This window comes from Numenius arquata, chromosome 4 (genome assembly GCF_964106895.1).
Source record: "Numenius arquata chromosome 4, bNumArq3.hap1.1, whole genome shotgun sequence".
NCBI classification, from domain to species: domain Eukaryota; kingdom Metazoa; phylum Chordata; class Aves; order Charadriiformes; family Scolopacidae; genus Numenius; species Numenius arquata.
This window is the reverse complement of record NC_133579.1, coordinates 5,965,477-6,036,925: the sequence shown is the minus strand read 5'-3', so window position 1 is coordinate 6,036,925 and position 71,449 is coordinate 5,965,477. Positions and strand designations below refer to the sequence as shown.

At 43.7% G+C, this 71,449-nt stretch overlaps 2 protein-coding genes and 1 non-coding gene across 5 annotated transcripts; all 3 read right to left on the bottom strand.

Moving 5' to 3' along the window:
• Positions 1 to 18,131: 18,131 nt before the first annotated feature.
• Positions 18,132 to 40,180, bottom strand: MYBL1 (MYB proto-oncogene like 1). 3 transcript variants are annotated; one of them, XM_074146433.1, is made up of 16 exons: positions 40,127 to 40,180; positions 36,347 to 36,449; positions 36,152 to 36,223; positions 33,186 to 33,278; positions 31,925 to 32,145; positions 29,947 to 30,130; positions 29,643 to 29,717; positions 28,015 to 28,119; positions 26,839 to 27,072; positions 25,638 to 26,006; positions 25,005 to 25,147; positions 24,521 to 24,635; positions 22,731 to 22,847; positions 22,540 to 22,644; positions 20,061 to 20,240; positions 18,132 to 18,260 (listed from the first exon to the last, which is right to left on the bottom strand). In XM_074146433.1, the coding sequence occupies exons 1-16, from the start codon at positions 40,144 to 40,146 to the stop codon at positions 18,132 to 18,134; spliced, it is 2,265 nt and encodes a 754-aa protein (XP_074002534.1). In that variant the 5' UTR covers positions 40,147 to 40,180. The 3 variants fall into 3 exon arrangements, with proteins under 3 accessions (XP_074002534.1, XP_074002533.1, XP_074002531.1); XM_074146432.1 differs by lacking the exon at positions 20,061 to 20,240 and adding an exon at positions 27,465 to 27,472 and having other exon boundaries at positions 26,839 to 27,068; positions 28,022 to 28,119; positions 40,127 to 40,146; XM_074146430.1 differs by lacking the exon at positions 20,061 to 20,240 and having other exon boundaries at positions 40,127 to 40,146.
• An 843-nt stretch (positions 40,181 to 41,023) lies between these two features.
• On the bottom strand, positions 41,024 to 41,113 carry TRNAY-GUA (transfer RNA tyrosine (anticodon GUA)). Its single transcript is given in 2 exon segments — positions 41,024 to 41,059; positions 41,077 to 41,113. It is a non-coding gene; the product is annotated as a tRNA-Tyr (tRNA).
• A 9,979-nt stretch (positions 41,114 to 51,092) lies between these two features.
• On the bottom strand, positions 51,093 to 67,414 carry VCPIP1 (valosin containing protein interacting protein 1). Its single transcript, XM_074146614.1, has 3 exons — positions 64,705 to 67,414; positions 59,245 to 59,331; positions 51,093 to 55,778 (listed from the first exon to the last, which is right to left on the bottom strand). The coding sequence occupies exons 1-3, from the start codon at positions 67,412 to 67,414 to the stop codon at positions 54,907 to 54,909; spliced, it is 3,669 nt and encodes a 1,222-aa protein (XP_074002715.1). The 3' UTR covers positions 51,093 to 54,906.
• Positions 67,415 to 71,449: the final 4,035 nt, after the last annotated feature.

Below are 71,449 nucleotides of genomic sequence, written 5' to 3'. Positions count from 1 at the left end.
TCCTGTTGCTCGTAGTAATGACGATCTTCTCTAATTAAACTGCCAGTGCTCCAAAGCGTAAATGAAAAATAAAGGTCTTACTCTGTGACAGAAGCAGAGGAAAGAAGCTCCCACCTGAAGCTTGCTTGCCTGCAGCCGGCGTAGTAAAGCATAGCGAGATGCTGTCATACACAGTGCCACGGAACTGAGGTGAGGAGGCTCCAGAGCCGTGAAACCACCAAAGGTCTGAACCTTACGTCGGCAGCATTAACGGCGGTTACAGCTCCTTCTCTTCCTACCACAACCATCTGGGCAACTTCTGCATTTGGGGTACCTGCTGACTTCATTCACCGCTTCCATCTTCAACCTGGACTTAAAAAAAAAAAAGCATATTCTGAGTTTCTCTTACAGCAGAGGATTGAGGGGGCCTTGAATTACAACCTGGAGAGCTGCAGGCTTGAGCGGTTATCCCTGGTCAGGGCTCACCAGCTCAGAGGTACCAGGAGACCCTCTGGATGGGAGGGAAAGGCTGCTAAAGCAGCCAGGTCCTCTGGCCTTGGGGTGAGCAGGGTGGAGAGCACACAGGAAAGGTTCACAGCTTGACAACCTGAGCAACCAACGCCTGTGGGATGGGAAAGCAACTGGAGCAGCCTGGTAGCGTTACAGAGCAGATGTCCCTGGTGGCTCCAAGGAGGACAGCAAGGGACACTTATGCGGGGCTTGACGTGCTGGAGAAGGCGGGGAAGGAAGTTCTCATTTAAAAATGAGATACGGCTTTTTATAGAGCCAGAGCCAACTCAGTCCAGAGTCTGCCAAGGAGGGGAGAGGCACTAGCCCTTCATAAAATACCTCTGTCAGCCCTCGTGTCCAGCTGTCCATCACTGCTTCAGTCACAGGCTTCTTCAGAGATGCTCAACAACTCACAGAGGACAGCCTTGCAGCTAGAAATCACGCAGACCTTTCCTCTCCTCCTCACCAAAGGCAAACATCCCTCTCTGGCCCGGCAGCCTGCCAGAGGGATGATTTCCACTCCTGCTTTTCTCTCTTCCTCCTGGGAAAGAAGGAGAACACAGCTCCTCGTTCACCACACACTGAGAGGCCCCGGCTGCTGGCAAGGCAAGGAGAAGAGGCGCTGGTGGCCCGCTATTGACCATGTGTCACCAGTCACAGCATGCGAGAGCAACGCCGATGCCCGCTGAGGGCTGCATCCCTGAGCAGCACCAGAGAAGTTTTCTCGCAGGGTTCCACCCCACCTTTAAATTGGACCCTGACACGTTGCCCCTGTGTAATAGTCTGACCCTGCCAACATCAGGTCCTCCAGGACTGAACCAAGCTGGAGCCACAGCCAAGATTTTTCCTGAAACTTTGTCTTTTACAAATATGTTTTTGTATACTCTTCTCAACCAACTCTGCACCTCTTTCTGGTAGAAACCCCACCAGAAGATAGACCTGGTAAATTCGGTGGGACTACCCTCCTGCACACACTCGAGGAGTAGGGACAATAGTAATCACCAGTTCCTTTTTTTGGCCTCATTCCCTAAGCAAAGCAAAAATACAGAAGATGGACAGACACTGGGAAAAGCCCATTTGCTGCAATTTGGGGTAATTAAGACAGTGAGCACTTGTGGTACCTGACCTTGTAGCTAACGTGACCCGTAGAGCACCCGACACACGCTCCAGGGCGGCAAGAGTTTTGTCTGTTGAGAAAGCTGTATCGTAGTATTTCATTTGTTAATTAATAGCTTTAAGCAATATACGGATGGAGGTGAAGAAGAGGTGATTCATGTTTCTAACTAATAATTGCTGTGTCTTGAAATGTGTATTTATGGTGTTCTTATTTATTTAATTTATAATTTGGATCTACAAGAGAAGGAGAGATTTACAAGAAGTGTATTTAATTTCTCTGTATTTCAGCAACCGCCGTGGAGATTTCTTGTATTGTAGTAGATAGCTATTTTATTCATTCAAATCAAATACATCCTATTCATAAAAAAATAATAATAATAATAAAAGAAACAAGTAGCATGTGGTAATATATGGGTCTCAGTGACTTAAAAGCTTTCGGGAAGTATTTAGTGGAAAGTTAAGGCAGGGATTCTTGGGAACATGAACACCAGATGGCAAAGAACCCAAATTTTGCTCCCCACAAGGAGAGCCTGGAAGTGCACATTTGTGAGCAGATCCAATATCTTACAGGTGGTAGAATTGTTGTTTGAGATCAGACACTCAGAGAAAAGCCTTGGCGCTGCCAGCCCTACATACACATTTTCACACACCTGACCTCAACAGCATTACGGACACGACATTTAGTCTCACTGCATCCCTGGGAGGTAAGCAGTGTCACCGCCCTCCCTCCCATCAAATCATAGAATCATAGAATGGTTTGGGTTAGAAGGGACCTTAAAGATCATCCAGTTCCAGCCTCCTGCCATGGGCAGGGACACCTCCCACCAGACCAGGTTGCTCAAAGCCCCATCCAGCCTGGCCTTGAACCCCTCCAGGGATGGGGCATCCACAGCTTCTCTGGGCAACCTGTTCCAGTGTCTCACCACCCTCACAGCAAAGAATTTCTTCCTAAGATCTCATCTAAATCTCCCTTCTTTTGGTTTAAAACCGTTACCCCTCATCCTATCAATCCAATCCCTGATCAAGAGTCCCTCCCCATCTCTCCTTCAGATACTGGCAGGGGCTCTGAGGTCTCCCCGGAGCCTTCTCTTCTCCAGGCTGAACAACCCCAACTCTATCAGCCTGTCTTCATAGGAGAGGTGCTCAGCCCTCTGAGCATCTTCATGGCCCTATAGGAGCACCAAGACAGAGACTCCTCAAGGGTATCTAAGGCTCTGGTAGAGAACAAAAACAAGTGTTCGTCATCTTCAGTCCTACCAGTTGACAACAAAGTCACTTATCTGACCTCAAACACAACATGGTCTTCAGAGACCATACACTGAACCATGGCCCAACACAGGGTGAGACGCAGGAGCCCAGGCCGGGTGAGCCAACTCAGGCCTGCAAGGGGAAAGACACAACAAGGAAAGAAAACATTCGGTGTTGACATCCTTCACCAACCCGGCCCTTGGAAAGCCCATCCATTGGAGGATGGCTTGTCCCCCTGCCTACCACGCTGCCCGTAGTCTGTGCGGCTCTGGTGAAAAGGTGCCACATTTCTGGTCCTTCCATCACAGACAGTGTCTACATTCAAAATGAGCAACCGGGGGGGGTGTCCTCTCGATGAGTGTCCACACCACGGGACTTGGCACAGATTTTTTTTTCTGGGATGCGGGGTAACAACCTGGCCTCTGCTGGGAACTCCTCTGCGAGTACCCACCCGGCCCTTAGTCACGTGTTAAAAATCTCGGCGTGAGTGCAGAACGGGATGTGGACGTGCAATGCATTTTCCAGATGAAAAAGTACAGAAGGCAACATTGGGTCGACTCCAGCGCCCCGTCAGAAAAATGTGAAATAGTGATTAAAAATGGTACGTGAACTGTACCATTTTTCCACCAAAGACAGAAAAGTCATTAACAGCAGCCGAATGGCTCTGCCTGACCCACGCATGTTGTCAGACTTTGTAACATCTACGAGAGGATGCTTTTTTTTTTTTTTTTCGGGCCTCTTTAATGTCATTTTACAATTTTGGGTTCCCCGGAGCTAGAGACTGACTGGGGCAGCCACCTGAGTGAAACAGACTGCATGAGGACAGCCCAGCATGCTCACAGTCATTTATATTTCATTTCCAAAAATAGGTTTCTAATTTCTTCCAGCCATTTCAAAAACATCTTTGTGGTAGAGCTACTGGTTAAAATATCCATCGTTACTTTGCATACCACTTTATTTAAATAAACTGTAGTGAATTTCAAGCTAGGCTGCTATATAAAATAATTCTTACTGATGCATGAAAAAAAAAAAAATAATAAATCTCAGCTGTGCTTTACCTGCCTTTCTTCCCCTTTTGCACTCACTTTGCACATCCTGTAGCAAACGGGTTTGCCAGGAGAGTTGATCACAGACACGTGGCTGCTTGGGGGAACACCACGCATTTTTTTAGAGAAAACATTTTTCACTCAAACATGGGCGTTTGCGGGATGGTTTCACATGGGAGAGCTACTCAGCCGTAAAAGTTGCGATCTCAGGATTTGCACACACAAAGGAAAGCGAAACAAGTCAGATTTCTCAGATGAAACCCTCTATGTGAGTTCTACAAACAGAGCCCCATCCAGCCTGGCCTTGAACCTCTCCAGGGATGGGGCAGCCACAGCTTCTCCGGGCAACCTGTTCCAGTGTCTCACCACCCTCACAGGAAAGAATTTCTTCCTGAGATCTCATCTAAATTTCCTTTCTTTAGATGAAGGCCCAGAAGAAACAAGCAGCTGAGCTCAAAGGAGCACATGAAATGGAACCACACGTGAATGACACCCCTCTCCTCAGCCACCAGGTTGGATTCGTTACCCCAAAAAAAAGGCATCATTTTTAATAGCCATGGGCCCTGCAGCGGATCCGAAGGCAGGAGATCCGGGCAGACCCTGATTGGCAGACCCTGGCCCCAGGTGTCTCACCCCCATCACACCTCCCACCCTGCAGATTCACCTGCCCCGACAGTTTACTCTGCTTTATTTTAGACCAACATTTTCCTACTGCGCCGTCAGGGTTTGCATAGCCGTGAAACAGCAAGAGGCAACACACCAGATATTTGCTTGACGGTCCCCTTTTTTAAGGGGTTGGGGTAGGGATCACTGGACCATAAAGCAGAAGAGACATGCAAAGGTCCCCGTGTGGCACACACGATCCTTCCCCCACCACCACCACCACTGACGAGGCACTTTTTGGTGACTCGAGCGCGGGAGCTGAGGCTGCGAAACCGGCTGCTCTGCTGAGGGGTTGTCATCTCCTGCGCTCTGCCAAGCTGGGGTTCAGGAGGCAACAGCATCCTCATCAAAGCAGTTGTCCCAGTAAGGAGGACCACCAAACAGACAGCAAAAGCTCCAGAAGTCACGGGTTGCATCAGCCCGGCAGCGCGGTGACGAACCTGGCGAGACTGTATTTAACTGCTAAACTGCACAGAAAATCCTCCAAGCAATTTTTTTCTGATACGGACGTTAACCTTTCCCATGAAAACTGCAACCCTATAACTTCTTTATAACTTTACCCCGGAGCCCTGGGTATCTGACATTTGTCCTTGTAAGTTAGGACGTAACCAAATTTTTCAATCAATCAGATTTGAAGCCAGTTGGATAAAGATTTATCTGTAAGGAACCCTTATAAATGGGGTTCATCAACACTCAGACTCCTGCAACGCCTAGCCTTTTAATCACAAGGGCAACATCCAAACTCCAAGCTTGGCTAATCATTTTTTTTTAATCGTTTACATTATAAATAGAAATATCAAGTTATTTAGCTGACTGCATATGCTTGAGGTGGGTTAACCCATTAGTGGAAGAGACGCAAATATTCGGGGGGGGGGGAATAATAGGAAATAAGCCTCTGATCATTTTCCTCCACAGACAGACCCCGTTGATGCAGAAACCACCAGTGCTGGGGACACCAGGCTCCTGTGTTTCAGTGCAGCAGCCACAGGCAGTAAAGGTCTGTGAAAAGCCACCCTGGTGGTAGGCAAGGATGGGAACTGGGGTGCATTAAGAAGAGTGTGACCAGCAGGTCCATGAAGGTCATCCTCCCCCTCTGCTCTGCCCCCTGGTGAGGCCCCATCTGGAGCACTGTGTCCAGTTCTGGGCTCCCCAGTTCAAGAAGGACAGGGAACTGCTGGAAAGAGTCCAGCAGAGGCAGGACTCTTCCCTGATCAAGGGAATGGAGCATCTCTCTGCTGAGGAAAGGTTGAGAGACTTGGGGCTGTTTACCCTGGAGAAGAGAAGACTGAGGGACGATCTGATCAATGCTTATCAACATCTAAAGGGCGGGTGTCAAGAAGATGGTGTCAGGACAAGGGGCAATGGGCACAAGGTGGAACACAGGAAATTCCATCTGAACATGTGGAAAAACTTCTTTCCTGTGAGGGTGGCAGAGCCCTGGAACAGGCTGCCCAGAGAGGTGGTGGAGTCTCCTTCTCTGGAGACATTCCAAACCCACCTGGACACATTCCTGTGCAACCTGCTCTGGGTGGACCTGCTCTGGCAGGGGGTTGGACTAGATGATCTCCAGAGGTCCCTTCCAACCCCTACAATTCTGTGATTCTGTAACACATGGTGCTATCGTCCAGCCCAGGGTTTTGCAGAGGAGCCTTCATTTTGTGACCGTTGTGCCCACCTCAGCTGACACCCGACCGAGACACGCTGAGGTGGTTGTTCCTCTTGCAGCCAGTCACAAGGCCCTCACCAGACATGGGGTCTCCGGGTGGAAAGCAGAGATGCTCAGTAACTACGCGGTGCCTCAGGTGATGCCCTTTATTCCCTGACCGCTACCACCTAAAGAAATGAGACAAACTCCCCCAGTGTGACAGAGGTGTCGCCCCACATGTGCAAAACAGCTACGGTCTGGTTGCCACCACCCCGGCACCTGTTTTTCCCCCATGTCAATCCCCCCTGCAGGCAAGGAGCAGGAGCAAGCCATGTGGCCAGGGACCCCAAGGGTCCCCAGAAGGACTTGGCACAGGCTGCCTTCCTCCCCGGCCATCAGCATTCCCAGCCCCACGTCCCTCCTCATGCCAGGGAGGACCTACATGTGCAGCTCCTGCATGGCCATCAGTGTGAGGATGCAGAACAGGGTCTGGCCCCATTTTCATGGCAGATGGATACATCAAGGACCTCTCTGAAGACCATCTTCATCTCCCAGGGTTAAAAATACCTTCTTACTGCATGTGACCACTGGCTGGGCTGGAGACACACGTGTCGTGAGAGCTCAACCAGGGTGAGCAGCAGAGGTGAAAAGCCTCCAGATCCAAAAAGCACAGGAGTCAGCAGCCTCACCCCCTGCAGAGGGTCAATAAAACCCTTCCCCACCTGGCCCAGCCACCAAAGCAGGTGCCAGCAGCTCCGTCCGGATGGCATGGTGAGGAGGAAGACTCCACATTCGGGCTGATAACCTTTCTGCAAAAGAAGGAGAAACAGCTTATTCACACAACTCTTGCTTTTTGATGCTGGTGTTTCTGGCTGGATGTATGCTGACCAGGGCCTCACCACTGCCCAACAGCCTTCAGCTGACATCCAAAGTATCGTACGGATTACCAGTGCCACCATCGCACCCCAGCGCCCTACTGGCACTGAGCAGAGCTCTGAGAGCAGGTCAGCCTCATGCAGGTTTGCCCACCTCTACAGCAGAACAGCACGTCTCAGCAGGGAGAAGGGTTGTCTCCACCTACAGCCGCTGGCACACACAGGAGTCTTCAGGTCAAGGTGGTCCATACCCAGCTTTTGAGGGTGCATCAACCCCCCAGAAGCCCTGCGAGGATGCGGCAGGGTGCTGGATGCCCTGCCCAGAGGGTAGGAATCCCTGCCCTTCCTGAGTATCCTCTAACAGAGGAGGGAGGCAGGAAACCCCCCCCCCAGGTGTGCAGAGGTAGATGCTGCTTTACAGAGACATGGGGTCCTTCTTCACATCTCTCCCTGCGTCGCCGTCTGACCTGGCTGGCACCATCGCCCGCTGCCTCACAGGCGGCTGCATTTTTATTAGGAGAGAGTTGGTATTAGCAGGACTGCAAATTGCTGCTCTGCAAAACACTTAAAAGCTCAAGGCCAGGCTGGATGGGGCTTTGATCAACCTGGTCTGGTGGGAAGTGTCCCTGCCCATGGCAGGGGGGTTTGGAACAGGATGGTCTTTAAGGTCCCTTCCAACCCAAACCATTCTGTGATTCTATGATTCAGAAAAAACAGACTTGAACAAAATAAAAGTATACTCCAGCTAATCCAAGTGCCTAAAACTAGGGTAGAAAAACTGCTCTGCTGCAATAAACCTCCTTGCATTTATCAAGTCACGAGTATGAACTGCACCAGAGCCACCCAGTTGAAACCTTCAATGATGATTATTAATAGCAGATGGGAAAAAGTAACAGTAAGGTTCAAAATGCAGACAGAACAGGTACAAAAGTTCACATGGAGCCGATGGCCCATCGACTGCTCAATTTTCAGTAGCTAATCTGAAACGCAAAGCGGGCACATGATGCAGTCATTGAAATGCTGAAGGAGGCTCTGGCCAGTCCAGACCTCTGGGACCATGCCCTGCCATGCCCTCAGGGAAGTCTCCTCCACAGGCTCCAGGGAAGTGGCTCACCTTCCTGCCACAGGAGAAGCTTTGCCTTCACGAAGGAGGTCAGCGGTGCAAATCTCAGCACCATCTGCGTTTAGTTGCTCACCGTTTTGGAACTGGTACTTCTGGTACTTTCCACGAAGACCAATATTTTTGGAAGAACTTCAAGGCAGCTCGAACGCTTCCTTCCCCCAGGATCTGACAAATGCAAAAGGGCCAAACCCTCTGCCCTCCAATCTCCTTTCTGATGCACCAAGATAACCTATTTAACAGGTGTTTGGGGTGAAGTTGGAGATAAATGAGGTTATGGAGCCGAGAGTCAGGTCAGCCAATTACAGCAGTCACTTTCATCCCTAGAAATCGTCAGGTCACCCTACTCCCAAAAGATGGTGCAGGCTGGCAGGGTCTCCCTGGGGTTCCAACCCGGGGGGGTCCTGTCTTCACCCCCTCCCAGCCAGTGCTCAGAGCAGCCCTGCCACCAAACCACCATCACCCTCTGTGAAAAAAAATGCTTTATTTCCTTTTATTTACCATGAGAAAACAGCATAAAGTCATAGAATCATAGAATTGTCTAGGTTGGAAGGGACCGGCTCCCTCAGCCTCTCCTCATGAGACTTGTTCTCCAGACCCCTCACCAGCTCCGTTGCCCTTCTCTGGACCCGCTCCAGCACCTCAATGTCTTTTTTGTGGTGAAGGGCCCAAAACTGGACACAGCACTCGAGGTGGGGCCTCACCAGTGCCCAGTACAGGGGGACTGTCACTGCTCCAGTCTTGCTGGCCACACTGTTCCTGATACAGGCCAGGATGCTGTTGGCCTTCTTGGCCACCTGGGCACACTGCTGGCTCATGTTCAGCCAACAGTCAACCAACACCCCCAGGTCCTTTTCTGCCAGGCAGCAGCCCATGTTATCAGGGCAAATACACAGGGCTATTATCAGGTTTTACTGCATCTTCATCACCAGCGCAGACATGGGGACCTGAAGGACACCATACATCAGGAAACAAAAGGAATTCCCTTGTATGTTGGAAATGCTGTTACGTGAAATTACACTGTTGTCGTTTCACAAATATCCTGACAGGATAGCTGGACGCGTGTCACCTTATGCCACACAAGGCTGAGTTAGATGGTATCCTTCACCACCATGGTCACAGATGGATGGTCAGTGTGACACCTCCGGACACCAGTGTCACTCATGTACCGTGTGCTGTAGGGGTGGGAAAGCACCTCAAAACCCCCCCATCCCGTGTCTGTGCCCGTCTGAACAGCTGGCTCTGGGGCTCTGCTATCTTTTATTTGGATGAGACAAACCTCGGCTGGTTCTTGGTGCATGGTCTGGGTTTGCAAACACCCCACGGGAAATGCCATTTCACACAGTGGGGCATGAGGAGGAGAACATTCCCTTCCCCCCAAAAAAATTCTTTAACATCTTTCAGTGCCGTAAGTAGCACCCCGATGTGGTTTTAAACCACTTTCAAAAGTAAAAACTCAATATTTTCAAGTTTCCTCCAGCGCAGGCTCCAGGCCGCGTCTGGCCCCGGAATGCCCCTGAGCACCATCAGGATGGACCAGGCAGTGCCATCATCCCTCAGCTCCCTGGTTCATTTCAACCCCCCGCCAGCCTTTCTGAGCTGAAACCCTCCTTTCTCACTTGTGTTAAACCCAAGCAGAATTTTTAGCACCACCGTCACCGCCTGACCGCTACTGGGTGCGAGGGGGAAGGCACGGGGCGGGGGGGGCGGGTATTTTCACAGCAAGGAACCCTGAGCAGGGAACAAGTCCGACAACTCACCCGCCGAGGAAAGTGGGTGCTGTAGAGTAAAGCTTCTGAGGTGGCTGAAGGTATTTTATTTTTTTTTTTTTTCCAAGATTTATGTTCCACCTGCTTTGCAGCTGTCATATTGCTTAAGTAAATCAATAGCTGATGGCTTTATTCACGCTCAGTAAAGAGTCGGAAAGAGGTTTTGTTCTGGGGTTGTTCACTGGAGAAAAACTGAGGTCCATAATCCTTACGCTGCAACGCGGTGGCTTCTATCCTGCCGTCACACACTTCGCGAATAAAACCATTGCACCAAGCACTGCCTGAGAATATTCTGTCCATAGGCATTAGGCAAAAAAAAAAAAAAAAGAAAAAGTCTCTCCCAAATGATCCCTCAGAGTTCCCAAATTAAAAAAAAAAATTAAAAAGTCTAAGGGAATAAGTCCCTCTTTTGGGGGGGGACTCTTTATGAGGCAGTGGAGTGATAGGACGAGGGGTAATGGTTTTAAACTGAAAGAGGGGAGATTTAGATTAGATACCAGAAAGAAATTCTTTGCTGTGAGGGTGGTGAGACATTGGAACAGGTTGCCCAGAGAAGCTGTGGCTGCCCCATCCCTGGAGGTGTTCAAGGCCAGGCTGGATGGGGCTTTGAGCAACCTGGTCTGGTGGGAGGTGTCCCTGCCCATGGCAGGGGGTTGGAACTCAATGATCTTTAAGGTCCCTTCCAACCCAAACCATTCTATTATTCTAAGATTTCTCTTCTCACCTTGCTGTTACCTGCTCATTTAAAGCTGGAAAGGAGAGAAACAGCCTGTTACCCCCATCTTCCCCGAGGGTGAGGGATGCGGTGCTACCCCGTGCAGGGCCAGGCTGGGTTACAAACACTCACAAGACCCTGATGAGTTCTGGGCAAACCTTTACCAGCAGGAACCATTAGATGTAAAACTGCCAGCAGTGTCTGTCATCAGCCGAACTGAGGTTCTTGAACCTAAAAACTCTTTTGAACGTGATTTCCAGAGGTGGATTCAAACCCTGCAGCTATTGAGACACATCGCCGAGGCCCATTCACTACACGCAGGAGCTGGGAACACCTCAGGTACGGAGAAATCCCCCCCCCCTGCTCTGTATTTATAGCCATGCTTGCTGCTGAGCCTCTGCCGAGGGAGGGAGCCAGATGCCACCCGCTGTCACCGGGCTCCTCAGAAGGAGCTCTGCAGGGGGAGAAGCATCTGCCACCAGCCAGCCCCACGCCGCAGCCAGCCCCAGCTCTCCTCTGTGGGGTCAGGGCTGATGGACCCCCTGCCAGACCTTCTCCATCTCCAGCTGCGCCCCGAAAGCGTGACCTCGGTTGACCCGGGCCACGTTTGCCATTTTTTCCCCAGCCGGCCAGACAAAAGCCATGGAGGATGTAATGCGTTTTACACATTTGCCCCACGCAATTAGCAACAGGCTCTCGGTCGAGGGGCCGCATTGTCACACTCAGCTGGAGCCAGCTAAGCTGATTTGTTCGGCCTCGCAAGACTCCCCTTTCACAGGCCAGTGGCTACGGTCAAAGGACAAACTGACACGGCCCCATCTTGGCCCCAGCTGCCAAAAGGTCCACCCCCTCCACCTGGCCCTACAGGGAGGTGGGCAGGCTTGAAGAGCGCTGGGTTCCTGTCTCCCTGGGGCTCCCTGTTGGATAACCAGGCTGAGAGAGCTGGGGTCGTTCAGCCTGGAGAAGAGAAAGCTCCAGGGAGACCTCACAGCAGCCTTCCAATATCTGAAGGGAGCCTACAGGAGAGCCGGAGAGAGACTCTCTGTCAGGAGATGTAGTGACAGGACAAGGGGTAATGGTTTTAAATTGGAAGAGGGGAGATTTAGATTAGATGTTAGGAGGAAATTCTTTGCTGTGAGGGTGGTGAGACACTGGAACAGGTTGCCCAGAGAAGCTGTGGATGCCCCATCCCTGGAGGTGTCCAAGGCCAGGCTGGATGGGGCTTTGAGCAACCTGGTCTAGTGGAGGTGTCCCTGCCCATGGCAGGGGGGTTGGAACTCAATGATCTTTAAGGTCCCTTCCAACCCAAACCATTCTATTATTCTATGATTCTCTGCTGGAGGAGTTTCTGAGCTGTCTCATTCTCCTGTCCTGGGCTGGAGGTCTCCTGGCCCGGCCTGGGTTGCCAAGTCACCAAAACATCCGTGCCAGCTCCACAGGCCGGTATTTGCCAACTCCGTGACGTACAAACACATTGCTCGCTGCCAGCCAAGGAAAAGCCCCGGTACCCTCTGGAAAGCCATCAGCAGGGGCACAAAAGGAGAATAAACTCAGCAAGCACAGGATGCTCCGTACCTGGTGGCTGCAAGTTCGCTAAAAGAGAGGTTGTATTAACAAAACACAAAAAAAAAAAAAAAAAGAAAAAAAAGGAGCGGGGGCTGGGGGGGGGGGGCTGTGGAGGAAAGAAAAAGCTCTCCTCTTCCCGCCAAAAATTATGCGGCAGCAGGTCCGCAGAGTGTCTGCCAGATGACCCGCTTGTCACACTCATAATTGCTTCCCATCTGGTGTCTGGAGCACACAAAGCCTGGCCGTTTGCCAGCGCGCAGGACGACGCACAAACTGGCCTATTTCTGGTGACACGGGGCCCTCCAGACACCGCTGCCCCGCTCCTGCCCGTATGGCGGAGGAGAAGGTGGCATTCATTTGTAAATTGCCGGCGGCTGATTTAGCCGGCTCTTCGGGCCCGCCGCCGCTCAGCCCGGCTAACAGCCACGCAGCCGCAGCCACGCCGCCGGGGCAAGTCCTCCCTGGCACCCGGTTGCCACAAACGCGGGCTCGCTGGCGTGAGAGGTGGGCAAACACGGCCGCTGTCCCCTCACACGCCACTCGGCTCCAAGACGAGCGCATCGGGGCGTCTCATCCCTACACACACACGCAAACGCCTCCTGAACTGCCCTGATTGACAAAGCTGATTGCTTTTCCAAGCCGTGTCTTTCCACCTAAGGTGCCTGCATCCCTCCTTTCCTTCACACAGCTCCTACAAAGACTCTCGAGGCGCTTTGTATCATGATCTTGCAATGAGCAGTTTTCCCTGGGTTTTCTTTGTCTTTTTGATTTGTCTCAGCCTGGAGAAAAGGAGGCTGAGGGGAGACCTTCTCGCTCTCTACAGCTCCCCGAAAGGAGGGTGTAGCCAGGGGGGGGTCGGTCTCTTCTCCCAAGGAACAGGCAATGGGACAAGAGGAAACGGCCTCAAGTTGCGCCGGGGGAGGTTCAGATTGGATATTAGGAACAATTTTTACATGGAAAGGGTTATCAGCCCATTGGAATGGGCTGCCCAGGGAAGTGGTTGAGGCACCATCCCTGGAGGTATTTAAAAGACGGGTTGACATAGTGCTTAGAGACGTGGTTTAGTGATGGTTTTTGTCAGTGTTAGGTTGATGGTCGGACTCAATGAACTTAAAGCTCCCTTCCAACCCAGGCAATTCTGTGATTCTAATTCTATGATTCTATTTGTTCTGTTGATGTTTATGGGTTTTTAAAAATTATTCTGTATTTAACGGCTACTGCTGTGAGCAGCTGATACCCTCAGAAAACTGAGCTAATATTTCTCAACCTATGGGAGAGACCACTTCAACACACACCACGGTGTCTAAAGCCCTGTTGGTTGTGCAACCAGCAAATACCACTTTTACAAGGAGTGACTAAGATCAAGCAACTGGCCAACAGTCAGTGAGAAATTAAATGCTGAATGAGAAGAATTCTCCCTCCCCAAAAGACAAGAGCGCCCTTTCCCCACAGCCTGTGACACGGGACAGTCGCAGACGTTCGTCGCTGCCAGCCAACACACGGCCCCTTCCCATCTCGCTTGTGCTGAGGCTGTGAGCACCCAAATTCTCTGTAATCAGGGGGCGTGACAACACGGGAGATCAGGAGTCGAGTAAATAATGCAGAGGACTCTCTAAAAATAAACCGATAAAGAAGAAACCCAAATTTCTATGAAAGGTAGGAGCAGAATTCCCTTTGCAACAACGACCGTATCGCTGGGGTCACACAGGCGAAGAGCAGGTACCCTCAGAGGACTCCTGTCAGTTCTGCTCCTCAGAAAAGACAGAGATGGCAATGAAGCTGAAGAGAAAATGAAATTAAAAAAGAAAACCGAACCACCAACACAAGTTGATACCGAAGAATGTCACGTTGCACATCTGTCACTCCAGATGCCAACAGAGGCCACGCTACTGAGGTTGCTTCATAATCCCGAAGGTGGAATACAGAGGGTAGGACCGGTCGGCTTTTCACTTAAGATGATGTCTAAATGTCCAAAGCTCACCTGTTCTTCCAACGCATCATGCCATCAGAACTACACGGATCCTATCGTTCCCTCCAGCTGCAGGACATGAATCCAGCTCAGGGATCAGCTCTCTCCAGGGGAAGCCACGCAGCCCAGGAGCTGCAGCTTCGAGAGGGACGGACATTTTGGCTCGGCTGGCGCAGAACCAGAAATCCACAGCTTCCTTGTGAAAGCAAGTATTTAAACCTGCAAAGTTTCAGCTTATCCAAGGTCAAGGAAACTTATGAAAAAAAAAAAATAAAATTAAACGAGGTCTAGCACTAGAAGACATTGGTGTATTTTCTAAATGCACCAATTTTCTAATACACCAAATTTTCTAAACCTTTATCTGGACGCTTGTCACAAAAGCAAATGCAAGAATCAATTTCAGTTTCAGAGGTTTTGTTGTTTGCGTTGTGTTGGACCTTGGTCACAGGTACGGTACAGCCCTGCTCAGTTAATATCCAGCCTTAAAAACCTTATTTCATGAAGCTTGATTCGCTCACAACACTGCACCAGTTCTAGTTTGGTGCCAGTAGAGTTATTCTCACGTAAAACCAGAATAATAGCGGTAGGAACTGGGCTTTTCTCACCAATCAGTTCCTTAAAGACCATTTTCTTCCAAGTAAAAGCCAGGCCCACGAATAAAGCTTCCAGAGCCCTCATATAATCAGACTGAGGGTTGCAGTTCCTTCCAAGCCTGGCTTACTGGCTGTCCAGCTGCTCCCAGCAAAACCAGCTTTCACTGGGCAAGGTTGATGTGGTCCCTCTTGACCTTTTCCTTCAACGGATTATCTTAATTGTTTGCCCTTTATATTTTGTCGCAAAAGCTGGGAAAGGCAATAGATATCGAATGCTCATGTTTCTAGCAAAATAAGAGTCAAAGTCTAACACTAATTCAGATTAATACACATTTTTGAGTACTAATTAGGAAAAAACAATTTATCTATCTGATTGCACAGCTTACACTTGCCTTTACCCCCCAAGCCCCAGGCACACACACTAAAATATCACTTCTAGCATACAAATGAATGTAAAACAGCTTTAAGCTGGCAACATTCTTCATCCTTCAAATTGTCTTGTATACATAAATATTTGCATTAAAGCTTTGAGAGACAAATAGAAGCTGTTAACCAAGCACAAACAGGCTTACACGTAGTTTGGGTTGAAGCAGGTATTATCGGGGGGCTCCATCCTGCTGCGTCAACCACCGATTCCTTGTCTCTGCTGTTTGTCTCTGCCCGGTCCAGAAAAGGTGGGTTTCTTGGACTTTCACACGTTGCTTTAACGAGCACCAAGTGTTTAAGTTCTCAAATAAAAGGCACTTACAGTAACCTGGTACATAGATGCTTTATTTCTGGCATTAATATGGTCTGTATTGTATGTGAGATTCTCTTACATAAAAGAAAAGTTTGTAGTACAACAAAAACTAAGATAAACAAGGCGTTTGTTGCACATTATGTCAAACCTTAAAACGAAAATATGGAGTAATATGTATTTAGGTGTCATGCAAGTTTGGCTGCTGCATGTACAATCTACTTAGAAACTGAAAGAAATGCAAATGCACACAACATTCAAAAGGTAATAAAAGATGCCTGACATATGAAAGATTAAAACCTTCCTGCTAAAGCAACAACGTAGGAGTTAACTAAACGATCCAACCAATACCAACACAAATCAATACTACTTACCATAACCCTATGCTTAAACTTGGTATAGGCAGTTCTGGTGATACCGCTTCTACAGAAATATATCACCCAGGTTCTAGATATTCATTCTCTCTCAGCGTCTTATTTAATTTCTTTTTTTGTGAATTAAATGCCGTCTCCAGCGTTAAACGTTGCTGTTGAATACGTTCTGGTAATGCACACCTAAATCTAGTGCTGCCAAGAATTCCAATTGCCTCCTTTCCTGGAGCCATCCTGGCATGATGGGTATTTTCTTATATGGGATTCCCCCCCCCCTTAAAATTTTGATGTGAATTAAAAACTGCTAAAAATGTTTATGCCTACCGCTATCATAGCCAGGCAAATATGTAATATCAAAAAGCTCCTAAAAATAAGGATTGTATAAGCTTTGAGATGTTTAAAAAAGTGTAATAACCCATTACCTTCCTTGTGCCGCTCATCACCTGTTAAAATTCTCCTTTAATAAATTATTCTCTCCCACCTTTTGTTATTGAAGTGACAGGAATACTTTCCACACCCTGCATAGTACTGGTTGATCTCCTGAAGTTAACTAGAGAACCTGACATCATTTTTTTTTTTTTTTTTTTTTTTTTTTTTTGTAATTTTACATACAGTGCATACGATGCTCGCTCTTTCCATCTCTCCTAGCAGCAAGCCGATTCTGCCACTCTCTGTAGCAGCACACCCGGGAGTGGAGAGGAAGAGTGTTTGAATTATAAATAACTAAAACTACAGTGTACAGTTCTGTTTACCTGTCAGTATTTGCCGATACCCATTATAACTTGCTGGAAATTAACTACGTAAAAAAAAAAAAAAAAAAAAATCTCTACAACGAAAGCAAACCAAAACATTCCTTCCAAGAAAAAAAATTTCAAAAAAAAAAAAAAAAAGACATAAAATAAGTGCAAATACCTAAAATAGGCAACTAATGCAACTGTTGTGACCTGTATACCTTTAAATAAGGACAAAGATTTTTTCATAAATAAAAGAATGTTCTCTTTGCTCTTCAAACATTTAGTAAGTATAATAATGGTCAAACTTAAGTGCAGATACAATTGTTTTGAGATCCAAGGTGCCAAGTTTCTTTTTTTTAAAAAATAAAATAAAATAAAATATTTAAAATGCATTAGTTTTTAGTTCCTGTGTAGGACAAAGTACTCCTGGGTCACATATAGGACCCTCCCATTCCTTTCTAAATACATTTAAACAAGGTACAGGAACAGTTGCTGTATAATGCAGGTATACCTTGTCATTATTTTGTAGACCAACATGATTTAAGGGTTATAGTGCAATCTTTACGTAGATGTAACATACAGTATAGATTTGTACACTTCACCACTGTAATTCTTCTGCTATTCCATACTTTAAACTTGTCCTTTTTTTCATTTTAGCTGTTTTAACAGGAAACAACATTGGCTTCTAGACAACCTGCATACATATAAATATCTACATTTAAGCTTTAAAATGAAAATAAATTATAAAAACAGACCCCTTCTGAATTTACAAAATTTTCCCTGTTCCTACATACTGTACAATACATTCAACAATCATCTCATTTTGAGATTTATGAAGAAAATACTGATGCTTTACACTAACACCTAATCCGACCCCTCTGCCTACTTCTAGTACCATTTGCAAATAAATATATTTAACACTGTAGTTAATTCCATTGTTTTGCAGCATACCAAAAAAATTAGTAGTGCAACTTTCTATCCTTCCTTTATACTCCTTTCCATTGTGTTTCTGTATATACTAGAAAAATGCTACATAAGCAAAAGCACATTCAGTCACGTATGTTGCTCATTTGGAAACCAGTAACAACCTATAAACCTACTCTATAGTGAAAATGCACTAACAGAAAAAAAGCAATGCAAGTCAAAAGAATAAATATGAAAAATAGACCTAAAACCTGTATGTCGTCAGTACTGCAATGTATTTTACCATTCTTTATCGTATTTTAGGGTGTTACTTTTTTAATACATAAGAAATTCATTGCAGAACTGTTTGTACTATCCCTCCGTAGAGAATATGAGAGCTTCGTGTCTGTTCTTTGTCAGTCAAAAGAAGAAAGGAAGCTTTAAGGTAGCTTTAAGGTTTCCCTTGGCAGACTGTCTCGGAGTAAAGACTTAATTGACGAGTATTGTGCTGGAATCGCCTTCAACATTGTGTCGGTTCCAATGGAAAGAGATGGTTGTCAGATGCAGTGACCGTCACAGGATGAGAGCCCTGGAAGTGCTGGTGGTAGCCGTGTACGTGCTCAGATACCTTCTTGCTTGTTCAGTCATGATAAGCTGGTCTTCTGTTTTTCCGTAAACAACTGCTTCCCACTCACAATTTGACTGCATAAAATAAAATTCAGTTAAAAAGATTCTTTTAACTAACGGAAATACTCGAGCAATTCTCATACAAACTTTCAGAGTAATAATAAATTATTGAAGTCTAGTAATATTGTATTTTACTGAGAAGGATTCAGTTCTACAACACGATGCCTAAAATCTGTGACAAAGCTCTCTCTCCACCCCTTAATCCAGCTCCAATCCAGCTCCCAGCAGTGCATCTCTGTTACGCTTTAAGTTCTAACATACAAAATGAAAAACACTCTTAGAAAGAGACTGGTTCAACAATTGATACATAAAATGGAAGTTGATTAAGTCATCTTCTCTTTGGATACCTTCCCCTTCAAATGTGCTAAGTTCAACGGGCAGAAAAATACATTATTAGCAGCTGTCTGGAGACACCAAGGAAGGCAAAATGGTTTGGCAGCCGAAAAAGAATCCTGTGAAGGACTTCACTGAACCAAAGTGACAGCTGTGGAAGAGCAGTCAGATGTTTTGGGAATCTATTAGAAATGGTAAAGGAGTTAGGAATAAAAATAATGAACAGAAGGAAAAATTGAGCCACCAGTCCTGCTGCTTTCGTGAAGCAAACTCTGCATGTTGACATAATTTATCGAATCTCAAGCTGATACGTAGCAGCTTTATGTTGGACCTGACACCACCAGTTTGTAGCATAATGAAGAATGCAAGATTTTCTGCCTCCTACATCGAGCTGGAAACTGATCCAAAGGAGCAGTCCTACATATGGATGCACAGACAAAATTAGCCATTTGAGTTTCTCTATAAGTTTAGCAGGACTTGATTCACGGAAGGGACTTGTGGTTAGAGGGAATTTCTCAGGGGAAAAAGCAAAAAGAGAAAGATGGTTCAATGAGAATATTTGTGAATACTGTGTGACTAAGCTCCCCTTTCAAGTATTCTTAAGAGCATAGTTCTGGGCCAGATAGAGGTATTCCTCTTTGCTGTAATTCACAGCAGTTAATTCTTTTTTTTTTTTTTTTTTTAATATCACAGGTAAATGAGGTTTATTCTTTCTTCTCATAAGAAAGGATCAGAAAGTACTGCTGTTGTCTCTATACTTAAAAACACATAATCGCCAAAGCAATTAAGTGGGACATGGAAGATCAGGCCCCAGGTGCCCTGCCTTTCTTTTTTTAATTATTTTTTTGTTAATTAATACAGAGCAGTGGGTACACTGAGAATACACAAAAACTTTCAACGTTAGCTCTCTATGGGGCAAACTGGAACAGGTACCAAGTCAGGTCAAAGAGAATCTCTCCCTAAACCTAGTGGTCAGGGGACACACAGAGGGCAAAACAGGTTCCACAGTTTTAAAGGTATGGAAAATATACAGATTTTGTACAAGAACAATTACCAAAGAGAACCTGTGGATGAACTCTGCTTAATTAATCCCACTGGGCTTATTATGAAGTACCAGCCAAATTTTAGAAATTTATGTGCTATAGAGGATTAGTTTGCAACAAGTCAAGTTCTCTTACTGCTAGATTTGGGTACCCAAACCCAGTTTGTAGGTCTACCCTACCCTGATTTCCCCCCCCCCCCCCCCCCATTTAAATTTTAGAGGCCACTCAGCGAAACATCAGGGTTGCATTTAAAGAACTCTGCTATGAATTAACACTTCATGGACAAATGACCAACTTACAAGAAATAAGGATCATGGAAACACTGACCGAAACTAGATGACTGAATTGAACAATTCTAGGCTTTAGTACAAGACAGAAACCAAAAAGAAATTCTTTGTTAAGCTGCTGACAAAACTAACAAAATTCTTTGCATCCAGACCTGAAGAGCTTTCTCCAGTTTGACATTTTTTGAAGCACATGCATTCGGTTTCTTCTTAATTACCGCATTTGCTTTGTTTGCTGGATTTGTATCCTGGTTTTCTGATGTCAGGTTACATCTGTTGTCATGTATTTCCAACAACGGTATCATTAATAAAGACGTGGTATATGCGTTTTCTGACTATTGACAAAAAAGAATAATAATTAGTATTCAATAATAAATAAAAAAAAAAGGGCTTCAACTGCTGTGATCAGAAAAGCTGAAGTGTAAACAAAGCAAATACTATCAGAAAGACACGAGGAAAAAATCTGAAAAGAAAAAAGCAATGAATGGTGTGTGAAGAACCAGCCTGGTCTATACTGGGGTTCATAGTCAATACTGAGCACAGTGGGGGCCTACAGGAGAGATGGGGAGGGACCCTTGATCAGGGAGGGGAGCCATAGGATGGGGGATAATGGTTTTAAACTGAAAGAGGGGAGATTTAGATTAGATATTTAGGAAGAAATTCTTTGCTGTGAGGGCGGTGAGACACTGGAACAGGTTGCCCAGAAAAGCTGTGGCTGCCCCATCCCTGGAGGTGTTCAAGGCCAGGCTGGATGGGGCTTTGAGCAACCTGCTCTAGTGGGAGGTGTCCCTGCCCATGGCAGGGGGGTTGGAATTTGATGAACTTTAAGGTTCCTTCCAACCCAAACCATTCTGTGATTCTAAAACAAGTAGCTGCTCGCATGATTCAAGCATCACTGAGTACACGGTTTCTTTCATACAAAGCCCCACGCTGCAACTGATTGCATTTTGTTAAGAACAAGACTGGATAAAGCGGTAACTATAAAGCAGTTTTAAAGAAAAAAAGCTTGTAATTCACTTCTAGTACAACCCTTGTGAAAGTGAGCACAAGGAGGCAGGAGTAAAAAAATTAAGATCACACCAGTATTAGGGGGAGGAACTGCTTTAAGAACTGAAATAAGCACTGCATCATTCCAGAAGAGCTTTATATCCTGATAATGTTTACGGAAATGAAAAGAAATTAATCCAGCTTCAGTATAGCAAAGCAGAAGAAAGGTATATGGCAATTTTAGAGAGCAAAATTAGAAGTGAGTAATAGTTGCATACGTACTTGTTTGCTTACTAAAACAGCCCATTAAACTGCGGTAAACTACCTTTACATATTTGTTCTACCTCGGACCTTACTCTTCACTTACCAACACATGGACACACACTTTCTACTTAAGGATTGTTACATTTTAAAATCGGATATTACCACTATCTCTCTTGCTAAGAGCCAATGTTCCTATTGCACCAGCATCCCTCATTAAAATGGAGGAAAAGTGTATTTTTCCCAGTCCACTGTCCACAACATCACAGTTTGTTTAATAACATGAGCTTCAGCAATGCACAATACACCGAGTCACAACAAGACATGACTAAGAAAACACTGGGCGTTTTGTGACTGTTTTGAATGGCTGCAGCAACGCTGCTTCCCGCAAGAAAAGAGATGTTCTTGGGGAAGCGGGGAGTTCCCACTAGGTGGCAGAACATCTAACACCCGTCGACAGACAGGGGGGTTGGGCACAGAGGCTACCAGGGGTTTCAGGAGAGACTTTAGTAAATCAGCTACAGTAGCAGAAAGGGGTATCACTTAAGCAACCTGTTCTTTTTAGGGACTTTGGCTCCTACCTCTTGAATATAGCTTTATACCTGATCAAGAGTCACAGACATTTGCTCTTTCAGAATTAAACACATACGTACATTAATTTAAGGACTAGATTAGAAAAAAGTTTTCCTACAAACTGCAAGACTAAAGATTAATCTATACAATCACTCAACTGGAAAAATCCTGGGCTACTTTTCAAAGGAATGAGGGACCAAAACAGCCTCATCTCTGAACTCTTGAGGTCTTGGTTGTTGAGGCAGAAGTATTCAAATTCCTTCAGGCAGAGGAAGCCCACAAACCTCATCTTCTACATGCTTGGTATTTCTTAAGGTATTCCCCTACTCTGTGAAGCGGGAAAAGGAAGAGCATGCTGCCCAATTTGCAATTAGGTATCTTCAGAAGATGTCTGCTAGACCGTCAAGCATGCAAAACAGAGGGGCAAATGCGATCTTCCTGACATATTACAGAGAACTTCAGTGTGTCATGTATCTTAGAATCATAGAATGGGTTGGAAAGGACCTTAAAGATGATCTAGTTCCAACTCCCCTGCCACGCTATAGTTTATAGGTAACCAGCCAGGAAGCAGTTTTGCTGTAACAGCGAATCTGCACAGCATACACGACTCGAATTCATGCATGAATTCAAGCCCGACGTTCAAGTATTGCTTAGGTGCTTGAAGTAATATTTCAAACTGAAGATGATTTTCGCTTTATAGATATATGAATCCAGCCTCAATCCAAACAGTTTCTTTTAGTTGGTAGAATGAAAGATACTCAGTTCTATATTAATATTGCTGTCACTGATGCTCTTCAGTAGTTTAACACTCACCTGTACATCTAAACTATTATCTTCTGTGAAGCGCTGGGCACCAACCTCTTCTTTTTCCCACGGATCTAGGACCAGCGACTTTCTGACTTTTTTAGAAGAGTTGTGCTGCAATAAACATTTTTCAGAGAAAAATTGTAAAATATTATTTTAAAGCAGTTATTTCCTATTTAAAATTATTATTGTAATATTACCTCTTGCTTGCAGCCTTTATACACAGTATCATCTTCCTCCTTGAGAAATATATCTGTTCCAGTTTCCTCTTTCAAAACTTCCCTAATGTCTTCCTCCAAGAAGGCAAGTGGTTGTGACTAAGTTAATTAAAATCGGAGGAGAAAATACAGGAAGTCTATTAGTTGCTAGTTTTTACCATAGTCTACTTTCAGCTAAAGTAGTCCAGAAAAGAGATCTTGCAAAATACAGCAATAGCTAAAAGGATTTAAGCTGTTGTAGTTAACAGCTACAGAACAACATTTCAAAGATATGCAGATTTTTTAATTCATTTTACTCTTCATTATTTCTAGCCAGATAAAACATATATGTTTTGTGATATATATGTGATATATCTGTGATATATATGCACACAGTGCCTCAAAAAATGCAAGGTAGCATTGAAGAACGCTACCTTGCATCAGGTTGCAAAACTACTTGTTTGCATTTATTAGCAATGGTTACTCACTGACAAAAGGAATAAAAATACTTTATATATACTAAACGCGTACATAAATGCATATATGTATATATAGGTGCATAAAACACACTAAAAAACTGCACTAGAAAAGTATGACTGTTGTTGGGAAAGGAATTTATATCAATCTTAACACAAATCTTTGAATGAGACATTGATAGTCCTAAGTACAGTACAGAATTTCACAGAAGCCATACAGATGGCTCCTTTGTGTACCAAGAGGAGAATTCCCTTAAGCCCCCAAAATTTGATTTTGAACAGGAGGTTAATAGTGGACAGAAACAGGAATGCCAAACCACTCCATTTGCATAGTGAGAGACTGTGAATCTATAGGGTAACACAGATGGTGCCAAGCCCCGTGGCAAAGTCTGAGCTACCTTCTGTGTTTGCAGAAAAAAAGTAGTCAATATATATTGGCTGGAATTTTTTCAGAACTTGAAAAAGCATATGTCTACTGAATTCCAAAAGTTATTATGCATTAACATACCTTAGCTAGGTTAGGAAGAGAGCAAAATATGAATTCATTTGGAACCAACAAACAAATAAATAAAAAGTAACATTATCTACAGTCAACAAAAAGAAGAGTCTTCTGCGACAGCCAGAGGAATCGGAGGAATCGTGAATTGCTACATTAAGATTTTGGGGTTTAGGATGAAGAAAATTGTAGATGTCACTCAAGTAAGCCCCTAGGAAGGATAAATCACTTCCAAACATCTTCCCATCAAAAAAATTCTCAGAATCCTAGCATGCTGTGGTAAACATCTGGTTTCAGTCCTAGCACTGCAGAGGAACCAAAACCAGAAAACAACTCAGCTCGTACATAGTCCAGAGGATTCAAAGATAATGCAGCTTTTCAAGTCAAATGTGAAAGTTGCTTAAAATAAATAACACAGTCAGTCACATTCATCTGCACCAGTTTGCTCTTTCTAGATTATCCAGTTGGAGGACCCACACCCATTCACTCTCTCACTTATGAATTTTCTTCTGAAAAAAAGAGAACGCTATAGTATTGAAATCAAAATCTCAGCCAATGATGTTACCACCTCGTAAGAGGTACAGTGTTAGCAAGGCTACACAAATGTGGGACCAACTTAAGATTACTATGGATCAAATGATGATATGTACCAAATACCATTCAAAAAGACAATGTTTCCATACTGCACCGAAGGATATGAGTCACTGAAACAGCATTGTTAGAAAATGCTTTCTAAGATCATGATGAGACTTACAATATCTCAAAAACAAGAGGGCATTTAGATGTTAACAAAGAAGAAAATAAGCAATGTCATCACATACCGTAAGTTTGAGGGGACCATACTTTTTTTCCTGAGCAGCCAAAGCATTTTTAAAAGGAGTTGGAGTCCTTGGTGTTGAACCCAAAAGAGATCTTCGAATTGTGGGAGTTCTAAAACTATTCAAGCATAGAAAAGTGCTGATTCATGTATTTTAATATTTTACTTTATCAACAGTTAGGTAATATAATGAATCTAAGAAACATGTTAAAATACCTTAATTTACACAACAGATATCACCACCATGAATCTGAAATACTAAGATCACCACATCATTACCCCAGGTATATTACACTTTAATTGGATTTTGTTTGGTATTTTTGAAAAAGGAAAAATCTTAACTGAGTACAAGTCACTTTCTGTTAAGTTAAAAACAGGAAGCCAGTTTATTTAAGTGTTAAGTGTTTTAATATAGGTAGATTAATTTCTCAATGGTTAGAAAAACTTGTTTGAGGAACACCACCAGATGTTTAACATAATAATCTTACCCCACATTTTCCTTTTGATCTTTTGGTGTCATTTCCTTGTGTAGAGGAGTCGTAATAAGAACTTTCTGCCCACAGATTGGAGTCGATGTAAATGGAGGATTTTCAAGGTTAAATTGTTCATTTCCAGAGCAAGTGTTGAAAAACTGAAGTGAAAGAGAGGGGAAAAAAAACCTAAGCAACCTTAAAGGACAAAACTTCACCACTGTACTGAGCAGTAAAAAAAAATTATATGTATATATCTGAAGGGCTTTTACTGACAAACCCCGATAAACTATTCTTGATTATAGTCCAAGACATTTGTGATATATTTATCCCTGAAACCTTGTTTCTCTCCTTAAAATCCCTACTGCTTAATTAGGTCACAGAGACAATAGGTCTCTATCAACAAATATTTGCATGAGAAAGTGTGAGCTGAGACATAAGTCGCCGCTCCCCTCCCCCCTAGTTAGCCTTCAAAACGGAGGAAACAGGTTATTTAACCATTTCTTTTTCATATATCTACCCTTATGCAGATGTTTTAGGAAGTTTTTGGACATATTTGTTTAGGATACAATGTATGACTAGGGAAGAAAGTACTTGTAATTTATATTGTACCCACTGCAGTCTTCGTAGCTTAGCAATACTTAAACTCACCTGTGATGGAGAAAATGGTAGTGTTTTCACTGGTGTATGCTTTAGTGCAACATTGATGGCATCATTACACAAGCCATCATTCAGTTCATTAACTGGTGATTGCCCAACACGCAATCTCTTTTTCTTTCTTAGGATAGAAGGTGGAGTGCTGAATTTAGTTACGTTTGGTGTTGTTGGAAAAACTGCTTCCTCTTCCTCACTGGTGCTACTGTGTTTTTTGCCGTCAAGCACGACGCTGACATTATACTGGCACTCAGCAGTCCCTTCGTTGTGTTGAATCCGCATTAGTTTTACTGGAGCTGGCTTGACAGGAGATGTTACAGCCTCCGAAAGCTCAAAACTTGTGACATCACTCCATGCTACAGGATCCTGTGAGGCAAGATGCAAAACACTCAAACACTAGAAGGCCTAGCCAAGATTATTTCACAACATCCAAGCCAATCTAACAGCTCTCTACCTCCAAAAGCCGTATATGGAATTATTTACTGTGTTCAGCTTTGGAGTCCTCAACACAGGAAGGACATGGACCTGTTGGAACGGGTCCAGAGGAGGCCAAGAAGATGCTGAGAGGGCTGGAGCACCTCTCCCATAAGGACAGGCTGAGAGAATTGGGGTTGTTCAGCCTGGAGAAGAAAAGGCTCCAGGGAGACCTTAGAGCCCCTTCCAGCCCCTAAAGGGAGCTGCAGGAGAGATGGGGAGGGACTCTTGATCAGGGAGAGGAGCCATAGGACGAGGGATAATGGTTTTAAGCTGAAAGAGGGGAGATTTAGATGAGAACTCAGGAAGAAATTCTTTCCTGCGAGGGTGGTGAGGCACTGGAATAGGTTGCCCAGAGAAGCTGTGGCTGCCCCATCCCTGGAGGTGTTCAAGACCAGGCTGGATGGGGCTTTGAGCAACCTGGTCTGGTGGGAGGTGTCCCTGCCCATGGCAGGGGCGTTGGAACTTGATGATCTTTAAGGTCCCTTCCAACTCTAACCATTCTATGATTCTCCCAGTATCTTTCACACAATCCCGAAAACCACTATTTTAAAAGACAATTCTTTTAAAACAGGCAATAAAACAAATCACTCAATATGGGTGAAACTACAAACAAGTACAGCGTAAGGTAATTTCAAAAGTATTTTAGACACATTGTGTAAATTAATGTTAAACAGTTAAACAGTTAAATTTAAACAGTTTTTAAGAATAAATAGAGACTTACAGATTCAATAAGCTCTAGCGTCTCTGCAAATTCTGGAATGGTTTGTAGAGATGATAACATTGTGTTTGCTTCCACAGCCAAATACCTAGGGGGTGAATTCTGCTGAACGGATGTGCCATGGGTCTCATCCATGCTGTAGAACTCGCTGGTTTGTTCCCCAAGGCTATTTAGTGTATTAGACACACAATCTTCCGTGACAAAACTCCCAGACCAACAAGGTAAGCTTCCAGCTTGCTAAAAGGTATGAAGAAACACGTTAATCTTATTTAACTTAGAAGTTGAAAAGAGTCGATTATGTGACCGCAGGGAGGGAAAAAAAAAAGTAGTATGTGGAAAGATTAAGCATAACTATTAATTTTCTGCTTTTTCAAACACTAATTATCTGTTTGCATTAGCACAGTTAGTCTTCTCCTTACATTAACATACTCAACATTCTCAAGTTGTGTAAGATTTTTACCTCACTTTTCATTCATATCTTATACATGCCTATAACTTAGATAATTATGGGTTGTATTGGAAGCCACCTCTGACGCAAGTTTCCTGTGTTCCTGAACATCAATATTTTACAAAGTCATCTTCACTACACAACACAGGCAGAGTCTGAGATTAGAAACTGTTTCTAGAACGTGAAATACTTCTTGTTTGATCTGATTTTTTTTTAATGTTGATTCTGCATTGATAGTTTACTTAACTTCTGAATGGTTATCCCATTTTAGTACACTGCTTAGTACTCACTGAATTTCACTGAATTTTTTAGAGTTGGAAGGGACCGTAAAGATCATCTAGTCCAACTCAAGAAAGAGATTTTAATTTTCACTGGAAATCTAGAAGCCTTTCTCTTTGAACAGACGATCGACATTGCTGATCTATAGAACTGAATGGCAGCGATATCAACAAGTATGCCACCTCTTGAAGAGGATTAAAATCTTGGCTCTTCGGAACAACTGCCAAATTGCAAGTAATTTTTCTGCTGTTTTCACAGTTTAGGAAACTGCACTAAAAATAAGTTGCCTCAGTTGAAATACATAGACTTTGTTTTACAACCCAACAGCCATAAGTTTGATTTTAGAAGGTTGGGTGAAAAAACACCACACAAAACCAAACCCATTAATAAATTGCTGAGGATTAATCTCAGTTAAGCACATTCAAATATTTACATAAATTTACAGTCCTTACAGAAGACACTTGTTTTCTTCTGATTTCGTTCTCTGCTGACATAAGTAGCAATTCAAGTTCTTTTATTTTCTTTTCTTTATCAGGATCATCATCAATAAATGACTGCTAAAAAATTGAAGAAAGAAGCCATTACTATTTTCCACCTCCGCCACCCCTCCACAGTAAAGATTCTACATTGTAACGCAGCTACATTTTTAACAGAAATCCACACATAGCGGGAAGAAAGCTGTTCAAGCTGTATCATATTTTGTAATACAATAGTTACTTGCAAGCCAAACTACTCCACCAATTACCAGGAAACAGATCTGATGCTCAAGTGGGATACAAGCTAATATTTTAACAGGTTTCTAATATGGCCTGTAAATGCTCAGTACGCTATAGCACTTTTTAACTAAAAGTCACCCAGTTCTACATTTAATAGAAGCAATGACGTTAGCACCTTGGTAGATTGTTTGTGTTTTCGTGTGCTTTCTAGAATTCTGAGTTGTTTATCCTCACTAAGTGTGCAAGAAACCGTTTCAAATCAGCACTTGCTGACAGAGTGTCTACACAAGCAATCCTGCCACTACTATCAAAAAAGAAAATTAGCTAATTGGTTTTGGTTGGTTGGTTTATTTTTAACCTCCTTAAAACTTTCCATGATTGCTATAAATATAGATAAGTGAGGATATACGCCATGGGTTTCAGAACTAGTTATACCCCCCAGTTTAGGGGGGAAGAACAAGGAACAGAAAGTATCTTATATTTTTCTGTTGAGGGCAATCCAGAGCGTTAAAGGCTGTATGAGGTTTTGTTATGATTTGTATTCTTATAGTGAGATCAGGGAAGAAAATGCAACATGAAACAGATGATCTGCACAGGGAAAATTAAGGTAGAGAATTCTGCAGAAGGCCTCTAACACAGCTAGCACAAACAAAATATGAATTATTCCCTGCGTCAAAATAATTTTTTTTTACTAATTTCAAACACACAAAAATTCTTCCAGGTAGTCATATTGTAAATCAAGATCTACATTCAGTCTGCAACACGTGAGGAATTTCAGATATATTCTAAGTGAGCCCAAAGAAGCAAAAGGAAATAAATATACCCAATTTGTTTTGTTTGTTTTGAAGTTTCTCAATGCTTTAGAATACACTTAGAATGTTGCAAAAGAGCATCTTCAACTGACCAACAGCTTATCAGTTTATTATTTCTTATTTTTATTAAAACCTATTGAGAACAAAAAAGTGTAAGTCACAATAAGTTATTTGAACTGAGTCTTTCAGATAAGGTTATATTTATTACATATATAAAGTAGGAAAATCTCTTTAAATCTCTCAGAAACTAGGTAATACTAACAGGTCATAATTTTAACCTAAAGATTTAATTAGCAGACTATTTTTAAGCTGTACTTCTGTCAGAAACAAGCACAACTGTTGTGTTTCTGGGATGTACAAAGCCAGATCCTTTTTTCCTACCTAGAACTGCTAATGAAGCTAGCAAGCGTACTCACAGGGGAACACTTACATAAATTTAGGTGAACGATAAAGACTTCAAGACGTTTTGAAGTTACAGGTTGTTAAACTCTTCATTTTACAGCATAATACACACTACATTCTCTTCGATTACAATGCCCATTAACAATTTACCTGAACTAAGTTGGAAGAAGCTGAAGCATGTTCTAGACAGCTGCCTTCTGGTGAGGCATACTGGTACGCTTGAATCTAAAAAGACACAAGTCATTTTACAAAACCTAAAGAAAAGGAGGCTATAAAATTATCTCTAGTATTCATTGTACATAAACTCTTCATTATGGCTTACAAATTCTAAGTTACCATAATATCACAAAAAAAAAGCCCCCAGATCTTCATTCTTTCGGATTTGTTTCTTGTTCCAAAACCAATAAATTATTTGAAACTGGGAAATACTAATCGTTCTGGATTTTGAACTTACATGTGTCTGAACAGGTACGTAAAATTGATTCTGAGTGTGCAAGTGCTCCATAGTCAGACAAGGCTGGGGCTGAAGTTTGGATGAACTAGCTCTTTCAGACTTTATACCATCTTGTAAATATCCTTCCTGTTCCACTTTTCTTCGCATTGTTGAATTCCAGTGATTTTTAATCGAATTATCAGTCCTAAAATGAAAGTGTACAATAGTGACTGGTTTCCATATGTCAAAGTTTAGTATATGGCATAATTCATAAGGTTTGTACATTGGGTTAATTCGAAGAAACAAAACCAGAAAGCTCCAGCAGCTGGGATGTTAAGTTCTATTATCAGTGGGGCTTTGGCAGAATGACTAGAAAGCTACTCTTTCCAAAACTTCCTTCTACTCAACTTTAAATCTGCAGGAAATTAAAAGCAGCAAAAGAAAAAGCCTTGGTTCTGGTTATTATCATGGGTGAGAGCCTTTTTTCTTGGCTACTTGGAACAACCACGTGTTCTCTGTCACTACATTATTTACCCTCTGCTACAACTTTGCAGACCACGAAGCTAAGGCAATCACCCTACTGTCCCACAGCATGAGGGTACTGTGGCTGGTGTTTGCCACTGGAAGATCTCTCTTCTAAAAAGAAACAACCTGACAGCCTGCATTCCCAGCTCTGAGTTTTACGGGCAGCTTTGTGGAAGAACAGCCCACTGCATCTTGGTGCCGGTGCTCTTGCACGGGGAAAGCAGGCATGGCAGAAGACCAGCGCGCGTTGTCAATCCCATTGGAAAGACAAAGCCTGCAGTTTGACAAACAGGCTGAAATCACTTTTAACACTAGACAAGCATTAAGGCAAGAGTGGAGTATGAAGGCAGTACAGTCTAAAATACTAGCAATATTATTACTAGCCTTAGAAAGAGGTAAAGTAAAAATTGCTTTAAGCCCCATTCTTGATTAAGCTTCACTCCAAGAAGTAGTCCCTTTTTCATCTCACTGTGTGGGATGAGCTCTTTACAAGTGGTCTAGGATCCAATCTTCAGCTAAGAGTCTCACCTTGGATTTATTTTCAAGAAAAAAGTTAGTGAATTAGGAATGTCTCTGTCCTTACCAACTCATCTTCCTTCTCTGAAATTCTATGAAGATGCAATCCATTCCCTTCCCATTCCTTCAAAGGATTTCCTGTGATTCATGGATTGTGTACTTAATCAAAATGTCAAATTTTTAAACACACATCTCTAGGGACTCATTTTTCCAACACAACAAGTGCTGACATTCCTTAGGCCCTGCTAGAGAGTCACCTCTTGAACATGCATTCAGAGAGAACACTGAATTCAGAGAGGGACAGCTTAACATTGAATTTCAATTAACAGTACAAGGTAAAAAAAAAAAATTTCATTAAATTCTTTACACACTAAGATTTTGCTTTCCACAAGCATATAAGTTGGCAATCACATTTGAAAGAAAGATAAGGAGAACAATGCACACAATTAATTCTTAACTTGGAGACTACGTGGTAACCAACTGGCTTTGCAGTGCACAATTCCTAAGCCTGGACTCATGAAGGTTACTAAGATTCTCTTTTTTGAGTGTCCTGTTTAACAAGAAGCGTTCCACAAAAAGTAAATAAAAAGAATTTCTGATCTTAAATCAGACAAAAGTCACCCCAAATGAATATTAGTGAAGGCACTTTGATACCAAGTCAAAGGATGTTAATGCATTCCTCCACTATTACTTGGAGTGAAAGTTTTTTTCTAAGTGAACGGGAGGATTTTTGAAGGAACTTACAGAACGGTAGAGGTCTTTTTATTGGTTTTATGGCTTTTTAAGAATACATAATCAAATGCAAAAGATCTTAAAAAATTTCAGTATCTATAAAGATTAAAATGATGTGATGTAGGTTTCAACAGATGCTCTCTGACTAACAAATTATGTTAGAAAGTGTTGTGCGATGACCGCTTTCCATATTCCGATATTTAACATAAATAGAGTTGAAAAGCACCTTCCAGGAAGAAGCTTTGCTATTTCAGCCCATCGGTTTCCCAAACGCTTGTGAGCTTCATAGATTATTCTGTCCTCCTCTTCTGTCCATGAAGACTTCTTTACCTCTGGATTGAGATGATTATGCCATCTCTCTCTGCATTGTTTGCCTATTCTTCCTTTCAGGTGTTTTGCAATTAGAGACCAGCGCTTTGGACCATACTTCTGAACTAATTCAATAACCTGGAACACAGATTAAAGCACGTTATAGTTCTTAATCCCTAATTTTCCTACTCAAGGACTGATAACACTGATAAATTCACATTTTGGAATAGGATTATAATAGTCACCTTGATAAGATACTGGGCCTAAGGAGGCAGACAGTGACTTGGGGTGTTAAACTGATTTATTGAAAAATACTTTTTAACTCCAAATTGGCTGTGTTTAGAATACAAGTATATACCAATGAAAACATTAATTTGGAAGTTTCCTTTCTGTCACCCATTGCATAAGCTGACATTAGGAAAGATCAAAAAAAGAAGCTGGTAAAGATCCTTGGTTTGACTTTTTCAACAACATATGTATGGAAAAAAACCCCACACCTCTACTCCCAACTTTCACCCCATTTCTGTGTGGTTTTACGCATTAGAAGCTTTTTCTTAAAAGGCTTATGAGAATTAAAAAAATAGCTTAGGAAGACCATATTCGCAAGTTGAAAAATACAAATTTTAAACATCTTAAAACAGTTTTAAACAGTGGGAATCAGCAGACGATTTGAAATATCGCATGTGAAAGATGTGCAGCTCCCTAAGAGTAGGGAGCCACTGAGGTGCTGGCACTGGTTTTGCAGGCAAAAAGCTGCAGCGTGGATTAACAGAGGTGGGGAAAAGGAGTCTAAAACAACATTGGTAGCTTCTTTAACAGTAGAGTATAAATTAATTTCCCTTATTCCCAACCCCTTTGTCTGGTGGGTTTGAGGAACAAAAGATGTAAATGAGACCTTTGATATTTAGTGCCCTAAAGAGATCTCCTTTACTTGGTAAGCTGGGGTGGTTCAGCCAGCAATCTGAGCACAGGGAACAGACCAGACATTCCATCTACTTAAGAGCAGCTGTTTTTCTTTTAATTCTCACACAGCATAATGTAATGTAATTATCTATGTCACAAGATGCAATAGATATCATCTTTGCGGGGATAAAACCACAGGAAAAGTACACATTCTTAGCAGTCATATGCCAATTTTATTACCATAAAATAATATAGTATCAATTAGATTTTATTACCCTCTGATCTTCTTCTTTAGTCCAGGGACCTTTAATCAGTTCTGGGTTTAATACCTTCTGCCATCGATGCTGGCACTGAAAATCTGAACGATTCTGAAATAGTTTTAGAAGACCAGCGTAGCTGTTAAACTCTTGAATACATAAAACTGTAAATATTAGCTAGCCAGAATTATTAGCTTATTTCAAAATAAAAGACTTATTCAGACCTTTGTTCTTAGTATAGTAGTTAAATTCTCCTTTAATATTTCTTCTTCCCATGGCTTATAAAAACTCTTCTCCAGAAAAAAATGCAAAACCCACCACAGCCTTGCACAAAGCTCTAATTATTTCAGTGTTCTTACTTGATAATCAAATTCAGAACTTACTTTTCTCTAAAGAAAAACCTAGAATTATTTTTGCCCTCATTACTCCACACCTTCCCTGAATCTTATGTGATAGATAATGTCAAAAGCTTGTCAATCTATTATATAATAAGGAAAGAAATTTTTAAAGCAAATACTTTTTGTTTCAAATAAAAGAATAAGCATTTTTATAAGTCTCAAATGAATATATTCTTAGCTCTTTACTAGAGTGTTAAGGAAAACAGATTTATATCAAGTTTAGCTAACACATACTAATTAAACAACATTGCTTTTTCTGCTCAGGACAGATGGTGCTTTTCTGCAGCTTCACTAAGGATCTTTTGAAATATTGTTCCCAGTTATGAAAAAGAAGTAAGCTTTCACTTAGCCTCCTAAAAACTGTCTGTAGGGAAGTTTGGGGCTCTCAGGGCAGTTGGTCCAACCCCGAGAAAGACACAGATAAGAGCCCACCCCACCACAACATTGTAGTACACCTTTTATAACACTGGGACATGATGATTTAATCTCTTCAATGCAAGCTGCTGGATAGCAAGTATCAATTTCAAGGTTTTGCTGGGCTTGTCTACCAAGTAAAGGTGTTACCATGCTAAGATGAAGTTAAACAAGAAGTAGTCTGCAAGACCAGGAAAAAACACACTCAAAACACTGGTTTTTTACATCTAAAATTACATTGACCACAGTACCTTCAAATCAATCACAAGTAGACACTGTATGATTAAAAAGCACACTAGAGTTTGTTACAAAACATCATTGTTTCCTGATGGAGATATGCTGATGGAGACAGGCTCAATATAGGATAGCTACTCCCATTTTCAATGAAAGAAAAAACTGGCCTTTTGGTGTTTACCTCCAAGGCATTTCTGAAATTATGACATGTTTGGAGAAGAAGAGCAAAACAAATGATGGAATGAAACAATAAAATCGTTTCAGGTCTTCCTTAGCCACAATAAATTGAAAGAGAATACAAACTGTATTCCCTCTCTCGAGAGTCACCTTTAAGCCATCTTGACTTTTTTGGGCAGAACCGAGGGGAGTTTTACTTGTGCTCAGCCCGATAGTGAAATGGGGTTCTGAAAACATGGCAGTTTGAGTGCTTTTACATGCTAGTAACTCAAGATACACTTTGGTTTTCCTGGGCAGCCTGCTCCAGTTGACCTTGCTTGAGCAGGCAGGTTGGACTAGATGATCTTGAGAGGTTCCTTCCAACCTCAACATCTCTGCAATGGGCGATCTGATCCTCTGTGCATGTTTCCCCATGATAGCTGAGGAGCCTCTTTTCGTGCTCAAATGGGCACAGCTGAACAACAGCTTGCTTTATCCAGATTTTGTTTTCAGCTGGAGAACTTTTTATTAAACTATTAGGTCTGCTGAATACAACTCCATACTGCACCTGCAGATCAGTATCACCAAACACTATATTTTTAAACAGTTTAATAGAAAAGCCTTTTGATAGTAATTTTTTCTCCTCTGCTATTCACTAATTTCACCGCTTTTTGGAAGGGATAATGTACATATAAGGAATAGTGATTTGCTTATGCACCCCTTAAATTTAGAAGCTTTGAGTTCGTTCCCTGATAGCTATACTTTGCTTCTGATTTTTTTTTCCAGGTGGCATTCAAGTTGCACAAATACAACGAGAATAATGAAAAGTTACGGTTGTTCAGCATTTAGAATTCAAGTCTGTTTTTACGTAGTTACACAGGAATTTCACACAACCATATCACCCCACTCAATATTCTAAGAACCACAAAATCAAGGGGTGGGTAAAATTTTTTTTTGATTTCTAACATTTGAATATTCAATATCACTTCTAGGTAGCGATTTCAGCCTTAGATTCTAACCATGTTTTTATAGTAGGCATTTTATAACATTGAATAAGAGGAGAAAAAGACATCATCCATTCTAGGTGTACGTATTTTCTACCAGTGCAGCTCAAGCAGCTGAGGAGTCATATAATGTTTGAACCAACGTGTCTTTTATTCATTCCACCTGAACATTGGAACAGAACAAGAAGTTTTAAGCGTCAGTAGGAAAATTCCAAGAAACCTGCTAAAGTTCCATTCATAGCAACTGAAGGTATCATTGGGTGTAAAGATTTACATGTTAGGGAAGCAAACGTCAATGTAAAAATAAAAAGCAAGCAAACAAAAACTCAACAAGCATCAAAATAAACAAACAAAAAAAACCCACACCACTCTCCTTTTCCTAAAGTGTTTAAGAAATTCATCCTTCTCCTTTCAAACAATCTTTCACATGCAACCCACTCTCTTAACTGCTTCAGGAGCAACCCATGAACTGTAGATGAAACCACCACAAAATGATGCAACCAGTAGGAAGCAAGAATATATTCCAGACTGAAAACAAATAGCAAGTGTGGACAAAAGGCATCAATTATTTTTGATTATTTCAGACCATCACTTGAGCCCCAGTCTGAGCTGATAAGGTTCTCCAAGGCCTAGTTCTCCAGTCCGATTTACAAGCATCCTTTAAAATATTTTTTACTATTATGTTTCTGATTTCTTCCACCTCATTTCCAAACTAGGCATGAGACCAAAGTAAATAAATATTAAAATGGAACTTAAATGAAACAGAGATTCAACTTACTTGTAGATGACTAGCAATGAAAGCCCAATCATCTGTACCATTTTGTTCCACCAGCTTCTTTAGCCTTTCATCCTGTTAAGACAGAACCTCAGCCAATAAATGTTACAACCTATCCCAACACGATACTAAACAATAACATATTTCATGTGCTACCGATATCACATAGGAATGAAACTAAAGCCAAAAAAAACCTACCTCATCACGTGTCCATTTCACCCTGTTACATATCTTCTTCAAACCTTTTTGCTGTGGTACTTCATAGTCATGATCCACATATTGAAGGTCATCATCTTCCTCACTGTAGAGTACAACAGATGAAGATAGAAGAGTTTAAAATAACTCTAAAGAACTTAGATTTTCTGACTACTTGTAGCTTTTTTCCCCAATCTGTACATATTGTTCTAAAATGACATATGGAATTTGCATGAATGTAAGATCTGCCTCCAGCAGTGGCCTATATTCACCATGTTAAAGGAACAGAATTAATTTGAATTTCAAGGCTGCGAACTGAGATATGGACAGATAATCCATTCCACGTCCAAACTTAAATTTGAAGCAAAAGCTGTTGTTTAAGATCATGTTTTTGCAACACATTTATGAATCTTTTTTATCTTATAAGCTCATTTGTGTAAAGTCATTTGCTAGTCTGCAAAATACATTTGCGTTCCGCCTCCATCACTCAAACAACAAACACAACAAGGCTGCCAAGTAATTTAGCATCGACCTGAGATTTTAAGTGGGCTCCTGCCGTGAATAAAAGCCTTGCCTCAATGTTACAGGAATTAGATACAAATCTTTAAAGACAGAGATGTTTCAGCCAGAAAGAGCTACAGTATCAGGGCTGACCCTCTAAATTAGGAGTCAGGGAGCCAGGTCACCTCTGTGACTCCGTGTAGACCACACTCCATCTACTGGAGAAACGCATCATTCACAGCCTGGGTAAACAAAAGCCTCCCAAACCAGCAGCACAGGGAAATAAACGTTCCATGGAAATACCGCTTACACTTGTACATAAGTGACTCACGTTCCACAGCATAAATTCAAACACGTGTGGAAACCTAGGCCCGACAACAAGACGAGCAGTTCCCCTGCATTAGTTACAGCAAAGAAGGGGCTCCCATCAAAATACACAGCTTTAATTAAAAGGAGTTTCACACTGCAGCCTTTTCCCTATTTTATTATCGGTATAAAGCATACTCTAAATATCATGAATTCATGTTCAAAACTAAATTTATTAGTTCTGCTCAGCCTTGAAAATCACTTCTGTTTTTCAACTAAAGGTTAAAAAGTACATTCCACTAATAGAATTAACTTGTGCTGATGTCTTAAGAACCGATTGGATGGCAGATCTCTGCATTGTTTTCCAGAACACACAATTCACCCACACAACATGCTGATCAACCTATATTTTTTATTTCCCATGAAGTATATTGTCTGTGGCTAACACAAATATACGGTCATTCAAGAAGAGCGCTACTTACTTGAAAGAATTACCGCAAGACAGTATGTTCCCAGCTCTTCCAGACCCAGTGTATTTAACCTTGTTTCTACATCCTACACTACATCTGGATTTGCCCTACTTAGCTTCATGTTGCAGTAGAAATAGTTAGCAACACATAAATATATTAAAACTTTGTGGAGCCAGTGAAATACAAAGCAGTAAGGTTGTCTAAAGGTCAACAGCAAGTTCTTCACAGTATGAAAAAATAAGCTGCAAACACGATGATTGTAAGAGTTTTGCATTAAGTGGCTTAAGACTTAAGAAAATAGGATTTAAACTCACAGGTAACTAAGAGTTTTCTCTTCCTCTCCCACCTCCTTTTTTATTTTTTGTGTCTTACTGACAGGTTCTCAACACCTTCAGGAGTATATCTTGATATTATCAGGAGCATATCTTGATTTTATAATCCTGTTTCATACCAAGCAAGCCATACAATTTACTGATAACCTCAGGCCAGATTTTAGTTAAGCTGTTTGTCAACACGACCTCCTTACCCACTGCACAGCAAACTAGTTCAAGAACAGTCTTCACTTATGTGAAAAGTCACAGGGAGTTTAAAAGAGGAAGGGCTCCGTGTACACAGCAGTGATGCTCTTGAGAGCACCAGTACGAGCCAACATGGGGTCCCTGCTGGCAGTGGCAGTGCAGAACCCTGCATCCGCAGTTCTCCAGCGGCAGGCGCATCCCACAGCCAGACTGGCCCGGCCACCGGCCACCTCCATGCACTTCAAGGGCATGAGGGCGAGCTGAGCTGGCACTAGCCTCTCTTGCAGCTTGGTTCCACATTAAATTAAGCTTCCAAATGCAAAACCCAAGAGCAGTTTAACAAAATTAAACTTAATTCTATTTGGTGCAAAACAATCATACTTTCTCCTTACTCCACACTTAGATTAACAATCTTGAAATCGCCTTTATGTAGACTCATAGCCACAAGATATGAGAGATAGTTATGGAAAGATCATCATCATCACACACTGACACAGTATTCTTCTGAGGCTGCTGATCTCCAACCCAACGTTCCTCTGCTATCCACAACCAGTTATATTTTCAGTGATGACATCAAAGCACTCCATAGCCATGAGAGAAAATACAAGCTAAAGCTCCACAGAGACGAAATTATTGTTTGCAGTACCACAGATGAAAGTCTCTTAAATTAAAAAAAAATGCAGATTAGGAGCAACAAGAAACATTCTCCCTCTGAGCTGATTCTTGCAGACAGCTAAGTACAGACCACTCCTGTATGTAGCCTCTGTGAGCAAAGCCCCTTAATGAATCTTTGTTCCTTATACAACTAGGACCCCAAAGCATCGCTTTCTTGTTTTAGTCGCAGCTTTGCAGAAAAAGAATATCAATTTACAAATCCTTTTCAAGTCAGAGAAAAACACAGAAGCGGTTTTAATACCTGTAACTTTGAAACCACCCCCAGTTCCATGAGAAGTATGCAGTTACAGTAAGCCCCAGATGCCATAGGTAACCCACACATTAGTGTTACTCACTGAGCATTCTTTCCTTTCTTAATCCTAATTCTTCTTTTATATTTCTTTATCACTTTTCCAAAACTGATTTTCTAGTTGGGACAAGAATAACTATAGCAATAAAACAGTTCTTCCAAGACCCACCTTCTGAATACAAAATAAAGACACACCCATTTTCATATCAATAAAACAAAAGATGGAACAAAACCATCCGGGGCTGCTGTTGAAGCTCCTGAGGAAAGCATTCTCCCTTGGGAATATTTCAGGCTAGATTACAACATCCTCAAATCAAAGAATATGCTAAAAATCAGAGAAGGTACTAAGATACTTTCCTGTATACCTGATACCACTTAAGATACTGGAAGAAGCCAGCAGGCCTGAATATTGACTTTAAGTGAACAACCCCTAACCTTACGTCAAGGCTGTGCCAAAGCCACTTGGGAGGAGAAAAGCAAGAAGTATTACTCCAGCAGAGAGGAAAACAACCAGCAGGAAAAGCTGCTGCAGAGACAGCATAAGTCGTTGCTGAGAGCCTCAGTGCCCACAGAAAAGAAGCGCGCAGGAGTCGCCGAGGTAAGCTGCAACAAAGATGGTCTGAGCGAAAGCACAGAAGCGAGAGGAGAGATTTATACCCGAGAGCTGGTGCTCGCAGGCCAGAGGGCAGACGGACAGATACCTGTGCGGGTGCCGGGGGAGGGAGGAATGAGAGGGAGGGAGGGAGGGAGGGAGGTGGGCAGTGACACCCGAGGCCGGGGAGGTGGAAGGAGGCCGAGAGCAGCGCCAGCACAGCCCGGCGGCGGGAGGCGGAGGGGGGTGGGGGGGGAAGCGGGGCGGGGCGGCGGCACCTGGCCGGGATCCCGGGGCGATGGAGTGAGGGGGGTGGGGGGGGGTACCTGGGCGAGGGGCGGCGGCCTAGAAAGAAAGCGGCGACCGCCCGGGCGGGGGCAGGGGGGGCAGAAGGTGTAGCGATCCCCGGGCCGGTCCCGCAGCCACACTCACCTGCGCGGTCTCTTCGCCATCCTCGGGGCGCACCATAGGGGGGAGCCGCCACGGCAGCGGTGGGCAGCGCGGAGGCCCCGAGCCCCCCGCCCGGGCTCCTTCTCTCACAGCCGGGCGGCTCGGGAAAGTTTCAGGCGGGCAGGGCTCCTCCGACGGCCCCCTCCTCCCCGCAGTATCCACAGCGTCCCGGCGGCCGCCCTCAGCCCCGGCCCGACCCGGTGCCCGGCGCGTCAGGCATGGCTCGGCCTGGCCCCTACCCGTAAGGACGGAGCGCGCAGCGGCCCCTTTCTCGCCTCCTCCCCCCTCTCCCCGCGCCCTCCCCGCCTCCTGTCAGAGCTGCCGCGGGCTCCGGCGGCGCCTTGCCTTGCCTTCCCGCCCCGACCCCGCTGCGTTGCCCGGCCCGGCCCGGCCCCGCTCGGTTCGACCCTGCCCGGCTCAGCCCTGCCCCAGCCCCGCCGCCCGGGCTGCGCCGCCGCCGCCGCGCTCGCGGCGGGCTCGGTGGGTGCCGCCGAATCTCGCGCCCAGCCTCCTTCCCGAGCCACCGTTTGAATCTGCGCAGGCGGACTGCCGCCCCATTGGCTGCCGCCGCCGCACGCGACGCGGGCGGGGCGGGGCGGGGAGCGGAGCGGGGCGGGGCGAGGAGGGGGAGGGGGGGCGTGGCCCGGCGCCCGCCGCGGGAGGGGAGAGGGAGGGGAGAGGAGAGGGAGGGGGCGGCGGGAGCGAGGCGTGTCGGGGGAGTGAGTCTCCCCGACCCCTCCGCCACCACCACCCCACCCCACCCGGTAACGCCTCGGCGCGAGCGGCCGCGCAACGGCGGCAACGGCAGCGGCGGGGCGCAAAAAAAAAAAAAAAAAAAACACCAACCGGCGGCTGCGCAAATAAAAATTACTGCGCTTCTCCTTCGAGCCGGAATCGAACCAGCGACCTAAGGATTCCCGCGGGCCGCGCCTCTACAGTCCTCCGCTCTACCAGCTGAGCTATCGAAGGGAGCTGGGCATCGGTTTCGTCCCGCGCCACACAGCCTACTCGGCCGCCCCGCGGCTGCCGTCGAGGCCTCCCCTTCCCCGGGAATGGCCCGGGCGTTAAAGCCCCGCTTTGGGCCAGGGTCTGAAATGGCAGCCTGGCCGAGTCTGACAGGGCGGAGGGTCCCCAGGGCCTCCCCCCGGCTACCGGCGGGTCGGTGAGGGCGGAGGCGTCTCTCAGCCCCTCATGCCGCCGGGCCTTCCCTCATGCCACCGGGCCTTCCCTCTTCCCTCCCTTTCTTTCCTCCATCGAAACCTTGCTGCCCGGTTGTTCCAGGCGTGTCTGAGAAGGATGGGTGTTCCTCACGCCCCACCGTCCCGCTTGTGGGGCGGCTCCTCTACCCGCTACCCCCTTAGGTGAAAAGAGGGCACCCCAAACATGGCACCACATCCCTCCCAGGGGCTGCGCTCACCAACACATGAGCTCTGAGGAGGCCTCAAGAGAAAAGGGTGCGAGCACCCGCCGTAAAGATGTGGGTTGGCGTTAAATAATAAGGGCAGGGGCCTGTTCCTGCAGTCCAGAGAAAGGCGCTGCAGGGGTGGGTGCTTAAGGGCATCCGTTCACCCACAGCTATCACAGGGCCCAACCATCCGCTCTGCCCTGTATTAATTTTAATGTGATTTTTACTCTAATGGTCAAAACAAATGACCATTAAGAAACGAGCGTCTGGTTTCTTAGTCCAAGTACATTTTAAAAATGGTTTACTTACAGAAAATTGTAACCATCACCATAGAAAAATAACCTCCTGAAGCTATCACCGCTCTGAAGTACAAGCTACACTCAAGCATAACCCGTGTGTCTTCTAGGTATTCCCCTACACCTGAAGCTGGAAGTTAATTGTATTAATGAAGCTTTGTACACATGGAATTTATATGTACATACACACACACACACACGTCCTTCCAGTCCCTAAAGGGGCTACAGGAGAGATGGGGAGGGACTCTTGATCGGGAAGGAGAGCCACAGGATGAGGGGGAACGGTTTTAAACTGAAAGAGGGGAGATTTAGATTAGATACCAGAAAGAAATTCTTTGCTGTGAGGGTGGTGAGACATTGGAACAGGTTGCCCAGAGAAGCTGTGGCTGCCCCATCCCTGGAGGGGTTCAAGGCCAGGCTGGATGGGGCTTTGAGCAACCTGGTCTGGTGGGAGGTGTCCCTGCCCAGGGCAGGGGGGTTGGAACTGGATGATCTTTAAGGTCCCTCCCAACCCAAACCATTCTATGATTCTCTCTATATATATCTTTATATCCATACATACCCCAACCTGTGAGGGGAACGCTTGGTTGGCAGCTCCCCTGGGCAGGTGCATGGGAACCTCAGGCCCTGGCACAGCCCACAGCTTTTGTGGGAAAAAAAAAACAAACCACAAATACCCAATTTACCTGCATTACAAACCTACTATTACAAGGGCGAACTCGTATCGTTGCATCTTTCACAGAAAGAAAAACTAAACCAAATTCATTGGGGGTTTTATTTGTTTATTTACAAGTAGTTTTTGCCTGCTGCTTACTAACAGGTGTTCGGCACCAACCTGCGTTGGCTGTGATTCACTTTTTAGTATCCAGAGATGATGACACAGCAGGTTTCCCCACATCAAAGCTCTGACAGGAGCCTTTGAACTACAAAAGCTGTAATCAAAAAGCATGTGGAATAAAAACCACCCTGAGACAGGATTTGTGTCATCAGCCTCATATGGTGTAAAATGTCATCTTTTAGCGTTCATTTATATTTAATTCAAAGCGAAAGGAGCCTGGAATAAAAATGTTGCTGTTTCAGTAAGTACCTACTTGTGTATTACCATAGTAATACATGTGTTCTTAATTTGTAGGAAATAGATCCTGAAAGCATTAGCTGAGTCAAACTACTAAATTAGTAAATACTGCTGGTCCTGTTGTTAAAAAAAATAATTATGTAAAGATGCAGTTTGTTATGACATCCAGTAAACATTCTTCTTGGAGCACAACAGTAAGCACATATGCACCTCATATTTTTTTCTGTTGTTTAAATCCTGTATATATTACTGTCCTGTGTGACAAGGTCTAATGTTCTGCATTTCTTGTACTCTTAAATGCCAAAAAAAAGGATGGAGATGCATCCTCCTCTCCACCTCTTCTCAGCTTCTAGTAGCTTCACAAAACCAAAGCCAGAGGTCTAGCTGTTTCTCTCCTCAGAAACCCTACAAGACGTTATTTTTCCTAACTGTACTTTTATAGCACCCCTAAGAAAGAAGGCACCAACTGGCAGTCTGTCTCTGTAGCCAGATCCCCCAAACGTCATTTTCAGGGACTGTCCCATCCCATCCCATCCTATCAGGGCTGTCATGGCCCACAAGCCATCAGACTCAGCCTCAGTAGACTTCTGGTGGGACACTCACCAGCCTGCAATATCTGAGTCCCATTATCCAAGAAGTGCTTTCTGGCTTTGCTTGCCCTTCCCAAGGTGCCCTTGTGATAAAGGAGAGCTCGATTCCACCCTAGACCCAAAGAACATGACGAGGTGCAAAGACACTGCTGCAAGTTCAGGGTGGCAGGATGAGGCAAATGTCACCATCACTCCAAGCCCATGGACCTTGAGTGGCAGTGAGCATACTTCCAGTGGCACCTTGCCACTTCCCTGTTGCCTTTGGACTGCTTAGTTTGGTCTCCTGACAAACCAAATACAAACGTCCCTAGAACCACCTTGCTGGAATTTGGATGCCTGGTTTTGGTGGTGTTCCCCAAGTGCTAACAGCAGTGGGCATCCCATTCCAAAGACAGGACCTTCACTCACACTCAATCCCAGGCGATTTGATAGGTGAAGTACCCTGGAAGAGACAGTGGTGATCCTGTAATTTGCCCCATTATTTATTCCTCGTTGCTAAGCTTCCTGCTGATCTGCAGGGAGAAAAATTCTATTAGGCGTTCATTATGGCCCTAACCGACAGCAGATGGGTGTCTCTGTCCCTGCTGGGAAACAAGTCCCTTTCTCCCCACCGCTGATGCTTCAAAAATGTTCACCCAGCTGCAGTGGTGTGAAGGTGCCACTATTAGGACATATGTTATGTCCATATGTGTACTACCGGGCTCATTTATTACTGCTCCAATTCTGCGAGAGTTCCATCTATTCCCTGGCAAAGTCGTGAATGAATAAAAAAAAAACCAACACACCAGTCATGATCCCGTTTCATACTGTCACAGGGCTGAAATCACGGAAAAACTCTGAAGTCATGTGCAGAAGTTTGGAATTCTTTGCTGCTGTGCTCATCAGAATCTCTTTGTGAATTCAGGCAGCCAGTTCGACATTTATCTGGACAACTGTGCAATACAAGGATATTCCCCCCGAAGGCGCAGGGCTTAACACCCCTGACATGAAGTTAGGAATAATCAGTCTACCCTAAATGATCTCCCTGTAGGTTGTTCAGAAACCTTACAACGGAGGAACCCCTAGTCTTTGGGAAGATGTTGCCCAGCACAGACAATCAACAAGGCATGCAACTGACTTCCTGCCATGAGAGCTTCAACCTGTGAATCTAGCAAAATCCCTACAAGGTAAACTTGGGAATTAATTATTTGAATTTTGGAAAAGAAGTGGCTTATTTCCTCAGCAGACAGTTTCCCAACTCAAAAGCAATTGCTGCCGATCTCATAGAATTAAGGTCTATGAATCAAAGAAACACATGATGATTTTTAAAATACAGACCAAGCTCACTGTAGATGAGCTTACGAGGTTTTTTACCGGATTCTTTCCTTTTAGTAGTCTTCAACGCCCTATCACCAGTTCCTCTAGTGGCTACCATCTTCAGAGCTCTACAGTGGCAGAAACAGCAAATGTGTCAATTAAAACAAATCTTCAGCCCAGGTACTTGACTTGGTCTAGATGCCATGTCCCCTTACCACTCATTCAGCACCCAAGGTGATCCTGCTCGCATCAGCCCTGTGGGGGCTGAGCTTCCTCCCCACGTTTGGAGGAATTCCCAATGAAGAACACGAGGATATTCACCAGATAATCTTTTAAATTGAAATAATTCTCCATATGGACAGCAAATTATTATCTGCATCTGCTCCATGTCTCAGTGCTGAAGATCCCAGCTTGTCATCCGTACTTGAGTCGTGTCACAGTTCAGTGAAGGTGCAGCTCAGAGCAATTTCAGCTTGCTGTGTGCCTTCAGAGCCATAGTTAGTCTTTTTTTTTGTTCTTCTTTTTCTAAACTTCATAGTATCAAAGTTTCTGAAGGGCAGTACTCTATTCATGGCTGTTGAGAATGATCTGCTTTTGCTGGAATTCTCCTTAAACGCTCCTTACAACAGTTTCCTGAGGTGCTCAGTCTTACAGGGCAACCACTTCACTCAGAAGAGTGGGCAAGCTCTGTGCGCTTTGACTCAGTCTATTTATACAGCTTCTCGGAGGGGAGAAAAAGTGCTAATATCTCTGCCTACCTCAATTAGCCTGTGTTCTGTTAACCGTGACACCAAAGAATTGTATGTGCTTTGTAATTTCATGAGTTCTGCTTTACTGTATTGACAGGTCTCCATTACTCATGCTAGTGTAGGGAGGGTGGAAATGTAAGGCTTAAAGGCTACCATATCACAAAAATATCAAAATAATTGAGTATATCTAGATGGGCTCAGAATTTATACTAGTACAGTAACCTCTGTGAGAGTTGTGCACAAAGAACATCCTCTTGCACATTCCCAAAGCAGCCTATATCAACTTCTCAAGGAGGATGTACGACTACTCAAAGAATTCTGACGTGGCCTTTGGATCAAGCCTTGGACTGAAAAAAACAACCACAGTTCTCAAGTTCAGCAGATCAATAAAGCAGCTCCAGGGATATATCCTTGCCAGGGACCTACACTAGGATCTGATCAGGCATGTACATGAAGAAAAAGTTAGTTACTGTAAAATAATTGTAGTTCTCAGGGATGAGATGATATTTCAGATCTCACGAGCTGCTCTGTACCCCTGCATCTGGCAATCCTCAGCTGGCACTGGCTTGAGAAGAAACTGGGGTCGTGCTGAACTCACACTTGCTCTCTCTTGCACAGAGCGTGAGGAAACGGTGTCAGCGCACGGCTCTGATGGACACTGTCACTTAGAAACCAAGTCCTAAGCCTCACCTCGCTTGCTTCTACAAGTACAGTGGCAGCTACACTGATAGCACTCCTCTCCTCTGAAGAGATAAACTTCTGGTTGGCAACCACTTCACCTGTGGTTTCAGCAGCACTATACAGGCAAACAAACTGTTTTTTAGGGGTGAAAAGTGGAACGGCCTCGAATCAATCAAAGGGGGAAAAAAACATTCCCAAATTCACACTCCGACATTACCTATGATCTTGCTATCAACTCTCCCAATAAATAATAATGATACCGCTGCAAGATTAGATTATAATATTTATCTCAATTAACAAGCTTTACTAATTACTCAAAGACCAGTTGTTTAGTTTGGAAATCAGGCAGGAATAATTTTACCAGTCCTGGTCAGCCATGGAAATGTTTTAAAAAAGGATTTGCTCCTTTCACAAACATACATACAACTTTGGAGACCAAAGAAGAAGTTTAGATCTTTTAGAAATCACCTGTTAATCAGGTATCAGCAGCACACATTTTCCCATGCTGCTTTGGAAATATGCTTTGTAATTCTCCTGTGAGGACAGGCTGAGAGAGCTGGGGTTGTTCAGCCTGGAGAAGAGAAGGCTCCGGGGAGACATTAGAGCCCCTTCCAGTCCCTAAAGGGGCTCCAGGAGAGATGGGGAGGGACTCTTGATCAGGGACTGGAGGCACAGGACAAGGGGTAACGGTTTTAAACTGAAAGAGGGGAGATTTAGATTAGATACTAGGAAGAAATTCTTTCCTGTGAGGGTGGTGAGACACTGGAACAGGTTGCCCAGAGAAGCTGTGGCTGCCCCATCCCTGGAGGTGTTCAAGACCAGGCTGGATGGGGCTTTGAGCAACCTGGTCTGGTGGGAGGTGTCCCTGCCCATGGCAGGGGTTTGGAACTGGGTGATCTTTAAGGTCCCTTCCAACATGAACCATTCTATGATTCTATCTCAGGGAAATCCCCAGATTTAGAGTGAGCCTCTGCAGCTTCTAAGGCTCACCACCCTGGAGGTGGAGCAACATGAAACACGGTTGCCCTGCAGAACTACGAAGTGATTTTTAGAACGATTGATAAAACCTTATGTATCTTCTTCCCTCTCCTGAATATGCCCACAAGTCCTCTGCTCTCTTAGGAATCTCCCTTCGTTCCTTTCTGTCCCACAGATACGGATCTTGGAGGAAGTCAAACAAGGTTTTCATTTCTATCAGTCTAATTTGTGTGAAATTGGATCATTTGTCTATTTCCTTTTACTGTCTCCAAGAGCAGCAGCATAAACAGAGGACAATAAGCTTACAAAAATGTCTGTGGTAAAAATAATTGAGGATGGAAGTCCAAATGGCAGATGAAAAGACCTGGTCTAGTGGGAGGTGTCCCTGCCCATGGCCGGGGGGTTGGAAATCGATGATCTTTAAGGTCCCTTCCAACTCGAACCATTCTATGAAAAGCCGAGGGGACAGCTAGCCCAACACCAGAAGAGACCTCTTGAGGATTTGCAGAGTCTGCAGAAATGCGTGTGGAAAGAAGAGAGAGGTCGGGGTCAGGAGGCAGGGTCTGGCAAGTATCTACATTCATACGACAACGTAACAATCTGAAAGAAGCTTCATTTGAAAGAAAATCTTAGATACCGGGTAGACAAAACAGCCTATAAAAATCAAGATTTCTTATTCTGAAGGAAGTTGCTTGAACCGTGCCAATTAAAGTTTTATAAGAAATGACTGTGCATTTTAGGCAGCCAGGCGCCACAGGACACTGCCTAATAAGAACCATAGCACCTTCTAAACCTTCTTCTAATTTCTGGTAACTTCCTTCCACCTGCCATCTTCCTTTTAATTTTTTTACTTATTGAATACAAGTTTCCAAACAGCACAGACCCAGTCCAGATCTACAGGATCACTTTAGAAGTGAAATTAGATTTGCTACCAGCAAGACAAGCTACTAGAAGTATTATTGCCAGCAGAAAACAAAATTAGGTAGTCATGATTTAAAAAAACAGAGGTGGATAAAATCCAAATACAAGTCTGTGCAGCTATCTCATAATCATCAAATCCATGCCTTTCATTAACAGAACAGAGAATAACAGTCTTTCCTGAAGACTCTTGAAAGAAGTCTCTCAAAGCGTCTGCAAGTTGCAGCGACAGAGGTCATGTTTACACTGAAGCATAATTTAAACTGAAAGAGATTAGATATTAGATTTAGATTAGATTTTAGGAAGAAATTCTTTGCTGTGAGGGTGGTGAGACACTGGAACAGGTTGCCCAGAGAAGCTGTGGCTGCCCCATCCCTGGAGGGGTTCAAGGCCAGGCTGGATGGGGCTTTGAGCAACCTGCTCTGGTGGGAGGTGTCCCTGCCCATGGCAGGGGGGTGGAACTCAACGATCTTTGAGGTCCCTTCCAACCCAACCCAATGAAATAAACTCCACATCAAGCAAAGTGACACGGTTTCTATTAACCTCTGCGGTCAATGCACGTGTTTGAATTGACCCTCGGTAATAGCAAAAGCACCTCCCTCAACTCCCTGCACGCACTGATGGACACCCGAGGCTCGCCCTCACCCTCATCGCAGGGAGAAAATCACGTTCCGAGTGGTCTTGTTCTGGTGGGAAGCTGGGGTTTTGCAGGGATGTTGGAACAGATTTGCTATGGACATATCTAAGGAAAAAAAAAAACCAAAACAACAAACAAAAAGACCACCAAACCCAACAACTCCAATTTAAAATAAAAAAAAAAATAAATTATACAGATATTAAGGCTGTATAATTAATAGCAGGAGAAAAATGAAAACACTTTGAAAGCAGTCTCAAATGGGTTGCTTCATACATTCAGTACTGGGGTTTTTGTCTCAGATTATAAACACTGCATTAATAAAGATGAATAAATTTCTAGCTTAGCATTAAGCATTTAAGCCTTTGAAATATAATAAATAAAAAAAAGGATAATTTTCGAATCTTCACGATACGACAAGCAATGAAAATTAACTCCATATATTTACACCTATCATTTTAAAGAATGCTTTAATGCCAGCACACTTTGAATTAAAGCCTTTCAATATAGGAAGAAGTAACACAGGGTTTTGCGGATGGGCTGTATGACTTCTTTTTAGGCTCAAAAGTTACGCTCACAGCCAATTTTTGACACAAAGTGCCATGTGTAGCTGGTGGAAAAAGCACAGATATAATTTAAGTAGTTGTCAACATGTTCATCTTAGAATCATAGAATTGTCTGGGTTGGAAGGGACCTTCCAGATCATCGAGTCCAACCGTCAACCTAACACTGATAAAAGCCATCACTAAACCATGTCTCTAAGCACTGTGTCCACCCGTCTTTTAAATACCTCCAGGGATGGTGCCTCAACCACTTCCCTGGGCAGCCTGTTCCAATGGGCTGATAACCCTTTCCATGTAAAAATTGTTCCTAATATCCAATCTGAACCTCCCCTGGTGCAACTTGAGGCCATTTCCTCTTGTCCCATCACCTGTGACTTGGGAGAAGAGACCGACCCCCCCTGGCTACACCCTCCTTTCAGGGAGTTGTGGAGAGCGAGAAGGTCTCCCCTCAGCCTCCTTTTCTCCAGGCTGAACACCCCCAGCTCCCTCAGCCGCTCCTCACAAGACTTGTTCTCCAGACCCCTCACCAGCTCCGTTGCCCTTCCCTGGACATGCTCCAGCACCTCAATGTCTTTTTTGTGGTGAGGGGCCCAAAACTGGACACAGCACTCGAGGTGGGGCCTCACCAGTGCCCAGTACAGGGGGACCATCACTGCCCCAGTCCTGCTGGCCACACTGTTCCTGGTACAGGCCCCTGATACGCAGATCTTTGAGTACTGCCAAATTTCCAAAAGCCTAGTTCTTCCCAATTATACTATTCATACTTGCATATTACACGCATGCATTAAAATTTTGCTTTGACACACATTTTTGACCTATGGTTCAAACCACAGATTGCAAGAGATCTTAAATGTCATGTATGATTTGGTCAGCATTTTTCTATATCTTCTTCTGGGTGAAAAAAGATTCAGATCTCACATTTTGGTCTGAAATACCTAAAACCCTGTTTTAAAAATCTCAGATTCAAAAGTCCTATGTGTTTAATGAAATATTCAGGACAGGTATAAGGTAAAAAAAAACCCCAACGTTTTCCATAAAGAGTTTGTCTTCCAAAAAAGTTTGCAAGTATAATGCAATTTATATGTAGAACGCAGAAGTTCATATAATTACAACTCATGCACTTTGTAGTCAAATTGGTGTTAATTAAACAGGCTAACGTGTGAGAGGCTAGAGAAAAGTTGCACCTTATCAAACCAAAGCAGATGTTTTAACTTATAGTTTTAATATAGCAATCAAAGAAAATTCCAAATACTGTACAGTGAAGTGTAGTATAGTACACTATATACTGTTATAATACACTATTGTTACATTACAGATAAAAAAAATCAAATATAATTAGTACAGCAATCACAAATAAAACAAACCAAACTGTGCTGGGCAACAGCCAGTACTGTGAAGATGGTATAGTTTCTATGCTAATTTATTTTTAATTCAACATGTAAAGCACTTGCTGTTTAAAAAGATTTGTTTTCTAAATATGTACACTATTTTAATTCTTATTTATACATTTTAAATAGCATTCCCTCCTAAAAGTGCACTCTTTCATTTCTTGGCAATAATCCTCGTTAAACGGAAAATAATTCTGAAAATACCACTCTTGTTTCAACCTTTTATTGCTCAACCGCAGGCGTAAGGGCTCAGAGGGAATCCCGCATCCTAAAGATCTTAAGCAATTTCTTCCATTTAAGAAGCTAAACTTATATCCACAAGCAAAACAAAGAAGCCATTTACTGTCGTGGCTTTTTTTTTTTTTTTTTAACAGAAGGATCAACTTCCTATTATTATTACTTTACAAAAGCGTGAAGATTCTGCTATTTGAAAACGGGAGCCAAACAAACGTAGCGGTAACAGTGGCATCTTCTTTAAATCATTCATTTTTCAGACATTTCGGATCCGGCATATCGTTTCCCCAAGTGTAAGCACACTATGTATTTTATTACCTGGCACGTTGAGCGCACCGACTCTGCTAACCCTGCGACAGCCACAAGAGATTCCGCTCTTTTGAAAGACCGTAAATGAAGAGTTTTGGTCTTAAAATTGTGCCTCTTGTACAGGGCTGCTGTGACGCCGTGTCCCCGCGACGGTGCCAGAGCATTCTCTCGGAGGCAACATCCAGCTCACACTTTTCTATCTATCAGAAGACCAGAAAACTATAAGGGGGAATATTCACGAAACCAACAACATACACTGATGTTTTGTGACAACAAAGGGGAAGACATCCCAAATATATTTGTAGGGTTTCATTTGAAAAGCTGCTGTTTATTTTCCCCTCACCGAAACCCAAACAATTCGCAGAGAAACAGCGCCATCAAAAAAAGTCAGCCTTACTGAGCAGCCAGCCGCCTGAAGCCGTAAAAATCCTGCATTTGCCTGGAAAACTGATCTGTTCTCCTGAGGTTTCCCATATGCTCATCAGCAATCAAGTTCATTCTCTTTTTTTTTTTTTTCTCTCTCTCCTTTTTTTTTTTTTTTTTTTTTGTTTTTCCACTGGGCCTGTATTTTCAGTAATCCTCTTTGATTTTGGTTATACATGCTAAGCCATAGTGAATTTTAGGATTTTTTCATGTAATTTAAATAGTCTTTGTCGTGAGACACCGTGTAGGTGATTATCCCCTAGAAAAGAAAGTCCTCAAGGCAGGTACTCAAAAAGAACGTAGAGCCACAGCCTCTGTCCACAGGCAATTCAGGAGCAAGGAGCTGGGTGGGATTTGGGTTTTTTTTTTTGAAAGGGACACTCTTCACATCATTTGATAAGTCCTATTTGACCCATCTCCTCTTGCCCTTGTAGCCCGCCACCCTTTTCCTAACTCCAACAAGGAAATCCAACAAGCACGTGAGTGCTCCTAAGACAGGCAATTGAATGAAAAAATCTGTTCAAGCTTACACTTCAGTGTTCTTTATTTCACTTCTCCCGTACAGTTACACATCTCACCGGCACGTGGATGAAGTTTAGCTTCACTTGAGAGTATCCAAAGCCATCTTTCTCAAAAAGAACCCACTGATATTTAAACGCATGAGAAAGCTACGTGAAATAAGAACACTGCAAAGAAATACGCGCAATCCTGCTTTACACCAGAGGAATTCACATCAGTGGATCTTGTGATTTTGACACCATTTTATCATTCCTTTTTGAGAGCATTTTGTTTTCGGAACCGGAGAGTTCTAATCTACGTGACTTGAGTGGACCCGAGGTGACACTAAGGGCGAGTCAAACGGAGCTATGATCTGTATCTATTTCTACTGAGATAAGAAGGAAAACGTCAAACTACTGCTGAAGTGGGAAGTGTGTCAAAATTAAACCAAGCCTTCCTCTTTACACAGTAAAAGGCACACAAACGTCTGTAGTCTTATCAGAAAGGCATGAAAGAAATAAGCACCTTCCCTTGAAATAAGGATGATGTGCAACAAATATTTTGATTTCTTTCAAACTTAGAATTCTCTCATATACACTGCCTGTATTTTTTTCAGCCGAGGAAGACTTATTTTTCTAAAGAAAAAAAGTGAAAAATGCCTAAGTGATAGTTACCTTATCTAAAATGCAAGAGATCCAGGAGATTCCTCCCCCTCAGCCTCTCCTGACTTAAACCCCTTCCCAGGAAGGTGCCACCGCCGTCCTTTTCTGAACCTCGCACTGTGACAAAGCACGTTTTTCCGTACAGAAGCAGCCTTCAGCCCAGCTCGACTGGTTCACGGGAGACTGAGTGTTTTCAGAAGTCGTGGCAGGCTTCCAGCTGCTGCGTGTGCATCCTGTTTCTCACTGAATAAGCCCTGCCAGTTAATCAGTGCATCAGCAAGGTCAGTTCTGGTGAGCCAAATGACTTCATACATTCCAAGCTTCCCCATTGCTAACTTTACAGGTTACCAATTTGAGATCTTAACGTTTTTCCTTTATCTGTGAAAAGGTGATTCTTTTTTTTTTTTACCTGTGAGTAGTGTGCTAAATCATAAAATACTTATTCCCTCTACATAAAAAGTTAACCAACAGAGGCATTTTAATTTACTTTGACAAAACGGGGGCTATTCTTTAAGTTACTTGCTTCAGTTATTTTTTGCGTACAAAAATAAATCCTCCCTCATGGGACATTTTGCCATACTAACGCTTAGAACTGCTTAAGTGATTAGAAATGTAAAAAGTGAGGAGACTTTTCTGAACATATACAATACAAACAACATTTGCGAAACTGGTAAAAACCCACGTGTGCACAAAACACAGACTTCAATATTTAAATGCTCTTAATTCCTTTGAAGCTGCATTAACACCTTCCATCCATTCAACGTTATTTTACCATGAGAGGAAGCAACAGCAGTGCACTTAAATATGAAGATAGGAAGCAAAAGTGCAGTATCAGATACACATTCCATCCTTAGGGAGGGAGCACAACGGCTGCCTCTTAAGAAGGAGCACTGCGGGGCTGACCAACGCGCTCCGTAAGCGGATACCAGCTTCTGTTATCACTGAACGCAGGGAAAACCTGCATCACAAAACTCAAGCGAGCCTAATAGAGGTGGGCAAATGTGCTCCTTGTTTCCACGGAGTAAAAAGCGAGCTTCCAAAAGCTCAATTATCACTGAACGCTTTAGGATAATGTATGTTAGAGAGTCATTTCCTTCCAATAAATTGTTAATTTGCTCCGAAGAGGACGGCCGTTATTTAATTTTTGCCATTACTAACCAATGCTAGTGATCAAAGTCTTCTAAAAAGAAACGGATTTGCCATTGAACACTTGTTTCTTGCAATTGCCAACTTCTTCTCTCCTGCAGTTGTATTAAAAGTTGCACAACATCTGACCGGCTCAGTATTTGGGAGGAAATAAAAACATGCTAATCACTTACTAACAGAGCACCAAAATGGTTGTGTTGGCTCAGCCAGCCATGCATAACCACACCACAGTCACTTTATCTTCATCATACACTAAAGTAGCCTTTTTTTTTTTTCCTAACTTGCTTAAACTGACAATATGCAGAAATTAGAGAGTTTACTAAAGTTACACTTATTCCAAGATTTCTGACAAGCGTATACAGCTGTATGAATGAAAAAGTTTTTAAATCGGAGGAAGTGCCAGCAGAGTGGAATTAAAGTACTGTATAATGCTGCATTATCAAATTTAGCAGAAGTTTAGTTTCAGTTGCTTTTTGAAATCTATGTATAACTCATGTTTATAGTGTGTTTTTGAGTGGAATTAAGTACCCGGGACAGGATTAACTTTGTCATGTTTCTAGTTTTGCCTCTTCTAGCCTTTCCAATAACCTTTAACTAGCACGGTAAGAACCTTGCACGGGCTTAGATTTTAAGACTTTTAAGGAATTAAAAATTACAAAGAATTTTCAAGAACCCACATTTACAGCAGATATTCATCTCAGTGCATTTCCTAATAACTAATTTACAGGTAACAGAGCCAGCCTGGGCAGCAGTATGGTAATATTGAAAGCTATTGCCAATCACACGCTTATCATGCACTGAATAAGATGATATAATCTTTGACATACATACAAGATTTAATAACTAATCACTTTGTGTGGCCCAGCCAATAAACATTTGAACAGTAATTTCTTCTACCCTTATTAAATTTTAACCTATCAAGAGTGATCCATTGGCTCAGTTGTATTAGTGATTCCTGCATCTTGACTATCCATCTCCTCAAGCTCCTCAACAGAATTTCCCTTTTGTGCTTTAGACCTCGCAGGGAATGTTGTTCCCACAGAATTCACCACATTATCATCAGTTGATTCTGTATTCAAGTGTTCGGTACCACCCGGCGCAGAGAACGATTCGGGCAAACCAGCCTGAAAGCTCCCAGTTTTAGCAGTTGAACTCACTGCCTCTACTTTCCTCGGAGATGGATCAACTGACCCTGACTGCTCTGTATTCTGATCCCGCAAATGTCTATCCATCGAAGCCTGAATGGAAGAGACCATTTCCTGTAACTTTTTTCTCTGTGCCTCAATCAAAGTGGGGTCGAGCTGCCTGCTGTCTCTCATCGTCACGACTCCCGGCGCAATTCGGATCAGCTCGCTGTTACTGGAGGCAGCTGTGAATACGGAAGGCTCAATTTTAGCAGAAGGACTGAAGTCCGTTTCTGTGCTATGCTTTCTTAAAAGTGGCGTTTCCCTGGCTCTTTGATCGTGCTGTTGGCTACTGGATGCAGTTCCTAGGGAATGGCCCTTTCCTTGAAACGCAGTTATGTTATGCAGCTGTTCAGATTTCTTTTTCACTACTCCACCGCTACCCAGCTTCAGCATTCCGTGCGACGGACTCGCTTCTCTGCTTCTTGAAGTAGCTTCTGCTCGCACTTGACTCAAGGCCTCTTTAACCAGCTCTTCGACGTCGGGACCAATGGGGAAGTGCCCAGCGGCATCCACACACAGCTCTAATCTGTCTTCTGCCGCATTGTACACAAAGTTTTTACCAGGCAGATGTGGGAAAGTACAGTGCTTGCCATCAGCCAAACCTAGGAAGATAGAAGACGTTATTCAAAGTGCTAACATATTTTAAGGCATGCTCTGAATACACAGTAATTATTGTATTTAAACTTACTGCATCAAGTGTGTAAAAACAAACATGCTGAAACTTACTACTGAATAAGTCTTATGAGGAGCGGCTGAGGGAGATGGGGATGTTCAGCCTGGAGAAAAGGAGGCTGAGGGGAGACCTTCTCGCTCTCTACAACCCCCTGAAAGGAGGGTGTAGCCAGGGGGGGTCAGTCTCCCAAGTCACAGGCAACAGGACAAGAGGAAATGGCCTCAAGTTGCGCCAGGGGAGGTTCAGATTGGATATTAGGAACAATTTTTACATGGAAAGCGTTATTAAGCATTGGAACAGGCTGCCCAGGGAAGTGGTTGAGGCACCATCCCTGGAGGTATTTAAAAGACGGGTTGACATAGTGCTTAGTGACATGGTTTAGTGATGGTTTTTATCAGAGTTAGTTGACGGTTGGACTAGATGATCTGGAAGGTCCCTTCCAGCCTAGACAATTCTATGATTCTGTTGTGGGAGAAAAACAATTTAGGCTTGTATGCCATATGATAGAATCACCATAGAAGGCAGCAGCATCTTAGGGTTATAATGGGATTGTTAATGAAGAGACAGGACTGTAGTATCACTAGACAGAATTATCTTGCTGGGACTCACAGTTCTAACAGAAGTTAAAGAAATAGTCTCTGCTTGCAGTAACACGAAGTAAGCCAAACCCCATCACTACCACCATCTGCCCCAAAACCACCCAAAAAAAACCCCAAACAAAACCCCAGAAAACTGCCACAGAGCACATTTCAAATCACTGCCCATCTGGAGAAGTACTATTTAAGACCACTTCCGTACTAGTTAGAGCTGCAGTAGCATTTCAGGGTGTACTACAACTGCTGCTGAGCCTGAGGAATTTCAAATTTGCTATTTCTCCTCCAAGAGGAAGTGTTACTCAATAAACAAAAGTGTTTTGAGCTTACTTTGTTTGGTAGTCCTGGAGATCATAACCATTAACCTTTACCAAACAAAATATGTGGCATAATATTTTTGATCTGCTGTTTCATTGTCCCACTTACAATTTGACTGATCTGCTAAAATTGAGAGTTCAGTAGACAACTTTAAGTTCTGAAGCTGCCCTGTGTCAAAAATGGGCAACATCCAGTTTTCCAGTTTATCATCGTAAAATACGAAATAACTCTTTCATCTCTATCCCATACAGGTGGTGGTAAAAGATGGCTTTCTGTGAGTAAAAAGCTATCTCCAGATGAAAACTGCGCTGCAACAACTCTCTTCAGTTCTATCAGCTAAGGAAGGAGAGCTACAATTTAAAAAAAAAAAAAAAAACACAAAAAAAAACTTTTTAAGAAGTGCCAGGAATAGGGACATTAATGGGATTTTCCCCCATATTCTCTTACGATTCTTGAAGAAAACCACCAGAAATAATGCTGAAGGGAAGAAACACGACAAGCAAATCCTATTTTTGTGTTATCAAATAACTTGTCAAAACAAGTAGTCTGGGCATCAACGAAAAAGGTCACTCATAATTTGAAACGTTATAAAGCTGTTTTTATACTGATGAACAAACTGACCAATCTCACTTCTTCTCCACAGCTTCTGATTCACACACTTTTACAGTTGCAGAGAATCTACAGATGAGATTTTATTTTGAGAACTTCAGTCACTTGGCTCCTTTCTTTACATATCCATGGGAACCAATAACCAAACAGCCAGAACAGAACTCACACAGTTTAACCCCAAACATCTCTCCATCTAACTTAGCCTGAAGAACAGATTTTAACTACACAATTTACCAGCTCAGCCTTCATTTGCCAAAGAGAGAGCTGTAATAGCTTCTGTGATAGATCAAAACTGTCTCTGAAATTGCAATCCTGAAATCTCAAAATAAGATCTTAAACAAGATCTACTAAACCAAATTTCAATTGACTAACAGTACCTACACTTGATAGGAAGCTTTGTTCCATATGTCCAGAATAATAGTTGCATTATTACATTAACTAAAACATTACAAATGGCTAAGGAGCTTCTTTGAGTGGAAAAAAATAGATTGTTGCACACTAATTGCTTAATGTGTAAATTTAGTAGTTCATAAAATATTAGAGCTATACAAATATGTTCATGCTGAAATAGTAATTCTACCTACCGAGGTAGTGGAATAACTGCACACACAGATGCAGCAACGTTCAAATACAGAATACAATCTCCCACAGCCTTAGTTCTTATATTGTAGTTGGCTAAAATGACTTTTAAGTCAGGCATTTTCTGTGAGTTAATGACCACCTGGGTTAAAATCCCTTGGATTCATTTCAGGCTCTCAACTCTGGCTAGTCATTAATTGGTCCAAAACGTCCCTTCCACCAGGCACCATTTGAGCTAATTCACTTGCTCAATAGCAATTCACTTGCAAGAATACACCAATCTGTATTGTACAAGCACAGCAAAAGAAAGAAAACTAAAAGGAAACATATCTGCTATAAGACACTTGGATGCTAATTGTTTGACCCAGGCGAGAGGTAGTGGGCATTGAGTATAGCACGCATTTTAATTACTGCAAACAGAACAGAAATTACATGGTAAAGTACCCGTTTCCAGAAATAATCAAGATTAAGTTAAGGTTAATAAAACTGCCTAAGGAAAAAAAAAAAAAAAAAAAAATCAAAGAGTAAGAAAGCAGCAAAGGAATCGTTATTATAGATTAAACCACAAGAGCTAAAATATGAATGCAAAAATTTCAATAAGAGAATAATTTTTAAATGGGAGAAAATAACTGCATAGTACTTTCTTCTCTAAAGAAACAGATGTTATTCTTTGCAGGTAGTATCTGTAAAGCCATCTTAAAATCAAATATACTGCAACTACTTGCTTGGTTATTCTGCGTGTACTCCAAGATGCAACATTTACCAACACAAGAAGGGGATGGATAAGCTTTGCTTTTATACAATCTTAGGTAAACAAAAGCCCAATTTAACCAAACATTTAAATTTAAAACATGCACTACCCCTGTATAAAATATCTACTAAGAAGCACGCTAGAAAAATGAACTGCTTATCTAGAAAGTCTTTTAAAGTATAACAGGAACAGGTCCCATGATCTCTTTGTTTGATCTTTCCGGGGAAAAAAAAAAAAATTAAAATATCAGTTCACTTATTGAAGTTGTTAGTACAATTCAGGAAGTTTAAATGGAGACATATGGTTGTAGAGAAAGTTTCAGAAAAGGAGATAATTAAGTTGAATGAACTAGTCTGATTCCCTAGTCAGGCTCTCTGAGGGAGCATGAAGAGTTTTACAATATTATGAAAATGAGAATGTATCACGGTAATCAAATAAAAATATATTTGTGCTTACAAGTGGCTCTACATACCAATTTACAATTTTAAAGACTTGAAAACAGAGGAAGGAAGGGATAAAAAAAAAAAAAAACACACAAAAAATACCTGTGGTTTTCTTCATTATGCTGTAGAATACTCCACCCTGCTGAAACAACTGAGGAAGCCCCTTTGCGTAAGACCAAACATCTTCTCCTGTAAATATCAAACAGAATCATTAAACAATCATATTTTAACATTACAGACAATGGCTGAAAATGTAGCTCCTTGAATTAAAAGCTAAATCCCCACTCTCTTCCACGCAATTAAGAATTTGAATTTTTAATGTAAATTTACAGAACAGGAGCCCAACACATTGAGAAACTTTCAGGAAAACATACCACCCTCTGCAGTCAAATATCCTACATGTTCTAGTACAAAGGTTCCCAAATTTGATTTGATCCAAGCAGCAGCTCCTTGGTTCTTTGCCAGGCCCTAGACACAAGTCTCCCTTCCCCTCCTACCCATCCTTTCAACTAGTTAAAATCTAGGAATGACTAACACGCTTCCAGAATTCAACCATATACCCTTGCACGTTAAAACCTCAATTCTATATCCTTACACCTTCTAAAAAAAAAATAAAATCAGATCTCGTTTTGACAGCTGCCATAGAGCAGACTTTATGCTGTAGCTGAGACCCAAACCTCCACGCAGGCAGCTGCGTAGAAGCTGTGCCTGTACCTTGCTTTTCTGGAGAGTTACAAACAAAATACCAGCTGTGAGGCCCCAGCCGTCCTGGGCAACTGGCATTTTTCAAAGATGCCAAAAATGGCATTGAAATGTGACAACTTTAAATGCCGCCGAGAGGGAAAAATAACCTAAACTATGCAAGGAAAGGAATATAAAGAACAGAAAAACTGGGTTACAATGAGAGAATCAGCAGGTGGTGTTAGGCCACTGATAATCAGTTGCATTTTTACCTCTTCCCCTCTCATTTTGCTAATCACTCACCAGCTTCGGAGAAGCGAGGTGTGATGTAGCTGTCAAAGTAGCCCAAACAAAAAGTACCGATAAATTACATTCTCCTGATGCAGGAACACAACAACTGTTGTAGTTGTTCAGAATCAGAATATTCAGAAAAAAAAACTGCTTTTCCCATTTTATAACAAACATTCAGAGAACATACCGAGATACTTTAAATAGAAATTATACCCTTCTTTAGGCATCAAAATCTCAATAACCACATCTCTCAATTTTCTAGTAAAATTGGAGAATGTAAATCATCAACTGAAGTTAACTGGATGTGCTTACTGCTTGGAGCAGAGATAGTTGCAGTGTGTGCATCTTCATCGCGTTTTGCCTTTAAAGACATTTTAAAGACACAAGACCTACATAGTCTGATTCATTTTAAATGCATTCCCTTTAACCATATATGCTCTGGTTCACGGCGTTCGTTTGCACATCAAGCTCGTAGATTTGGCCTTCACTTCCTAGCAAGAACATCCAAGTAAAACCAACTAGTCGTCTTTCTTATTTTCCATGATCTCCTGAAGGAGGAGGTCTTGTTTGACTTTATCCTGATAATTTGTCTCTACTGACTTGCTAATAAATTTGAAGCTCCGTTCCAGCTCTCACTGATGCACTAAAAAAAAATTTAAAAAAATAAAATAATCTAAAAGGAGCATTCTCTTTTCCTCCCCACTATTGCCACCACTTTCCTCTCTTCTCTAAACCACTGCATGGCAGGAGGACAATTGCTGCTGCTAACACTCTCTCGAACTGCTGAAAATGAGAGAAAGGTTGTTCATTGCTACCCTATTCTCATTTAGATTTTGAAATACGCGTCCCTGTACACAATGGCTCCAGAGCATCACCGCCGTGGCTCTTCATTTTCCTCCAAGACACAGCCAGCTGAAGTCTTCCTAGTGGTTTAAATGCTGCCCACAGGAATCAAAATAACCACTGCACTGATAAGTAACAGAATACAGTCGTCAGTCTAACGAAGCCTGGGGAGGCCACAGCCCGCAGACACACACAGTCCATCCTAAGGACTCCTTTACTGCTTTATCTAGCAATCATTCTTGACAGGCTCCCTTCCCTTCCACAAGAAAACCACCGGGCTTTGCGAAGAAGCCCGATTTTACACCTTCTCCAAGGAAAGATTTCCTACTCGCTCCGGGCATGATTTTTCAAGCCTTGCAGCAGAGAAGCATCCTTGTTTAGATAGCCTTTTATGCAACACTAACAAGGACTACATGCAGAAAAGTATGGAGAGCAGGGCTCACCAAACAAAAGCATCAGCCACTGAAAGAAATACAAACTAACTGTGCTGTTTTGATAAAGAGATCTCAGATTGGAACAGCAAAAAAAACCCCAATTACAACTGGACTTTCCCAGATCAGAGGAAGTAGTGTGTGTGATTCAACTGAACCACCTTTGGGGTTTGCACATTTTTGTTGCTAGTTGGGTTTTACTGTTTGTTTGGGGTTTGTTTACCATGGGAGTAAGATGTCTCTAGGTCACAAGTTAATTTGGGTGATCATTTAGCTAGACTAAAGACACCCTCAAGATGCTACATGATGATGTTCCCCGATGATTCCCACTCCAGCACATGCTCCCTCAGCCCCACAACACCAAGGTATGACAACAAACGAAGAGCATCCTGCCCACAAGCATGTCTCATACACTGCTGAAAAACAGCAGGTTCAGAATAACCTATGCTAGTGGAAGCCCAAGACCATCAGTGGGTGGTGAGACACTGGAACAGGTTGCCCAGAAAAGCTGTGGCTGCCCCATCCCTGGAGGGGTTCAAGACCAGGCTGGATGGGGCTTTGAGCAACCTGGTCTGGTGGGAGGTGTCCCTGCCCATGGCAGGGGGGTTGGAACTAGATGATCTTTAAGGTCCCTTCCAACCCAAACCATTCTATGATTCTATGATTCAGACAGCAGAGAGGACACAAAGCAAATCAAAAGCTCAGTTAACAAACACAGGTTACAGGGAACTCCAGCTGGCTTAAAAACAAGCTGTTTAAATCCAAGCAAATCCTGGTATCAATTTATACGTTTAATTTAAACCTGGCTATTTTGATTTCTTGTGCACTGACAAATTCATCAATGCAAAGCAAACCCATCAAACCAGATTCATACTTGCCTGGCGCGTATCCAGAGTGCTTCTGCATGGGTGTATATAAAATCAGTTTTAAAATACAATGTTTTAACTACGTTAATGTAAAATTAAAATTCCTTTAGTAATTTCCTTATAGAAATCTCTATCTTGAGCTAAACAAAAATAGGACAGAAAACATATTATGCATGATTTTTTGTAAAGCTAAGTAGTCCAGAAATTACAGCATCTTATTTCCCAAGGCTTATTTTTAAGTTATATACATAAAAATTAAAGAACATGGTCTAAATTTTTAATAAGTTAACTAGCTGAGACCAGAGAAGAATAATTCCAGTAACTGAAATATGAAAGAAGCATCAAATCAGCCTACAGGAGACCCTGTATGAAAGAAAAGCTTTTAAACATGCTGAATGAATAATTATAGATGTTTGAAGACACACTATGGGCATTGGGGGATGGGGGGGGGGGAAGGCAAAGCATGTCTGGCCCAAGGAGCTATTCCAATAGCAATTCCTCTCCACACATTCTAACCTGACCACATTAGGTGACTGCTTTTAGCAGAACAAAGTTACAGCAAGGCCATGTAGGAAAAACTGACTCTCAGAACTTTGCAGCATTAGTTTTCAGCCCTACAGAAACATAACTGAGAAACACTTGAGGCCTCTTGTCCCGGAAAGGCTGAACACACCACCTTCAGGAACTGCCACCCCAACACTCTGAAGAAAGTGCAAGGACTTCAAAAGCTTTTTAAGAGTTTGTTTCCCCATTGAAAAAAAAAAAAAAAAATTCACAATTGTAAGTAGTCAACTGTCTAGATTTGTTTCCACAAGTATCTTTAAAGGAAAATGAAGTCCTGATGAGTAAAGTGATTATATAAAAATAGCATCTTATTCAGTAGCTGCAAAAGCTGTTCTAACTGGCTGGTTTATCATTTGCTGACGCTTTTACTTCTATTAGTAATACAAAATGGATGCAGTCCGAGAAGGGTGAGATAAATTCTATTCTCACCTGTGCTTTGAAAGCAGAGTCTAACAGCAATAAGAGTCCAAGACAAAAATTGACTCTTGGATACAAGATCAGCTCACAGTTTATAGATAAATACTTGTTTAAAAAAAAAAAAAAAAAAAAAAGAGACACCTTAATGCTGAAGTCACTGAGATACAAAAAAAACTCTGAGGTGCTTTAAAAGTAAGCCAATAACTACATTTTCAGGAATATCTCCTGAAAACAGGAAAGAACTCTTTTAAGCTTCATTTCAAAATTAAGACAGCTTTTAAAGCTAACCTTTTCCTGCACTTTGGAACTGTGGTGTAAATGTCAGCGTGGCGGGATGGGTAGTGATTCAGCACCCTATCTTGCGAGAGACACGGGAGTAAACAATTAGGCTTGGAAAAGAATCAAAGTTCTGCTTGATGAACTTCTGACACACCACTCTGTGATTATGTAATGGTTTCGTTTCTAAACCATCACATGCTTTAGCCACACCAAATCCCTCCAGCAAAAGAGAAGGCTCCCACAAAAAAAAAAACCCAAACCCTATAAACATTACTATTCAACTGGTTCATAGAGCTAAATGTAGGATAATTACTATTCTACTTCCTGCCAGCAAGCAGCAAGAACTGTGAAACCCAATGAGGAAAGCACACAAACAAAGGTCCAAGTCTCCCAAGTCCAAATATGAAAATAAAAACCACAGGCACCTGATAAAAGGCCTTTCGCCTCGGATTATTAAGAGTTAGTCAGATTTATATGACCGATGATTTATAAGAATAGCTTTGCAACCCTATGTCCACCTTTGGGATTCAAGTCTGTTTTTAGCTTCTGTTCCTCCTCTTCTGACATTCCTCCTCTAGTTCCTCCTCTGCTGACATTCTGAAATAATACTTTTCACAGCTCTTTAGAATGACCAGATCTTTGCTTAAAATTAGCAGATTAGCTAAGGGATACAACGTTGTGTTGATTTGCTTAAACCAACACAACCCCCTGTAGGGAGAAATGCCAGGACCCTATCCTACTACAAAGGTGACAATTTGGTCCTCAAGCTTTCAACGAGCAGACACTCAGCGTCCCCTTCTCACCTCTGCTCTGCATTTATTTCCCCAAAACCCGAGGGAGGCGTAGGAAAAAAGAGAGCATGTAGCTCACACACATACACATCAGATGTGTGCCTAAGGAGAGACAGGAAAAACAGAGACAGACAGACGAGGAAATGCAACAACTTCTAAACTGCAATTTTTAAAAGAGGATCTTATCACAAAGAAAAAACAAGTATTTCGTGTATACATTTTTAAAAGTCACAACACTCAACGTACTATGACAGCATGTTAAATGTTCTTCTAATAGAGGAATAAAGGAACTAACTTTCTCCATGGTTACAGAAAAAACATGTATGTAACTACAGTTTGTAAAATGTTATCTTCTACTTAAAAATGCAATTTAAAAGTATAACTTGAAGTCAGCCTTACCCATTAACGTTGCTAGAAGACACAGAGAATACATCTCCTTATCCACTTGCTCCTGCAGCTCCTTCGATGAGATTTTACTCGTCACAGCAACATCTTCGTGCTTCCCGGCCCGGGCAGAGTGTGCTGAGGCAGACTGCCTGCCTTCCTCCTTACCTTTCAGGATTTCTATAGCAATCCTGTCACCGTGCTGCAAAGGAACAGGCTCGTTTTCCATCCCTTCTTTGGGAGGCAGAAGCTCTTTAGGAGGAAAGCCATAGCGAATACATTGCAAATATGGAGGAATATTAAATTCTCTCGCTATGCTCTCCTGTAGTTCTAAGAAGGTGGTAGTGCACTTCAAGGTAAGCATCGACTGCCTCCCGTCATTTGTGGTTATCCGGATTTTCTTTTCTTTTGTAGATGTTGGAGAATACGGGGTTTTTGTCGGTGTAGCAGGTGCAGATGATGGCCCCTCACGAACAGCCCCAGGAGAAGCAGTCCTAGGTTGCCCTTTATGCTCTTGTTTCAATTTTTCACTTTTCCTCTTTTGCATTACGGAAGCCTGGTCTGTGATGTTCTGCTGAATAGTTCTTTCGGCTTTGCTCATATTCAACTCCTCCTTGTGCAAAGTTTTCGTCTTCTGTCCAGTCAAAATAATTTTGGTTGGAAGTTGCGACTCCAACTCTTGTCCTTGCTGTACATCCTCAGCTCTTTGGGCGTGAGCACCATCGATATTTACAGGGGTATAATCATCGGGGTTCTTTTTGGCAGTTTGGTGCAATATTGTGTTGACAACTTTCTGAACGAGAATCTCGCTACCAAATTCACCAGGGAAGTGCTTGGTAACCAGTTTCATGGCGACGTCATACACATTGCTGTTCAGAGATGTGTCGCTTTCATACTGGAACCAGTAGACTGTCTCTCTCACCACTCTTCCACCCCACTCTAGAGTGATAGGAAAAGCTTCAGGGAGATTATCATATTCTTTACCTTCCCAGTAGTGCTTGAATCCACAGCCACATTTCCCACCTGTGGACCTGGTATTAGTTCTGTCTCCATCCAAATATGAAACAGACCCATCTTCTCTGACACGACGCACTAAGTTACTGTGACACCAGTTACAAGCAGTCAAACTACTCAGGTTATAGTCTGGTACCAGCACATCCTTCGCCGGGTTGTAAGAACACACCAAACTGTTCAGGGGGAAACTGTAATTTTTGTCAGGCCTTAGCTGGCCATGGGTACTTTTTGCCAGGTTATAGAGTTTCCCCCCAGGAGCCAGCCACTCTGGAGGAACGTGATGCTCAGAAAGGGCCCCGCAGATGAGGCACCTGTGAAGGCGGTTGTCCATCACTGCTTTTTTGGCAGCTGCAGTGACTTCTTCAGGCTGGACTCCTATTACACCAGTCCTTCTGTAGAAATACTGATGTACATCAGCTACAAGACTGGGATGGATACCATGTTTACTCATGAAAACCTCCTCCATGGCAGCAACGAGCCTCATCAAGTACTTGTCTTGCAAACTTCTGTCTCCTCCAATAACACAACCACCATCCTCCTCTAACTTGATGTACTTTTTGATGAGGTCTTGAGGAACTCCCCAGGCTTTAGGAAGTAGCTTCCTAGGCAGTTTAGGTAAAGCAGCACCTTTTATTCCAACTAGAGGAATATAATGGTTACGTCCTGAGCTACTCCACGCAATGCAGATTGGCTTGTTCAACATGCCATCTTTTCCCATGCATTTTTCTAGGGGTACCAGACCGGGGAGGAACGTCGCTGAATAGTCTCCAGAGCTTCGCATTCCACTTAATGAGTCTAACAGGATGATAGGCCGGTGAAGCACGTTGGCCAGACCGAAGATGTGAATATTCCTAAGGCCCATTGGCACACCTTCTGGAGGAACAAACAAAGGGTCACATTCATTGATAATGTCCTCCCACTCTGCTGCATCAATAAAGTCGTGGAAAAGGGCCTTGTAGTGACTCAGATTCTCCTCAAAATGCTTCTTTAGATTCTCTCGCAGAGCATGCCAGAACAGTTCCCTGCCAACAAGCGCCCGCGAGACTGCATGGACAAGGCAGTGGCCATCTCCATCCACATGGACGGGAATGAGGCACTCCTGACTGTTGTTGGCCTTCTTGATGTCTTCCAAGGTGTCGTGCAGGTAGATGAGGCTGCCAGAGCGGTCCTTTCCGTAACCGATGGTTTCGACGTGCTCCGGCTCGATGAGGAAGGCACGGTCACCCAAGAGGGAGCAGTCAAAGATGTCTCCCTGGTTCATCTCCGTGAGGAGCTTGGCTTTGCCAGTCTGCTTATCCATACCGTAGCGGGCCAGGATGGGGGCCAGGAGCTTGCAGTGGTAGTTGGAGAGGCCCATGACTTTGACGAGCTCGGTGTTCCTGCGGGGGGGCCCGGCCCCGCTGACGCCCAGCAGCGCGTTCCGCAGCAGGTTGTGCAGCACCAGGTCGGGGTCGGTCACCTCCTCCACGGCCAGCAGCTGCCGCTGCTCGTGGCGCTGCCCGCAGTCCGTGCACTCGATGCTGCCGCTGCTCTGCGGCCCGTGGGCCGGGAAGAAGAGCCGTGCCTGGCATTTGGGGTCGGGGCAGGTGCCGGAGAAGATGCGCCGGTCCCGCTTCTTGGCGGCGGCCGGTGGCGGCGGCTGCGGCTGCTGCTGAGGCGACGGTGGCGGCGGCGGCGGCGGCGGCTGTTGCTGCTGCTGCGGCTGAGACATCGCTCCGCTCGGCCCGGGCTTCACCCCCACCCCGCGCTCCTCCGCCCTCACAGGCTCATCCCCTGCGCCCCGGCCGAACGCCGCCGCCGCCGCCGCCTGACAGATGCCGCCGCCGGCCCCCAACCGCCCATCCACCCGGCGCCCTCCTGCCGCCGCCGCCGGGGCCGCTCCTCGCCCCCACCTCCGCCTGCTCCCCCTCCCTCCCCGCCCCGGCCAACGCGGAAGCCGCCGGCGCCGCCGCTTACAGCCTCTCCGCTGCCTCAGCCGTTGCCCTCAACGCAACGGCCTCTCGCACTTCCCCCCTGAGGGCGCAGGCGCGGCGCCGCGGGGGCAGTCGGGAGTTGTAGTCGCCGCCGCCCGCCACGGCCCGGCCTGGGGAAGGGAGCGGCGGAGGGCGGGGAGACTACAGAGACCGTGATGCCGGGCGGGAGAGGGGAGGGCGGGGGCGGGTCGAGCCGGGCCGGCCCCGCGGGGCTCGGGGGAAGTGTAGTTTTCTGCCGGGTGGGCCGCGGAAGGCGGGGGGGAGCCGGGAGGGACGCGCCGAGGGCGCTTTGCCAGAGCCTGTTGCGCTTCCTCTTCCAGGGCGCGGGGAGAGGGCCGGCTGCTGTGTTTAAGGCGACACCCCTGTGTATATATTCCTCTTAGGTCCCCCCCCGCCGCGGCACGAACAGTGGAGCAAGGCTCCCCCCCCGTGTCACCTCAGGGCAGGCAGCCGGGGAAGGCGGCCGCTTACGCTGCCTGAAGCCGAGGGGGCTCGGTGGGGGGCCTTGGTCCCCGTCCCCTCATGGCGCTGCCTCGGCGAGACCCAACAGGTTGCAGCCGCCGAGGGGCTGACAGGAAGGGGCACGGCGGCCATACAGGGCCCAGCATGGCAGCCGGGCCTCAGCCTTCACCTCACCGCTCAGGGAGGGCCCGAGTGCCCGGGGGTGAGCCCTGGGGCCTTCCTGGACACGGAGGCTTTCCAACAACAGCAGCAGCATCCTCCCAGGCCACGATCGCCTGCCTACATGGGCACGCAAGCTCTGGCCCCCGTCAAGCCACCACAGCCATGGCCGACGCAGGGCTGTGCCTGCCCTTTGAACTCCCCAGGCTTTCTGGAGCTCGTTACTGCCTCGGTGGGGTTTCGCTTCCCGAGCAGCTACGCCAGGCTGCTTCTCCGGGAGGTGAGCTATCAAAACAGAGGTGTTCCCCAGCTGCCGGCTGCTGATAGTGCCGGAACAAGACACAAGAGGAGACGCGAGAGCAAGTTGTTAACACAAGTGATCCTTCCTGCTGGTGCTACATAAGGAGATAATGAGGGAACGGAGCTGGCGCTTCATGTTATCTCCAGTGGCCGTCTGAAAGGATACTTCACAAAAATGAAAGGGAATAATGGTCACAACTTCCGAGCCGATTACGGCAGGCTGGCAGCGTGTTCGTGCAGAGAGCTCAAGGAGGGTTACTGTCAGCACACGGGGTTTTTTAAGGTCTCTGGAAGCCATTCCAGACCAGAGATTTATCCTTTAGTAGAGGAAAACAAAAGCTGAACTACTGAAGGACAAGGTAGCACCTCACTGGGTATTGCTGAGTGACCCAGAGTGACCCAGCCCAACAAATACCAGGGCAAAAACGACTCCTTTCTCCCTCCTCCTCCCTTCCTCCACCAAACAAACACCTGGCCTTTACATCCCGAGGCCTTACCTATTTTATAGTCACCCAAGCAATTTAAAATTAGAATAAAAATCACAGAGAACGTACTGTGCTTGTCCTTCCCCATACAAAGAGCACGTTTCGTTTTCGTTAATCCACGAGAAGTAATTCACGCAGCTGGCATTTAAATTATAAAGATTCAGATGATTAATACATACTGAAAAAAAAAAACAAACCCAAACCAAAACTGTTTGTGTGCTTTATCACAGGCTTAAGGGAAAAAATGGCTCCAGGCCTGGCCCTGTGACAGAGTGAGCACTGCCACCTTCCAGTGACGGCAGTGGAGCTGTGCATGCTCATTCCCTCTGGCTTACAGGAATGTGTCAAGCATAGAAATATATGGGTGTGTGTGTAAATGTGTGCGTTCCACAGCACAATCTTTAATCTTTCAAAGCCTGGGACAGGCTTGAAGAGGAAAAGGTGAAAATTATGAGACGGATTTTCATTCTTGCCTCCTACTAATTCTTTTTTATGCATCTGACGGTCAGGTAGCAGCATCAGCAGCTCCGTAACCCTGCCAGTGCGCCTTGTACTTGGGGATAAATCAGCAGTCTGTGCCCGTTCATCCCTTAGCCTTCCCTTCGTAAGTAGCAGGAACGCAGTAAAAATGCAAAATAGGGGAGCCTCTGTCCTCTGTGAAACTGTGTGGCCGCTGCTAAGAACGGGCACCACTCAGGGCACGGGATGGTGACAATCCTGTGCTAACCCGTTTTGAAGGAACGTCAAAGAAATTTTCTGTAGCACCCATGTCTTCACATATGGGAAATAAACACTTCTGTCATTGCTTAGTAGTACTTCGTAGTAAATGCTAGGTAGCGCCCTGGTGAAATAATTAACTTTTACTGTCAAAGCCAATGGAAATTTCAAGGTTTTTTTTACTTCTCTAGCCAGATATTTTTATGAAAGCACTTGATAAACTATGAATGTAAAGTCAAACGCATTTCTCCTTCCTACTCTCTACATTAATTTCACTGATAAATGATATTCAATAGAGGACTCTACCTTTTGTGGGGACTTGACCCTAATTAACATGAATTTTTTCGACGAATGACATTTGTAAGTATTCCAGCTATATGCAGACTTACCATTGTGATTGATTGCCCAAGCAATTTCTGCAACAATAAACTTTCATTACGGAATCTTTGATAAAAATCATACTTCTCTGGCAAGCTAATAATTAATGCAAATTAAATGCATATTTATTTACAAGCTTTAAACACCGTATCTGGCAAACGGGATGAGGAAGTTGTGTGTTATATCACTGAATACAGGTCATACAAGTAACTAACTAAACCTTTAAGCAGCCTTAAAGGAAAATTCAGGAAAAAGAGATTGTCTGCCTGGTTAGTGGACACCCTGCAGAAGTCTAGCAGTGAGTCCCACCAGAGAGCACAGCAATAACCATTCTATTTTCACAGGCAGCGCGAAGAGCAACATCGCAGTGGGATTACACTCAAATCTACCACGTCCTTGAAGGTTGCACTGATTGCAAAGTTAAATCTATTTATAATGGGTCAAAAGAGTGGTTAATTGTCAGCGACGGGGTGTACCTGAACCCGTGCTGCTTGGTTGATGAGAACTGAGCACTGCCAGGCAAAATACCAGGCATTCATTTCAGGCCCAGGATGCAAGATCGAAAATGTTTAAGTTTGATCTTCACCCAGCGCTATTCCCTCCCTTCTTTGTCATTCACCCTCAGGAAATGGGTCATTCCCGGGCGAAAGCAATTATTTCTCAGAGGGACTTGTTCCTTTGGACAAGCAGTGACAAAAGTTTCCAGCTAAACAGAAACAAGAGGCTCGTGCAGCGTGCCGAAGACCAGACAGCAATAAAAATAGAAGATGCTCTGTTTTGTCAAGAAGTGAAAGTTATTATCAGCCTTCAGCTACAACTCAGCGCGCTCTCCATGCCACGCATTATGGAGAAAGGATAGCTAAAATCTGGTGTTACCTTCATGAAATCCCTGGCAGAGCTGATCCTGCCCAGCACCCAAGATGAGCAGTTTTGCCTGGCCTGGCCCTAAAAGCGCTCTACCCTTCAGCCTTACACTGGAGGAAGAGGAGAGAGAAAACACAAGTGTGAGCTAGAGGGAAGATGGCAATATCATCACAACCCACAATGCATGCAACTTTTTTCTATTTAGATATGACCCCCTCGTGTCTAAAAAGCATGGGTAGGCCCCAGTTGGGTCGTATTTACGATATTGTAAGATCTATTAGTAGTACCAGCTGTCTACAAGGAAGCAACAACAGTATGTGCTTCACCGCATGGAGCAGCTTCGAGTTCCTCTCTTTTTTCAGTGGTGCCCAGGGACAGGACAAGAGGAAACGGGCACAAACTTGAACA

Coding starts and splice junctions, on each gene's coding strand:
- MYBL1 (XM_074146433.1), bottom strand. CDS start 40,146: ATGGCGAAGAGACCGCGCAG. Junction 33,279..36,151: donor TCATTGCTAGTCATCTACAA/GTAAGTTGAATC, acceptor AAACTATTTCAG/AATCGTTCAGATTTTCAGTG. Junction 28,120..29,642: donor CTTCTTCCAACTTAGTTCAG/GTAAATTGTTAA, acceptor TCAATTTTTTAG/CAGTCATTTATTGATGATGA.
- VCPIP1 (XM_074146614.1), bottom strand. CDS start 67,414: ATGTCTCAGCCGCAGCAGCAGCAACAGCCGCCGCCGCCGCCGCCGCCA. Junction 59,332..64,704: donor TCTTCTAGCAACGTTAATGG/GTAAGGCTGACT, acceptor TGATATTTACAG/GAGAAGATGTTTGGTCTTAC. Junction 55,779..59,244: donor CATAATGAAGAAAACCACAG/GTATTTTTTGTG, acceptor CTATCTTCCTAG/GTTTGGCTGATGGCAAGCAC.